This window comes from Phacochoerus africanus, chromosome 11, assembly GCF_016906955.1.
Source record: "Phacochoerus africanus isolate WHEZ1 chromosome 11, ROS_Pafr_v1, whole genome shotgun sequence".
Classification (NCBI taxonomy): Eukaryota; Metazoa; Chordata; class Mammalia; order Artiodactyla; family Suidae; genus Phacochoerus; species Phacochoerus africanus.
The window spans coordinates 41,612,300-41,684,388 of NC_062554.1; the positions used below are offsets into that span (position 1 = coordinate 41,612,300).

The 72,089-nt window shown below is 40.0% G+C and overlaps 1 protein-coding gene and 1 long non-coding RNA gene across 5 annotated transcripts; both read left to right on the top strand.

Annotated features, from left to right (window-relative positions):
• The first annotated feature begins 13,390 nt into the window (after positions 1-13,390).
• REXO2 (RNA exonuclease 2) lies at positions 13,391-24,117 on the top strand. The gene is made up of 7 exons (XM_047753232.1): positions 13,391-13,692; positions 14,653-14,736; positions 17,762-17,839; positions 18,458-18,569; positions 20,174-20,282; positions 21,476-21,529; positions 23,666-24,117. The coding sequence occupies exons 1-7, from the start codon at positions 13,546-13,548 to the stop codon at positions 23,793-23,795; spliced, it is 714 nt and encodes a 237-aa protein (XP_047609188.1). The 5' UTR covers positions 13,391-13,545; the 3' UTR covers positions 23,796-24,117.
• An 8,417-nt stretch (positions 24,118-32,534) lies between these two features.
• On the top strand, positions 32,535-60,030 carry LOC125111111 (uncharacterized). 4 transcript variants are annotated; one of them, XR_007130830.1, is made up of 7 exons: positions 32,535-34,811; positions 39,668-39,722; positions 40,420-40,509; positions 41,552-41,753; positions 53,594-53,793; positions 57,000-57,140; positions 58,314-60,030. It is a non-coding gene; the product is annotated as an uncharacterized LOC125111111 (long non-coding RNA). The 4 variants fall into 4 exon arrangements; XR_007130832.1 differs by having other exon boundaries at positions 40,420-40,484; XR_007130829.1 differs by having other exon boundaries at positions 40,420-41,753.
• Positions 60,031-72,089: the final 12,059 nt, after the last annotated feature.

Sequence of the window (72,089 nt, forward strand, 5' to 3'; positions counted from 1 at the left end):
CTAGTTTTATACCAGCCTTATTGGTATTTCCATCAGGGGGGTAATTATTGATTTTTAAATTAATTTTATTTTAATGAGTTTGGATACTTTTACCTCTTTGTATCAGCCAGTTATACTAACTCATGAATTGTCTATTCATATCCTTTGCCCATATTCCTATTAGGGTTTTGATTCTCCTTAATGATCAATGATAGCTCTTTGTTTTCAAAAATACTAGAGCTTTACTTGAAATGTTTCTTGTAAATGTTTTCTCCAACTACCTAATTTTGCTTCTTCTTCTTCTTTTTTTTTTTTTTTTATCTTTTTAGGGCCACACTTGTGGGATATGGAGGTTCCCAAGCCAGGAGTCAGATCGGAGCTGTAGTCATAGGCTTACACCACAGCTCACAGCAACACTGGATCCTTAACCCACTGAGCGAGGCCGAGGATGGAACCTGTGTCCTTACGGATACTAGTCAGATTTGTTTCCACTGCGCCACAATGGGAACTCCTAATTTTGCTTCTGATGTTTTTTGAAGTCTTGAAATAAATAATAAAGGTGTGTGTGTGCGTGCATGTGCGTGCACATGCATGGGAAGGGGGAGTATAAGCTAAGGTTTTTTCTTGGCATAGCTTCTTCTGTTGAGAGCCATACATCATTCTTTCCATGCCCCCAAATAAATGAAACAAATCATTTTTTCCCAGGATTTTAATGAGTGTTTTTATGTTCAACTGTTCAATCCATTTAAAATTTTAGTATATTTGAAGATTTTTGGGGGGACTGTGTCCACAGCATGTGGAAGTTCCTGGCCCAGGAACTTAACCAGCACCACAGCAGCAACCTGAGCCATAGCAATAACACTGAATCCTTAACCCCCTGAGCCATATGGGAACTCCTCTCTACCACAATTAAACAAAAGCCTTTATTTAACTATTTTTCCAGGATTAAAAATATGATCAAGAAAACACTATTTTTTAAGTTTGTAGAAAAATCCAATAATGACTTTATGATTGCATGAAGCCTGTAAACTAGTATAGGAAGAACTAGCCTTGTATAGCCTGAATGTGAAATGACTTGTTGCTGGAGTATAAACACATCAGGTCTCAGATTATAGGTCTTCTTGCATATATTTTTAAGAAGGTGGGGGCTGTTCCCCAATTTTGGTCTATAGGTTTTAAATTAAAATTTATAATTCCTATTCATAAGAAGAATTCCACTGAATTTTCTTATGATGATGAAATATATATAACAAAATTTCCTATTTTAAAGTGTGTAGTTCAGTGGCATTTAGTGCATTCATAATGTTGTGCAACCATCACCATATAAATATGTATTTCCTAAACTTTCTCATCACTTGAAATAAATTCTACCCATTAAGCAATATATCTCATTTCACTCTCTGCCTCCCCGCATCCCTCCCTGTAACCTATAATCTACTTTCTGTCTCTATGAATCTGCCTATCCTAGATATTTCATATAAGTAAAATCATGCAGTGTTGGTCCTTTTATGTCTGGCTTATTTCACTTAGCATGATGTTTTTAAGGGTCATCCATATTGTAACACATATCAGAGCTTCATTTCTTTTCATGGCTGAATAATATTCCCTTGTATGTATATACAACATTTTGTTTATCCAGTCATCTTGTTGATGGACACTGAGATTGTTTCCATCACTATTGTGAATAGAAATAATTCTATTTTAATCACATTTAATCTATTTGTTTGTGTGTATATAAATATATATATATAAAATCTGTATTTAGTCTATTTGTTCCTAAAAGCTCCTACTTTTTTTTTTTTTTAAAGAAAGAAATAGGTGATTAGGCTTTGAGCATCTCTTAAAGTAACCTAAAAGAAAAGTGTCAGCTTATGAGTTCTCTTGTGGCACAGTGGGTTAAGGCATTTGTCACTGCCTTGGCTTGGTTCGCTACTGTGGCACTGGTTCTGTCCCTGGCCCAGGACTTTCATATGCCCTGGGCATGGCCCAAACTACAACAACAACAAAAAAAAAAGATCAACTTAAACAGGTTAGTGGGAGAAGCCCATTGCCGAGAAGTCCATTGAATAATGTGTAGTTCCATTTCCCGCCTCACTGAGCTAAATTTTCTGGAAACCACACAAAAAAGGAATGGGAAGAACAGCACCTTTTGAATTGCAAAAAATTCTGTGCTGTTTGCTATACTCTTAGGCAAGTTTAAGAAAATCCTAAAAAGAAAAAAATTGTTTCTATCTATTAAACAAAATCATCAAATATCTGCTGAAATATCTTAGGGGGAAGCAAATATTAAATATTTATAAACAGTGAATTTAATATTACTACTAATAAGTAGTTGTCAGTTATTGAGTGCTTACGATGATCACATGACCTGCTTTAATCTTCACAGCAACTCTAAAAAGTAGGGAGTAGTTATATTTTATGACTGAAGAAAACGTGATTTAGACAGGTTTCACAACCAGCTCAAGGTCATCAGGTAGAACCAGAATTTGTATCCAGGGCTTTCCTACCTGTATTCTTAGAAGCTGTGGTACCAGTAGTTCCTGTTGGGGCTCAGTGAGACTGGCATCCATAAGGATGAGGGTTCGATCTTTGGCCTTGTTCAGTGGGCTAAGGGTCTTGCATGGCCACAAGCTGTGGCCTAGGTCACAGATGTGGCTTGGATTGCACATCGCTGTGGCTGTGGTTTAGGCCTGAGCTGCAGCTCCAATTTGACCCCTGGCCTGGGAACCTCCATATGCTGCAGGTGAAGCCCCCACCCCCGCCCCGCAAAACCCAAAACAACAACAAACAACTGCGTCACCACTTATGGCCAAGGAATGTTGCCTGCTACATCAGTAAACAAAGGATGCTGGGGCCATCAAGCCTTCAGCCATTGCAGCCACCCATACCCCCACTGTGTAACCTGAGGGGATTCAGGATGGAAAAAAAACCTAGGATACTGGCTCTAGATAGTTAAGGAGCATATCAAAGGAATGACATCAATGAGCCTAGACTCCAGCATCTTCCCATACACAGAGAAGTGCTTAATTCATTAACTTGAGATGCCTGTTTTTTCTTTAATTAACAGTAACCTTTTGATATTCTGACTACCTGGTCTTTGTTGCAAAAACTCCTATATATCCTGGCTCCTCCTTTATCTCTTCAGAGCCATCCCTCAGAGAGTTCTGAGAGCTTGTCTCCTAGATTGAAGTCCTCGGTTTGCCATCATTCTCAACTTTTAGGTTGTGCTTTTTTCAGTCGATACACGTATTATTCTCTACCCCACCCACCATGAAATGTTTTGCTTTGGTAACAACTGTTTAGATGTGGCAACAACAACAAAAAAAGTAAAAATAATTTAATTGTTTAGGCCATGTCTTTTCCCTTTAGAATGGAATCTAAAGACTACAATGAGATCAGAGCAGAATTAGATGACAGAAAGTGGAAGACGTCTTTCTGTTAAGAAAATCTGGGATTAGTAATCAAAGTGTAGAGTTTTCACTTAAAACAATGCTTAAATTTAGTAGTATCACTTAGATAATTTTTGTAAGGTAAAATCTGTGTAATTAGATGAAATGGAAATAAGGCATTAAAAATTTTAGCTGTGGCTCAAGATGAATAAAATTCAAAGGTAAATGATAAGCGCTGAAGAGGGGCTGATTTCATGAACCTATTTCTGGAATATTCGTTTGTTTATAGTTTGTTTTTAATGAAAATTTTAAATAATGGGACATTTGAGTTCAGTTGATGATGCAATTTTCCCAACAATTATGTTTCCACATGAAATTTTGTTGTTCTTGCTATTGTTGTTGAAGATTTCTCCCTTCTCAAAATTAAATGTTGGAGTTCCTGTTGTGGCGCAGTGATTAACGAATCCAACTAGGAACCATGAGGTTGCAGGTTCGATCCCTGCCCTTGCTCAGTGGGTTAAAGATCCAGCGTTGCCGTGAGCTGTGGTGTAGGTTGCAGACGCAGCTCGGATCCGGAGTTGCTGTGGCTCTGGCATAGGCCAGTGGCTCCAGCTCCGATTTGACCCCTAGCCTGGGAACCTCCATATGCCTCGGGATCAGCCTTAGAATAGACCAAAAAAAAAAAAAAAAATCAGATACTAAGTGTTGTTACGTGTATTTAAAATGTAACCCAAGTGTTTGAAGATGGTAGTTATCTTACCATGTAGAAATACAACTACTGTTGTCAGCATTTATGCTTGAAAAATTTTGTCAGGACAATTGAATTATTTTAAAAAAACAATTCAGGAGTTCCCGTCGTGGCGCAGTGGTTAACGAATCCGACTAGGAACTATGAGGTTGCGGGTTCGATCCCTGCCCTTGCTCAGTGGGTCAAGGTTCCGGCATTGCCGTGAGCTGTGGTGTAGGTCGCAGACGCGGCTCGGATCCTGCGTTGCTGTGGCTCTGGTGTAGGCTGGCGGCTACAGCTCTGATTCGACCCCTAGCCCGGGAACCTCCATATGCCATGGGAGCGGCCCAAGAAATGGCAAAAAGACAAAAAAAAAAAAAATTCATTCAAAGGAGAGGATTTCATTTGATAAAATGATAATTCTTAGGCTCATCCCAACAGCTGGCCTTTTTGTTTGTTTTGTTCTCCCAGAACCTCCTGCCTGTATCCTTTTATCAATTTTATTCCTTTCTCCACCTCTTTCCTTTTAACTTCTTGAGGTTTTTTCCATCAGCTGTAATGTCATCTTCACTCTAAACAAACTAGTTTCCTCTATTACTACTTCTCTTCCATTGTCCACAAGATATAAAGAAAGAACTTTATTGGAGTTTCCGTTGGATCCAGTGGGTTAAGGACCCAGTATTGTCTTTGTGAGGTTTCAGGTTTGATCCCTGGCCTCACTCAGTGGTTAAGGATCCAGCGTTGTCACAAGCTGTGGCGCAGGGTGCAGATATGGCTCAGATCCGGTGTTGCTGTGGCTATGGTGTAGGTTTCAGCTGTAACACCAATTCGATTGTTGGTCTGGCAACCATAGGTAGAGGTGCAGCAGTAAAAAGGAAAAGAAAAAAGAGAAAAAAAGAGGGATTTATTATTTGTCATCTTGCAGATTCTCTTATTTTTCTCAAGTTGCAGCAGAAATTTGTCCTCTAATGATTCAATAGGATGACATTTTTTTTTTTTTCCTGTGCCCACAGCATGTGGAAGTTCCTGGGCCAGGGATCGAACCTGCATCACAGCAGCAACCCCAGCCACTGAAGTGAAAATGCCATATTCTTAACCCACTGCCCCACACAAAGGAACTCCAAATACAATGACATCTTGCAGCTATCACTCCAAGATTGATATCAGTGACTTCATACCTTTGTTCAAACGTTTTCTTCCTTTATTTTCTGTCGATGAAAAAAAAAATCAATAGTCAATCTAAGAATTAGAATTTTGATAAGCCAATCTGAGGATTATAACCTGGGAGACAATCTTTTACAAAGCTCTGAGGACTGTTTTGCCCAGTAGAGGTCAAAGCGCGGTCATAAGATTTTTTGAGACAGAGGGTTATATAACAAAGGACTATACATCAAAGTAATATATTGACAGTTGACGTAGTCCAACAAGGTGAGCAGTGGTCATTGTGACCCTGTAGGATTAAGGAAGGAGTGTTATCTCCTAAGGAGTTAGCTTGCTGTCAGCAGGAGAAAATTGCCTCTTTTTTTTTTTTTTTTTTTTTTGGTGTGTGTGTAGGCATTCCTGTGTCTTCTAAGGGGATCTGGTTCAAGTATAATTCAGATGCATAGTGCACACTAAAGGACAGGGGGTAATGGCTTCAATGGCAGGGACATTTTTATGTTAATTTTTTCGGTCCTGCCTTAAAATAATTTTCTTTAGTCTGTAATGCTGCATTTTCTTGTCCCTCTTCCTATCATTTTGACCTACAGTTATCTCTTTCTGAATTCCTTTCTTCACCCACCACTTAAATAATATAGGCAATCTCCAAAGTTAAAGGCTTTGAAATTGCATTAGATTAAACAACAACAAAAATCAAAGGCCCCAAACTAGTGGCTTAACATAGTAGGGAATTTTCTTTCACATAAATCAAATTTTCCTCCCTTCCTTCCTACCTTCCTTCCTTCCTTGGGCCACACCTGCAGCATATAGAAGTTCCCAGGCTAGAGGATGAATCAGAGCTGCAGGTGCTGGCCTACACCACAGCCACAGCAACTCAGGATTCAAGCTGTCTTCAACCCACACCGAAGCTCATGGCAACGCCAGGTCCTTAACCCACTGAGCAAGGCCAGGAGTTGGACCGACATCTTCTCAGAGACAATGTTAGGTCCTTAATCCACTGAGCCACAACAGGGAACTCCCAAAATTGTAGAATTAAGTTTAGCTGCAATGACAATTACCAATTTAAGTTTTTTTTTTTTTTTTTTGCCACATGCATGGCATGAAGAAGTTCCTGGGCCAGGCATCGAACCCATGCCACAGTTACGACCTGTGCCACAGCTGCGGCAAGGCCAGATCCTTAACCTGCTGTGCCAGAGAGGAACTTGCTGATTTAAACTTTTTATCAAGACATTTAGAGGAGTTCCTGTTGTAGTGCAAGGGAAGTGAATCCAGCTAGGAACCATGAGGTTTAGGGTTTGATCCCTGGCCTCCCTCAGTGGATTAAGGATCCCGCATTGCCGTGAGCTGTGGTGTAGTTCGAAGATGCAGTTCGGATCTGGTGTTCTTGTGGCTGTGGCCTAGGCCAGCACCTGTAGCTCCAATTAGACCCCTAGCCTGGGAATCTCCATATGCTACCGGTGCAGCCCTAAAAAAAAAAAAAAAAAAATGTCATTTAGAGATCACCAGGTAAATTGGTAACATAGGGAGATGAAAACAGTTCTATGGGTGTCTGAGTGTCAATGAGGTCACACTAAGAACTCACACTCCACTCTCTGGCGCCCTCTGGCTGAATAATGCGAGGCCTCAGCTCTCTGCAAAAGCCTCCTAACCAATTATTTCTAGGATTCCTAAACAAGCTCACTTACCCTCAGAATACTGTCTGTGTGCTAGGTTGTCCATGTCTAATATCTGTGTTAAATCTTGAAACTTTATTCCATCTTGTTATGGAGAAACAAAAGTCCAGGACTATTTTGCCAGTGGCACTTCCTCCATATGGAAGGAAATATCAGGAGTGAGAAAAAACATTCCTCTCTGCTCCCCATTTCTCTTACTGTCTTGCATCAGTTTTGGTGTGTGTGTGTGTGTGTGTGTGTGTGTGTGTGTGCACGCCAGCAGAAAACTCAAGTAAGGTTGTGTGATAGCATTATCTTTTGTGCCTTTTATTGCAAAAGCTACTTTAAAATGCCTCTCTGTTCTTTAGACTTGAGTTTAGCAGGGAGAAGCCACTGATAGTTGCTGTGCTGTCAGAGTTCTTTTTCTTCCTCTGACTTTGTCTGTGCTCTGTTTCTGGCTGCTGCTTCCTGTAGCTGATTTTTCTCCCAGGACACTCCTTTCCCTTCCAAGAAATAGACTTCTGGTAGGCTTGCTTCACCAGTTTGTTCAACATGTGCCAACGTGTACACATAAGGTGAGGAGCCTCTTTATGTGCTAATTAGATTTTAAAATTTGCAAAAACTTCAAATTCTCAAGGTTGGCCTGGGCCCGTAGCTGTATTTTGTAGACAGCTTGCATTCTCCCCTAGCTTCAGCTCTGCTGTCTGTGTAATGACCTCCAAGGGCCTGGCCTCTCTCTGGGACCTCGATCTCGCAGCCTGCTAGATGTCTGGAGGTAGTTGCCTCCCTTGCAGTGCAGTTTGAACCTGTCTAAAACGAGACTTCAACCTTTTCCACGCAGAACTCATCTGCTCTTTCTTGTTCTTCCTGTAATTTGTTCTTTCTGATTGGTTTCTCTCTCACTTTAAAGAGTAATCATCCTTGTTGCTTAGATCCAAGCTATTCTATCTGGGAAGTTCTTACCCATAACATCTGTTGTTAAAGTTCTCTTCTTTTGGGAGCTGATCCAATTTCTATCCTTCCATATCACTTCAGTCAAAGTGAATCCTTTCCCCCATATTCCTGTAGCACTCTATAATTTTTTTTCCTTTTTGTCTTTTTAGGACCGCACCCTTGGTATATGGAGATTCCCAGGCTAGGGGGCTAATCAGAGCTACAGATGCCAGCCTATGCCACAGCCACAGCAATGACAGATCCAAGCTGTGTCTGTGACCTACCCCACAGCTCATGGCAACACCGGATCCTTAACCCACTGAGCAAGGCCAGGGATCGAACCCACAACCTCATGGTTCCTAGTCAGATTTGTTTCCTCTGTGCCACAACGGGAACTCCACTCTATAATTCTTTAAAGCACTGGCATGCTCTGCCTTGTATTAAATTTTGTATCTGTGATTATCTTACAGAAATAAATGAGCGGCTACTGTGTAATGTACTAAATATCTACATGTTTTTTTTTTTTTTTTTACTTAATCATTATACAATCCATTTTCTAGATGGAAAAATTAAAGTCATTTCCTTATCTACAAAAGAAAACAACTCTAAACCCCAAATGGGGTTTTTTTGGTGGAGCAGTGGGTTAACAATCCAGCGTTGTCACTGCTGTGGCTCAAGTTCGATCCCTGGCCCAGGAAATTCTGCATGCCCCAGGCACCGCCAAAACAAAAACAAAAACAAAACAAAACAAACCCAAATGAACCATTACTCTTTTAAATACTTCGAATGTCTTGTATAATGGCTATCATCTTAGTAAATGTATTTTTACTCTGGCTTTCTAGCAGTGTTGGATACATACTAAGTATTCAGTATTAAATATTCACACTAAGTATTTGTTGAAATGAGGAGATAAGATGCAATTCAAATTTCACAAAAACCTTTAGAGTGCCCATTTCATATAAAGTGCATTTTGAAGATTATGTTTGGCTAGTATTTTTTGTGTGTGTGTTAATGTGTAAAAGGCAAAAGATTTATCATCCTTCCCAGACCACTAGGAGGAAGTAAACAGCACTATCGGTTATCAGCAGTACACCTGATGTCAACATTGCTCAAGACAAAGTATCACGAAGCCGGAAAAGCAGAGATAGTATCACGAAACAGGTATTCATGAAGTTCCCCCCTGACTGTTTACAAATGCTCTATAAGCTTTAGGACACTTTACAAGTGTGAGATAGTCTCATTACTTTGGTGACTTCTAACTAGCATTACTACCATTACTATATGGTTCTGTGCTAGTCCTATGCAAGTATAAAAATAATTGTATTCCGGAAATGAAAGTGAAGTTTAGTGGGGTGGTGAAAGAGCATTCGGATAAAGCAGGCTACGAATATAATTGCAACGAGCGAGGTTTGATTTATGCTCTGACATTTAACAGGAGGAACCTGGGGGTCTCCTAAGAAGGAGAAGGGAAGAACTTTTTTGGGTTTTGTTGTTGTTGTTGTTTGTTTGTTTGTTTGTTTTTGGCCAAGCCTACAAGCATGGGGAAGTTCCAGGGCTAGGGATCGAACCCAAGCCATAGCAAGTGACAGTGGTGGATCCTTAACCACTAGGCCACCAGGGAACACCTACGAAGGACTTTTTAAAAATAGCATTTGGATGATTGTAAAGAAGAAACAGGGGTTACCTCTGGATTGATTGTCACAGTAATCTATGCTTAGGAGCTAAGAGGATCAAAGCAGGGCTGGGAAATTCCTGGTAAGAAATCAGCAGTAAAAAAAAAAAAAAAAAAAAAATTAAAATCCATGTAAATAGTAACAGAAGCCAAAGGGTGGAAGCAACCCAAGTGGCCATTGACTGATGAATGGATAAACAAGATGTAGTAAACACATACAATGAAGTATTATTTGGCCTTAAAAAGGAAGGCCATCAGGCCATTCTGGAGTTCCCGTCGTGGCACAGTGGTTAACGAATCCGACTAGGAACCATGAGGTTGCGGGTTTGATCCCTGGCCTTGCTCAGTGGGTTAAGGATCCCGAGTTGCTGTGACCAGTGGTGTAGGTCGCAGATGCGGTTTGGATCCGGCATTGCTGTGACTCTGGCGTAGGCTGGTTTTTATAGTTCCGATGAGACCCCTAGCCTGTAAACCTCCATATGCCACAGGAGCAAAAGACAAAAAAAAAAAAAAAAAAAAAGGAAGGACAACTTGAATGAACTTTGAGGACATTATGATAAGCGAACTAAGCCAGACACAAAAGGACAAACACTGCATGATCCTATTTATATGAGGTACTCAAAATAGTCAAATTAATAGAGACAGAAAGAGAAATAAATGGTGGTGGCCACAAGCTGAGAGGGGGTGTGGGTGGAAACAAAGAATTAGTCTTTAATAGAATGTAATTTTCAGTTTGGGAAGATGAAAAAGTTCTGGAGATGGATGGTGGTGATGGTTGCACAACAGTGTGAATGTATTTAATGCCACTGAGAAGTTTCCTTCATGGCTCAGTGGAAACAAACCTGACTAGTATCCGTGAGGTTGCAGGTTTGATCCCTGGCCTTGCTCAGTGGGTTAACGATCCGGCGTTGCCGTGAGCTGTGGTGTAGGTCGCAGACGTGGCTGGGATCCCATGTTGCTATGGCTCTGGTGTAGGCCGGCAGCTGTAGCTCCAATTAGACCCCTAGCCTGGGAACCTCCATATGCCATGGGAGCGGCCCTAAAAATACAAAAAAAAAAAAAATGCCATTGAGCTGCAGACTTAAAAATGGTTAGAGTGGGAAATTTTACATTATGTCTATTTTACCACAATTCAAAGTATAAAAGTAAAAAACACTTTAAAAAGTAGTGATATTGTACAGCACAGGGAACTGTATCCAATCTCTTGTAGTAGAACATGATGGAAGATAATATGAGAAGAATGTTTATATATGTATGACTGGGTCATTTTGCTGTAGGGCAGAAATTGACACAACATTGTAAAAATATACTTTAATTAAAAAAATTTTTCTGTAGTGAGGTTTAAATAATGGGAGGGTTTTTGTGGCCTTGGCCATGTCCTGTCAGGAAACTGATCAGAACTGGGATTTAGTCCCAATCCAGATCCTTACTAACAGGATGACCTTGAATGAGCTAAATCCTTTCTCTCTCTCTCTGGGCCTCAGTTTTCACATCTGTGCAATGTAGGAGGTCGAGTCACCTTCAAAGTCCCATCTAGCTCGAACAACCTAGGATCTCTTGAGGCTGGGTATGTGAGGTCTGGCAGAACTGCTATGCCCACCCCTACTCTTGTGACCTTAAACCCAGAGGGACCAGATACATTTCAGTCTGACTACCAGCAACGTGGAAAAGCTGACTCAGTCCTGTTGCCTTAGAAACTACAAAGTTAAGATAAATGTGGAATGCTGTGTCTGGAAACCTCTTATCTGAATCTCTGCCCCTGGGCTGGTGGTTGAGGCAACTTCTCTGTGTCAAAGTGACCCATGTGGCCCAGATACTTTAAGAGGAGCTGTTATACTCTCTCTGAAATGACTTCCAACAGCAAAGTTCCCCATAGTCTGTGATTTTAGAGGACAAGATTTCTTGGCACTTATCCTTTGTGATTAATTAACAAAAGCAGTTCTTAAAGATTAACAACAGAATTGAAAAAGCAAAGTTCTGAGCACAGTGTTGTGACTTTGAGATACATCCTGTTAAGAAAGGAAAAGGGAACACAATGATTGAGTCACTGTGGGACAAGGCTGCTTTAAGATTATAGGGCCCAATACATGTATATATTTTTGGCTGCACCTGTGGCATGTAGAAGTTCCCAGGCAGGGATTGAACCCGAGCCACAACGGTGACAACACTGGATCCTTTACCTGCTGTGCCCAAAAGGAAATCCAAGGGCCCATATTTTGTGTCTGCCCTCCCTTTATTTACATGGTTTGGACTTGTGAATTTGGTGCATACATCTTTCTGCTTTGGGACATTAACCTTTAAGATTTTCAATTGAATGTTATTACACACAAAACCCAATAGACTATAAAGCTTCTTACATTATAATACCATTCATCTAAAATGTGTTTTTATTGTTATAATGAAAGTACATTGCTATGAAAACCGAAGTTTCAAAACCATCCACACAACTTTTACTACTCAATATTTTAAAATTATGATCATAAGTTTTCAGGATATACTTTCTTAAATGTAAATAGCATTTCATAAATTATAATTTGTAATAAAACTGCTCAGTGTTCCAGAAGTATCTTTGAAAAACAAAGGGTGTTCTTTGAAAATATGAACAAATAATGACACTTCAGGAGAATAAAAAGTGCAACTGATAAAAGCTTATATACTTCAGTGGATTCTAATTTATATGAATCAAGTTTAAAACCAGGAAAAAAACTAAAGAAATGTAGACCATTTCTTATAAAGTAGGCAAGTCAGTAAAAAGCTATGGCAAACAATGTGACTCATCAGGCAACTCAGAATATATACACACTGTGCTCATATGTATACATTTACACACCATTGGATGACACTTCAAAGGGATTTTCTCTGTGACCTGGCAGAGATATTGAAGGTGAAATCCAGGACTCTGTATTATCCTTAATGCTCTTATTAGGCAACAAAGTTTCTCTCTCACAAAACCAGCTCACCAGGTTTGAATTACATGCGATGGACCACCAGCTCTGTAATTAGAGGCAATATGGCTTTCAGAAAAATACCCAGAACACGATTCCAGGTTGAGTCCAATGCTTGTGACGAAGTCATACTCAAAGCCCAAACTTGATACTGAATAGCCAAAGATTTTAGAGACTCATGCTATTTGACACTCCAGGGTCAAAAGATCCTCCTGTTGGTGGAGATGGAAACTACCGGTGTTATTGGAGGAGATTAAAAATACTTTGATCAAAACCAAAGCAGATTGAAGAGTGGGCAGAGCTCTTTTTAGTTCACTTTAATTTGCTGCATAGATTTGTTATACAAGGAGAAGATTCAACTTTGTGAACGTGTCAGGGTGAAGTAGGAAGTCATTACCACTAACATCGAACAGCTGAACTGAAACACAGCCCACGGGACATCCCTCAGTAAGCAATAAGGAGTAAATCCTTTGCCGACGAAGAAGACTTTTATTCAGCACCTAACAAGTGCTAAGTTACCTCTCAGATAAGATCTTTTAAAGGTTTCCAAAAGATTTGATGATAGTAGAATTGGCCTTCCGGCCTAAAAAAGAGCATATCGCCCTGCTGTCTCATGTAAAGGAGAAAAATACCCAGTGTGTGGAGCGGAGCGGCAGGTATGTAAAAAGGAGGTTAAAAAGAGTGAAAAAAAGAAAAATATATTTGAAAAAAATAAAAAAGAGGTAACAAGTCTTTTTTACCAAACAAAGTAAGAGAGTTTTTTCTCAGCTAGGCGGCTTGCAACTAATCCAAATTCAGGAAATAACTCTTCAAAAGGAATAAACTTAGCTCGGAAAAACAGGCGCGTCCAGTAACACCCGAAAACACGTGGCGGGGGCGGGGAAATTGGTCGCAACACCAGGCAAGACTCTAAGTCCCATCACGCCATTCGGCAACTAAGTCCGACTGTTCAGGGCTAGCCGGCGCATTGGATGCTGGGACTAGTGGTTTTTGCTCCGGCGCTTCCCCGCGGGTTTGCGACGTTTAGCGACTATCGCGCCTGCGCCAGCGCCGGCTGAGAGGCTGGGGCCGTGGCGGCTCGTGCCGGGTGATGCTAGGCGGCTCCCTGGGCTGCAGGCTGTTGCGAGGTGTGGGTGGGACTCGCAGGCAGTTCGGGGCGCGGGGTGTCCGCGAAGGTGGCGCAGCCATGGCGGCGGGGGAGAGCATGGCTCAGCGGATGGTCTGGGTGGACCTGGAGGTGAGTCAGGTCGGTTGGGGGGTGAGGGAAGGCGAGTGAGGTTTCGCGCGTGGCATCAAGTAGCCGAGCCTGTCCGGGGAGAGCGGCGGTGTTTGGATCTCAGGTGTGGCAGGTGAGCGCCGCCCGGTTGTGGGCGGCGCGGGGCAGGACGCGGTCAAGAGTCCTGTGGGTTTGGGGGACTGTGCCCGACTGTAGGCTTTCTTTTCCAAAGGGAGGAGTCATCCATATGGCTTCCCCAACCCCTCAATTCCTCCCAGATGTGGACCTCCCTAACGCTTGGGGCCCTTTGGGCTCGGGGTCCCAGGGGTGGAGGTGGGCACTGCGGCTCTGCCAGACCCGACTTCCCAGCCTCCCGGGACCTTAGGTTGTTAGAGCTAGACGGGACTCCGGAGATGACTCAGCCTTACCCCATATTCCATAAATGAGAAAACTGAGGCCCAGAGAGAGAGAGGATTCAGCTCATTCAAGGTCGTGCTGTTAGTGAGGATCTGAGAACCTAGTTCTTATCCTTTTAGGTTTTCCATACTCAACCAAGGACTCTCTCCTTCCCTTGAGCCTCAGTTTTCTCCTATGTGAAATGGGGATAATAACGCAAAATTGTGATGAAGACCAAGTGACGTAATTAATATAAAAACTTTGTAAACTCTGTACAAAGATGTAGTGATGTTAGTTATCCAACTCTTCCAAAATTGGATGCTGTCAGCACTCAATTTTGCTTGCTTTGCATCTGCCCCAGAGTAGAACTGTGATGCCGGACATGTAGCAGGCCCTTGGTAAATGTCTGTTGGACCAAAAACTCATATTGAGTGCCTTAAGCACTTGGCCAGGGAGTGTTATTGTCTCTTCTTTCCTGGCTCTGGGATATAACTTGAGTATGCTTAAAGGGTTTCCTGTTAAATAAACTTGGGTACAGTAGACCAACAAGATGGTTTTTTGTGTGTTACATATTTTCTATTGCAGATGACAGGATTGGACATTGAGAAGGACCAGATTATTGAGATGGCCTGTCTGATAACTGACTCAGATCTCAACATTTTGGCTGAAGTAGGTGATGCCTTGTAATAACCATACTTAGAGTGTATTAGAAATTGAAAGATCGCTTTTTTCCCCATCTCTTTATTTAAAAAATGCAGAAACTGGGGTCCCTATAGATTAAGGTCCCTATAGATTAATGCTGTCATTTACTGAAAGCTTACTGTGTGCTAGGCACAGTTCTAAGTGCTTTACAGGTATTCACTCTTAATCCTCACGGCAACTATAAGGTGTAGGTACTGTTATTTCATGGAAAGAGACATTTTGGCACAGAGGTGTTGGGTAATTTGCCCAAGGCCACCCGGCTAGGTATTGGGAGAGCCAGGAGTTTAACTCAGGCAGTCTGAGTCAAATGCTCCCAACCAAGTAAGGCAACCAATCTCAGTAGCCTACCGGGATTGGTGACTCATGCCAAAGTTGACTTCTTTATATCATAACCTTAGCTTTAACTTGACCCCATGTAGTCAGTTTCTACCTTTTCAACTAGGACGTCTGCTCCTTCTAACCTATATTAAGATTTTAGAATTTCTGTTGATAGAGAATCGTGAAACATCCTCTTGCTGATCTCTTGGATATGATCAAGGTTTTAATACGCTCCTTTTAACTGAAAGATTAAGCGAAACCAAACACACCTGTTGCCTTTTGACCACTCACAAAGCATTTAATAAGTGTATGACGGCTTCTGATTGATAGAGGGTCAACTCCTGGGCCCCGAATAACTTTGTGTCCTATTGTCAGCCTTGTTCAGAGGCAGTGAGAAACTCTAGAAAAGGAACAGGGCAGGGATGTTTTTGGGAAAGACAGTTTGGTTAAAGTCAGTTTCCAGAGGGTCTGATTGATGTGTTACTGACACTGGATCAATTTCCTAAATCTGCCATTAAGACTTCTACTTAATTTCCTGGGTAGGTAAAAGAAGGGAGGAGCCATTTTTAGAGAAATTGCTACTTTCCTGGAGTACCAGGCCAACATCCTGTTGTACCTCCTGATACATCAGCTGAAGGAGAATCATGAGACTTGGTATTTCTCATCAAAACAATTACCTCTTTAAAAAAAAAAAAAGAAAGAGAAAAAAGCTTTATATAAACTTTGAGTTTAGGTTTGGTTGTTTTTTTTTCCCTGTCCCTTGGAATTTGCTAGAGATGACTAGTGAAGAGAAGTGTATTTACCAGGCTGATTTACCTTTGGCTGAAGAAGAGTTTTTCCCTTAGACTGTTGATATAATGTGAAACTAGCAGTTTAATGGACCAGGTAGTTGCTGAGTACCCTGGAGGAAATCTGGGTCTGTATTCACACAGCTGCAGACAAGTGCGGCATTTGTAAATCGGCCCAGTCAGATGAGGGTCAGGATGTTGAAAAAAAGCAAAAATCGCTTAGGGGCTGTTGGCACCTCAGTATCAGTTCTGTGGAAAATATGTTTTCTTCTTGTGTACTAGTCTGAGGAAAATGTTTTATGCTGATAGAAGAGTAGACATCCCATCTGAAATTTTTTCTGTAGGTAGCTTAATGTGCCAAGCTGGGATCTAGAGTAAGTGGAATAGCCTTACATTGATAGTGGTTTGCTTTTTCCATCATAGTTTGTTGGAATAGCATTTTACGATACGGAGTTTTTGGTTTTTTTTTTTTTTAATGTTACCAGAGCAGAGTTTTTGCTTCTTCATGGGGCTTGGCATCGGTAATTTTTTTGTTTGGCTAAAACTTGTTAGTTGTAGAGGTCAGGCATATTTTAGTCAAATTCTTGCCATTCCTCTCAGGGATTGCCAACTATTTTTACCATCTTAGTAGTAATCATACCTTGGGATTTGTAGAGTCCTTGTCTTCCAGAGAGTTCAAAGAACTTTATATCTATAATTTCTTTTATTCTGTTAACATCCCTGCGAGGCAAGAAGGGGTCAGTGCGTTATCTTCATTGTACAGAAGGAGAAACTAAGCCGAAGGTGGCTTGTCATAATGCCACGTGTTGGGCTTCTCTTGTTGTTGGGACTCTGACTCACAGTTGAATGTTCCATTAAGTGGGGCTGAGAACTCCAGGGTCACTTTTTTTTATTTTTCAAATGTCACTAGTTACCTTTTGAACTTTTTAACATGAAAATTCTGTTAAAATTAGGCATTACTGTCGTGGCTCAGTGGTTAATGAACCCGACTAGTATCCATGAGGACGTGGGTTCGATCCCTGGCCTTGCTCAGTGGGTTGGGGATCTGGCATTGCTGTGAGCTGTGGTGTAGGTCACAGACTCGGCTCAGATCCTGTGTGGCTGTGGCTGTGGTATAGGTTGGCAGCTACAGCTCTGATTCAGCCCCTAGCTTGGGAACCTGCATATGCCGTGGGTATGGCCCTAAAAAGATAAAAAGCAAAAAAAAAAAAAAAAAGAAAATACTGTTAAAATTAAACAGTATAACTTTCTGCAAAATATATGTATAGTCAGGTGTTGGTGTTTTGGCCCTGTTCTCCTATCTCATCCCACTCCTCAAGTCTTACATGTTTTCTTAGTATTTTATGCATATATGCCAATGTGTATATTTTTTAAAAACAAGTGTAAGAGAATGCATAAGCATGTATATACTGTTCTGCAACTTGCTTTTTTTGCCTGGCAATAGAGTCAGGGACTGGCAAGCTTTTTGTAAAAAACGAAGACCAAATATTGACCATTTTGGGCTTAGAGTGCCACGTACTTCTCTGTCACATTTGTTTGTTTTACAATCCTTTGTAAATGTAAAAATCATTGTTAGCTTACAATTAAAAAAAAAAAAAGCCACAGGCTAGGTTTACTGATGCTTAATTAATATCTGTTTCCTCTATTAATGGACATTTCAGTATTCAGTTGTGTGTGTGTGTGTGTGTGTGTTCATTTGTTCTTTTTTGTCGTCATAAACAGTGCTGGAATGAATGAAGGCCACTTTTTGAAGTAACAGAGTGCCCTCATCTATCTTTCTTTCTCAGGCATATATATTTAATCCTTAAAGCAGCTTTAACTTTGCCTCAGAAACCAAGTTTATCCCTGTTGATTCCGGATGACTTAACGGCTTTTCCCATCCACAGGGTCCTAACCTGATTATAAAACAGCCAGATGAGTTACTGGACAGCATGTCAGATTGGTGTAAGGAGCATCACGGGAAGGTAACATTACCAAATAACAGGGTTGCTGCTTTGGGGGTCAGTGACAAGCTTGTTGCCCCCACATCTGAATCCTAGCCCCTTGTTGGAGGGTGTTATTAAAAGGGGTAGAGGAAGATTGCTTGGCAAGCCTGGGAAACTCGTTGCTTGTTGACTTTTCATCTTTGGGACCTCTCGAGGTCACCTTCTCCCGCATGTCCTCTTTTTCCCTCTCCTACTTCAGTCTGTCGCGAGCGCATTGTGGATTGTCAGGTGTTGCTCAAGTGAGTCTTTTGGATGAGGTTAGACAGCAGCTTTCAGAGCAGAGAGAATGCTCCTCTCCTGTTAATAGTTGTTGCTTCCCAGAGGTTACATTTGCTTGTTTGTTTTACCCTTGGACTTTGAACATCACCTTTTCTCACTGTGCGGAAATGCTGTTAACAATCAAGAACGTAGCTTATTTGACTTGGCTCCTTGAAGAAAATATTGGTACCAAGACAGCATTTTCAGTTTGAGCTTGAGCTTGCTCCACAGTCCATCGGTGGTTATATTTGCTCATTTTAGAAGGGAAGTTTTGTTTCTGGATGCCTTTGAAAACTGACTTGATGTGTTTTGGTGGGGGCTGGGGATTCTCTCTTGCAGTCTGGTCTAACCAAAGCAGTGAAGGAGAGTACAATGACATTGCAGCAGGCAGAGTATGAATTTCTGTCCTTTGTACGACAGCAGACTCCTCCGGGGCTCTGTCCACTTGCAGGTAAAACCCAGTCCTATGTCTGCTATTACTGTGTCTTCCATTGTAGTCGTTCAAGAGACTGCAGTCCCAGAAAGATCAGCCAGGATTATCATGTCTTCCACTTTCCCCATTCAGATAACACATCTTACTTTTGTGTTCAAATTTCCCTGTATAATTTATACGTGAATATTGGGGAAAATGCCCTGAAACTTGACATGAGGTCTGGGATACCCAGACTAACTCAATACAGTTTTTCCAGATATTTTTATTATGGAGAAATTTCAAATGTACAGAAAAGTTGGATTTAGTAATTGTTAACCTTGTGCCATGTTTGTTTTATCTGTCTGGTTTTTTGGGGACATTTGGAAGTAAATTGCAAGTATTATGACACTTCATTCCTAACTAAATACTTCATCCACCATTTCCTAAGAATAAGGCCACTTTCTTAAATCCACAGTGTCGTTATCACATTGAAGATGATTAAAAATAATTCAGTAACATCATCTGATACCTAGTCTACATCCAAAATGTCTATTTTTTTTTTTATAACCAGGATTTAGTCAAGACTCATGCATTCATTTGGTTATTCTGTCTGTTCAGTCTCTTAACCTAAAATGTGCGCCTATCTTTTTTTTTTTTCCCTTGTGACATTGACTTTTTGAAGAAATCAGGCCACTTCTAGGATTTTGAAAGGACTACCAAATTGTCCAAGGGAGGTTAATGTTTGTGATGGTGTATTTGTATTTGTAAATTGTACAGTAACTAACACTTCCCTTAAATATTCATACAAAAATTTTTGACTTTAGGTACTAGAGCATGTATTGTATAAATTTCCCCCCTAGCTAGTGCAGCTGGCATCTCTTAAAATTCTTATTTAAAATTTAGTGTTTTTGTGGGAGTTCCCATTGTGGCTCAGTGGTTAACGAATCCGACTAGGAACCATGAGGTTGTGGGTTCGATCCCTGGCCTTGCTCAGTGGGTTACGGATCCGGCATTGCTGTGAGCTGTGGTGTAGGTCGCAGACATAGCTCGGATCCTGCGTTGCTGTGGCTGTGGCATAGGCTGGCGGCTACAGCTCCGATGGGACCCCTAGCCTGGGAACCTCCATGTGCCGTGGGAGCGGCCCCAGAAAAGGCAAAAAGACAAAAAAAATAAATAAAAAAAATAAAATTTAGTGTTTTTAGTGTAAATTACTGTATGGAAACATGAGTGTGGATATGCTTTATTAAAATTGAGATGTAAATAAAGGCTTATCGAGATTTGGTTAAAGTTTTAGTGTTAGTGGTGTGGATTTTGTGATACTGGGAAAAAATTTGCGCATCTGGTATTAAATCTAAAAAAGTAGTGGATTTGAGCATTTATTTTAAGTATGCGGAATGATGGATTTATCCTTTTGTCCATAGAGAGGCCATTTACGAAGTTAAGAGCTAGACTCAATACTCTGAAATCTGCTCTTGTAATCTAATCAGACACGCTCAAAACTAATTTAGAAAATTTGAGATGTGTTTAGGATTCGTTTGGATTAAAAAGATAATCATCTCCCTTTAAATACAGTTTATGACTTTTTATGTACTCTCGTATATCACTAGAAGTACACAGATGCGGTATGCTTCGTGTCTTTCTAGGAAATTCAGTTCATGCAGATAAGAAGTTTCTTGACAAATACATGCCCCAGTTCATGAAACATCTTCATTATAGAATAATTGATGTGAGCACTGTTAAAGAGCTGTGCAGGTAAGGGCTAAATTTAGGATCCATTCAGTTGCCTCATTTAGCATGTTTTACTTGAGAATTTGTGGAAAGTAATTGAACAGAGCTATAGAACTGAGGGGCCCAGTGGGTGTATAACTTAGTCATCCCATTCTCACTTAAACTGGTGAAAATTGGGGGAAAGGACCTCAGACATCTTCCATGTACATTTTATTAATCCAGAACATTTATCGAGCACCCGTTCTGTGCCGTGGACTGACCTCTGTGCTGGGAACATACAGGTGAAAAGCCCTTAAGTGCTTAGAGTTTAGTGAATTGACAGGTGTATAAAAAAACGCACCCGAGAAGTGTGCTGTGTGAAGATGTCTGTCAAGGAAAAGTGCGTGTGGCATTTTGAGGGCACAAGAGAAGGGGCCTCCAGCTGCTGGAGGGAGGGGAGTGGGAAGTCAGGGAGAACTTCACATAGAAAAGAGCCTTCAAGTTCAGATTGAAAGAACAGACGCTTTCCAGGCATTTAGGTGAGGAGAGAGCATTTCAGAGGGTGGGCAAAGGTAAGAAAATATACGGGAGCAGGGAGGTAAGGGCGATATATCAGATTGTTCTGACTAAAAGGTGGTAAGAAAAGAGACAGGGAGATGAGAAGGACTCTTGCACCAGTTGCAGTGAGAAGAATGAGCTTGGGAAATGGCAGTGGGTGGTGGGCAGCAGGTGGAGGTAGAATATTTGAAAAGGTCTGTGACACAGTGTTGAGTGCAGAATGGGGACCTGGGGCAGAGGAGGAGGCATAAAGTGATTCCTTGTCTTTCTGCTTTGGGCAGTTAAGTGGATGACGGAACTGTTCAAAGATAAAGGGGAAAATAGAGGCAGTGTGGATTGGGGGAAGGGAGGTGATGGGGGTGATGAGGATAGTGGCATGTGTGTGGGGTGGGAAGTGCCTGGTGGGTTTTAGGAGAGATGTCCGGCCGGCATGTCCATGACGGAGACTCAGGAGAGAGCTGGCCTGCAGTGAGCAGATTTACCCATCTCATGCATTGACGGTCTTGGCCAAAGAGAACGTACACAGTGAAGAGGGAGGAAGATGGCATTCCAGGCAGGCAGGCACCTCGATAGTCAGAACCCAAATGCCTTTTTCAGTGTGAATCAATTACTTGAAGGATGTAATTATTCAGTGTATTTGAGACACTTTCCTTTGAGAGTTCCATTTTTGCTGTGTATAGACGCTGGTATCCAGAAGAATATGAATTTGCACCAAAGAAGGCTGCTTCTCACAGGTAAGTTTGGGTCCTTCCAGTTGTTTGGCCACCTGCCACAACATAACCCTGCAGTTCCTGGCTGCTTGAAATCTGTCTCTTCTCTGCTTTTCCTTGAGGGAAAAGTAAAGGACAGCTACTTAAAGATAACTTTCTTTTGCTAAGATTATCAGGAATTGTGGTCAGGAGTCCAGCATTCCATTGTGAGCTACATACAGTCTTAAGTCTTTATTGCTATTTTAAAGACTTGTAGGTAACTTTGTTTGTAGGTATATGAATTGGCCTAATTTTTCGAGCAGTGAGCAGTATTGATATTCTTCCCAGCAAGAATATGGATTTGTAGCCATTTAAAATTAGAACACAGATGCAAACTGTTGCCTTTGGAATGAATAAGCAATGAGATTCTGCTGCATAGCACTGGGAACTATATCTAGTCACTGATGGAGCATGATAATGTGAGAAAAAAGACTATATAGACTGGGTCGCCTTGCTGTACAGTAGAAAATTGACAGAACACTGTAAACTAGTTATGATGGAAAAAAATAAAAATCATTAAAAAAAATAAAATTAGAACACGTTTTTACTATACAGTTAGCCTGACTTGGACACTTTTTAGTTTTTCAGGTTCTTTTTATGTCTGCAGCCTTAGGCCGAAGTACCCCAGGAATTTAAAAATCTTGTGTATCTGGTGTCCTCTTTTACTTCTTGGTTTGGTAGTCTTTCAGGAAGGCCATAAGGCTTGATGGGAGATTTAGCAGCTGGCTTCTGAGGGCTGTGTTTGTTCATCTACATGCTGAGCCCCTACTGTGTGCCATGCACAGTTCTACGCAAACAGAAAGACCAAATCGCTGCTCTGAGGAGCCTGGCGTTCTAATGTTTTTGCGGGGGGCAGGGGGAGCTTCCATGGCCTACTGCACAGTAACACAGGTCTGGAATACCTCACGTGAAACACTTGGGACTTAAAGTATTTTGGATTTTAGAATTTTTCAGGTTTTAGAAAGGTGGTAACACCCCTAACCGGGTGTGAGAGGGCACCGGGTAATCAAAGACATGGGTGTTTCTGCAGTGAAATGTATGGATATTTACACTCACTGGTCTAACTAATGACTATAAATAGCCTCACATGAAGGTTGGTGGGGTTTTGCCCAATAGTGGGCTCTGGAAGTACTCTGGGGCTTCAGCTCTCTTTTGGATTTCTGCGTTCTGGGTAGGATATTGTGTTCCTTGGCCTAGCCAGTGGCTGTGTTTTGGATAACTTCCTCTTGCCACTGTCTATCCAAGACCTGGGAAGAAAGGAGAGCTGTTGCCTTAACCCCAGAAATAAATGTTGCACTAAGGTCGGTGCAGTTCGTTCTCTAGAAGAGGCCCTTGGCCCATCATTCAAAGCTGATTGACTGACTTGTACACTGTTCTAATACTGTCGGTTACCTGATTTCTCAGACTCCAACAGATGAGAAACAGCATGTTGGAGGAGAAGAAAGGCTGTTAGATGGAGGCAGGCTGCCACTGATTATAGCACAAATCACCACGAGAGAGGAGGTAGATCCTCTTTTATGGTTAGGTACTGTCCGATAATTGATGTTTATGATGATGACTGAGTCCTGAGTTATGTTGGAGTATGTCAATATATTTTGTGCAGAGACATCATTAAATATTGTGCAATGTTTCCCAAACTGTGTTCCATGAGCTGTAAATATGTATTCCACAAATGTGGTCAATTAAGCTTTAAAAATACTGTGATACAGTACAACTTCCTCCTGGGAATTCATAGTACACAAGAGTACATTAAACGCTTTGCAAAAACTTCAAAAAAGGAAACGTTTCATCTAGTTTTTCCTAAACTTATTTGACCCCGGAATTCATTCTTCGCCCCTTTGGAAAATCTCAACATCTTGTGGGACAGTTTGGCAAACTTTAATCTGTTATGTTTTAGAAATTTTTTTAAATTAAACTTTTTTTTTTTAAAAAAAAACAAAGCACTTCAGTTTGCTTTGCTGAAACATTCTACTTCTTGATGATTTTGATGCTACAGAGAGTGGCATTTACCGTAGTACCTGTGGTTCTTAAGTTATTTATGAAGCGTTACGCTTTGTAAAATGGCGATCGTCTCCCCTGTGTCTTGGACCTGTTGGCTCAATCTGATGTGTTTGCTTGTAGGGCACTTGATGACATTAGCGAAAGCATCAAAGAACTTCAGTTTTACCGAAATAACATCTTCAAGAAAAAAACAGATGAGAAGAAGAGGAAAATTATAGAAAATGGGGAAAATGAGAAGACTGTGAGTTGATGCCAGGTCTCATGCTGCCACCACATAGTTCTCTGGAAGCGACTTCTGGTGGTTTTGGTTTTTGTTTTTGTTTTTTTGGCTCACGCTCATTGCTTGGCAGAGCACCTTCTTTCAGTTAACTTGCAACTCCAGATTGATTATTCAAGCAGACAGCACCCGAAAATTATTTTTCTCCTAACATGCTGTTTTCATTTATGACACAGCAGCTCCTTTGTAAGTACCAGGTCACAGGCATCCCTTGGTACATAATCTGTATTTGCTTTTAGACCATTCCTTTTGTTTAAAAAATAATAATAATAAAGCTAGTTCTATTGAAATGCAACCCTTTTTGTACTATCTATTCTTTAGTATTTTAATGATTGGGAATGATTTTTCTGTTTTAGGTGGTATGGCTGATGTTTAAATTTTCATAGTGACCTTAGGAGTGGAATAAGTTTCTTATGTTAAACGGGCAGTGAAGTTACTCTGTTTTGCTTTGTAAGTCAAGAATAAGAAAACTGGAGATAGATTCGGAGAAGCAAATTGGGTTCATTGTTATCGTTAGCAAACTCAGAGCCCTGGTGCTACTCTTTGCTGTGTTCGAGAAATTCAAGTAAGCCACCAGACAGTGATACTCTAGGTAATAACCAAGGTTTATTGAATAGGTATTATGTGCAAGGCAGCCACTGTGCTAGGTTTATGGAAGATAGCTGGCTGCCCTAGGTCCAATGGTCGGTAGGTACTTGAGGAAGGATTTCAGTTGGCGTATCTTAACTCCTAGCTTTATGTACTTTAGCTCTTTAGGCACTTTAACTCTTTAGTTTGTGTGCAGTAGGGAGGTGAGGCCTCAGCCAGAGGATGCGTTAGAAACATCTGTCTCTAGAACGAGTATCCTTCAGACAGATGCCCCCAAAGAGAAGAAATCAGACTGGGAAGGGCCCCCAGATGAAAAGCCTTTTGTGTTGATCTCAGATTCCATCCCCACCCAATTCTGTGGCTGTTATATGAACATAGCAGTGTGATCCTAATGTAAGAGACTGTGGAAATCCCTGGTGGCTCAGTGGGTTTAGGATTCGGCATTGTCACCGCTGTGGCTAGGGTCGCTGTTGTGAGGTGGGTTCAGTCCCTGGCCTGGAACTTCCCTATGCCGCAGGCAGGGCCATAAAGAAATCACTGGGCTGTAGATCAGAACTACCTCATGATTCCATTTACTAAGTTGTTTTACCTAAACAACAACCTGTGAGTGGAGAGAGGCTTTAGTTGAATTTTTTCTAAAAGAGGAATTTAAGGCTCAGAGTCACAAGTGTAGGAAGTGTGAGTTGATGAAAATGTGAGTCTGCTGACTTTTCTGACTAGCACTTTTTCTACTTCTCAGAATGGTCTGGGTTTCAGCTTAGGTGGCAGCTTTAGGGGGTTGGAAGAACAGGGCTCTCGAGTCAAACGCTGGGTTCCTATCTGAGCTCTGTGATATACTGAGTGACTTGGCAAGTTTACTTTTCTGAGCCTCAGTTTCCTCATCTATAAGATGAGAATGATGGTACCCACCTGAAAGAATTACCAGGATTAAATTATGTGTTACACCCAGTTCTGAGCTCAGTGCTTGGCACTCAGTGAGTACCCTGCCCTGATGACTGATGCAGAATGGTGATGGATGGCCTCAGGCCACCATCTCTGGGAAGGGCTGCTCTGATCCATAGCTATGGCGGCTGGGCCATTACCTTAAATCAGCGTTCTCTGAATGCTCATGACTGTGGTGCTGAGGACTGTTCCAGACCTCGCTAGCAGGGTGACCTTGTCTTGGTGGAGTGCTTCTCACTAAAATTTGGGAAGATAGTCTGTATTCTTGCTTGGCTCTGAGAAATGTAATAAATTCTAATGCAGGAGGAGATATGAAAGAAAGCTCCAGGCTCGAGATAAGCAGTTCAGAGGAAGCACATACCACGGTTAATGCCATGGGATTTCTGCCACCCAGTTGGCCTGGTTTTTCGGGAGTTAACTGAGCCCTACCATTAAGTCTCCTTAAGAATCTTAACTCCTGGTGTTCACTTAGAATCTTCTGTCACACGAACGGCCAGTTTACCGATTTAATCCTCTCTTCTGTATCTTCATTATTAATAGGGCAGAATTCATCCCCTAATGGAGCATTTGTTAATTTTTAGTAAAAATAATTGGCAGCCTGTGAGATAAGCAAGTCTGGTTTGATGCAGGTCTGTGTGAGGCCATGATGGTTCAGTGATTAGTTCATTATTTATTAGCCTGTTGAAAAATAAATTTAAATTGGTACTGCTGGAAACTACGATTTCACAAGGGATTCCTTAGGCTATGAAGTAATTTCTGTGAAATGAACTGCCATGCAAATTGGTTTAAATAGAACCTCAGCTCTAAAAATGATCAGTGTGTTTGTTTAGCAGAGTTTGCCGTTCCCGGGCTGCTGGGCCCTTCACTTGGTGCTTCTTTGGTCTGTGCTGCTGTCTGTACTGTAATTACCCTGTGAGCTATGTTCTCAGGATGGTCCAGGGCTATTTCCCCAGCATCACCTCGGGAAGTGGATGAGTCAGCACTGTGAGAGTAGTCCCAGTCAGTATTCCTTGAGTGCTCATGATAATCTAGCCATTGTACTGAGTGTGTAGGCAAGAAAGTCTCCTTTTTTCCAGCAGCTTAGCCACGGGAGCTGAAGATGGAACCTGAGACACCTGGGTTTTCTCATTTATGAAACAGTATATAGCTTTATTAGTAAACCAGTGGACAAGTTCATGGGGAAATTGGTAGTTTCTTCCTTTGGCAGAACTGGTGTATTTTATGTATACGTACGTCTTAGAGAAAAGCATGAGTAGCTAGCTAGTTATAGGAACCAAGTGCAATTTTGTCATTAAATAAATTTTGACATATTGATTGCGTTTGACAGTATGTGAATGTAATAGGTACACTCAAATACCCTATCTTGAAAAATTAATAAGCGGCAAGGATGGTGGAGAACTGGTTGTTGCTAGGAGAAGCTGTTTGTAGCAGATTGATGCAAAAGCTATTATGTTCTGTATCTATTGATGAAGCAAAAGCTATTATGCTATGTATCTCTTGATATATGCTGTATATCTTCTGTGAACATTGAGTTTTAGTTATTTGAGCAAAGTCTTTAATTTTAATTTTATGCTCCCCCCCTTTTTTTTTTCTTTTTACCGTTTAACCTCCTCCCCCCCCCATGTGTAGCTCCTGATAAAACCATAGCCATGGTGGTGATATAAATGAGGAGTCTTCCCTAGTTGAATATTTTTTATTTATTAGAGGAATATTTGCAATTTTCTAAGAGATCTTAAATCAACCCACACCACAAGGGTACTATGTAGAGGTGATGGATGCGTTACTTAATTTGATGGTGATTTTTTTTCCCACTATATATAACGAAATCATTAAGTTGTACACCTTAAATACATCATTTCTATATGTCAGAGATAATCTCAATAAAGTTGTTAATATGTATGTTAAAAAGTCTGCAGAAAAGGGATTATAAATTCTCATTCCATTGGAATGCAGGCAGATGCATTCATGATTAACTTGCCAAGTTGAGTGCATGGAGCTGAGACTTAGCGTAGTCTTCAGGGTAATTTTAATCAGGATAGTTTTGCACCTGGGTTATAATGACATTTACTGGTATTCTGTGCTATGGAAAACCAGAGTCTCTCATTAGGAATGAGCCCTAAAAAGTAGGCAGATTAGGGAGTGGGGAGCAAAAATTTATTCTTTCGTGCAAATGAAAACGTAACAGCCTACAGAATCCTTAGGAACCCAGGATTAAGTTGCAGAATTTGGGTTGCACAACGATGTGAATGTACTTCGTGCCACTGAACTGTACACTTCAAAATGGCAAAAATGTTACGTTTTATGTAATGCAGACATTTTCACAAAAAAGATGTGTAATTGACCATGACTCATTTTGACAGAGGATGAATGCCTAATGGAAGCTAGCTTGGAGGAGCTGAATCTGAGCCCCTGGTTTTTGCCCTTGGGAGAGTAACTTCCATTTTTTTCCTGATTTTGTGTAGCAGGAAGTGGGCAATTTAGGGCGGTTCTTTCTTTCAGTTTAGGGCTTTCTGTTCTGTCAGCATCAGAGTGGTATGAAGAATTGCTGGTTTTGTTTACAGACAAAGGGAATTTAGCAAATTAATAACCCTGCAGAGCATTTAGCCTCCTTTTCCCCAAATTTAGCCTTGTGAGTTGGGGGAGAGCTGTTTCTGAATCCTGAGTTAAGTGTACTTCTTGGATAATCTAGGTTAATGGTCAGTCTAGACCGCCCTGGAATCCAGTCCTGTTTTGTTTTTGTGGAAAAACTTTTCCACTTTGCATTCCATCTCACCAGCTCATAATTCATATTGAGCAATGGAATTCATTGTTAAATCAGAGAGTAGTTTTATATTTTCACTCATCTTGGTTGTGTTCTTTTCTGTCCAAATCATTCACTTATTTTTCTTACACACACTCTAATCTTTACCATTTTAAGGGGTTCTAAAGTACCTTGTTATAGTCTTCTACCATCTTTTTTTTGGGCAGTGGGGGGTGGGTGGCGTGCCTGTGGCATGTGGAAGTTCCTGGGCCAGGGATCGAACCTGGGTCTCAGTTACCACTGCGCCGCAGCTGCGGGAATGCTGGATCCTTAACCTGCCTCGCCACACGTGAACTTCCTATTCTTGTATCTTCTTATTCTTTTACAGCCCCTTGTGATAGGTTGACATGATACCCCAATCATTTTATGTTCATATTTAACAACCAGCAGAAAGTAATTTTGGAAGGACTGAAAAATAGGATGGATGTTAGGGACACTGTGAAGAAAATTCCTAGCCTTCTCTAGAATGGAATAGGAGCAAAGGTTGCCCCTTTTTGAATGAGGTATGATAAATAAAAGCTTCCAGAAATGTGGAGGTTGACTTTATATCCTCCAGGGCCAACTCTGACTAGAAAACCTTGTTCCCTCCTCAGACTTTCAGTATTTGTTTTATACAGCATTGGATTTTTTAAATAGTAAAAATTTAACATTATTTAGATACTCTATAAAGATTGCCAACTTTTATTTTGCCAAATAAGGATGTTAAAAATAACATTTCTTACACCATCATTTTATAGAAGACATTTAAAAACATACAAGAAGACATAATTTCAAAATAAAGGACAGGTACTTAAAATTGAATTGAATACATTTAGCTTTGTAAAAAGCATGTTCTTTTTATTTTTCATTTTATTTTGCTTTTTAGGGCCGCACCTATGGCATATGGAAGTTCCCAGGCTAGGGGTTGAATCGGAGCTACAGCTGCTAGCCCGTGCCAGAGCCACAGCAACACCAGATCCAAGCCGTGTCTGCGACCTACACCACAGCTCACCGCAATGCCGGATCCTTAACTTACTGAGTGAGGCCAGGGATTGAACCCGAAACCTCGTGGTTCCTAGTTGGATTGTTTCCGCTGTGCCACGACGGGAACTCCCTGTTCTTTTTATTTTTTATTGTGATTTAAATTGATTAAAAAAAATACCAGCCTCATCCTGGGCCTGTATCAGTCTGCACATTGGATTTTGGGAAACACTGGTGTTTGTATGCCTGGGACTTGTGACCCAAACACCCCTGGAGGAGTAGAAGAGAGAGAAGTTACAATATATACTACCCAAATTATTCATTTTATGAGTTATTAAAGGGAAGGAGTTGGAAGATATCCAAAACGCTGGTAGCTGTCTAGTTGAGGTGAAATTGTGTGGTGCCTTGATGATCAGAGCATCAAAGGAAGATGTTTATTCATGTGTGTGGCCCTACTTTTGGCCTTATGCAGCTCTTCCAAGTGACTCTAGGAAGACCGTGAATTCCTTGGTTATTTGAAATTTTGTTTTTCTACTCTTGCCATTTTGAAATTGTTTTTGTGTGACTGTTAGTTATACAGTCTTTGATGTTCAAACATTGGTTTTCTGAGGCTAGGTAGAGAGTGAGGGAGACAGGTATGAGTTTTAAAATTATTTTAGGAGTTCCCTGGTGGCTCAGTGGGTTAAGGATCTGACAGTGGTCATTGCTGTGGCTCGAGTTGTTGGTGTGGTGCGGGTTTGATCCTTGGCCTTGGAACTTTTATGTGCTGTAGGCACAGCCAAAAAAAAAAATTATTTTAGATTTTCAGATACAGCCTAAAAATTTTTAATTTCATTTGAATTAAATCCTAGATCTAGTTTAAGTTTAAAGAATATAGATAAGTGTTTCCTGTGGTTTAATACTGGTTTTTGAGGTAAATATGACAAATTTTTTTTTTTTCTTTTTAGGGCCGCACTCACGGCATATGGAGAGTCCCAGGCTAGGGTTCCAATCGGAGCTACAGCTGCCAGCCTACACTACAGCTCCCGACAAAGCCAGATCCTTAACCCACTGAGTGAGGCCAGGGATCAAACCCGCAACCTTATGGTTCCTAGTTGGATTCTTTTCCACTGCACCATATTGGGAACTCTGACAAATACTGTTAAACACTGAGTTACTAAAAGACTCTTGGGAACGGAGTATTACAGACCCTTGATAAAAACAGTTCTAAAATTTTATGGGGGCACAGTCATTGCTTAAGAATTTCTTCTCTGAAAACATACAAGTTAAACTACTTAATTGTGATAGTACATGGGCATATTTCTAGAGAAATTAGGTATTTTGATAGTGAGAAAATAATTTTATGAATAGGAATTCATTTATTAACTTATTTTTTTCCATACATATTTATTGGAGATTCTGATTTGTGCTAAATATTGTTTGAAAAAATTGGGGGTCCAGCCAGGACTTAAGACACGCTGCCCTTATAGAGATTATCTTCTAGTGAGCAAGACAGATCGTATGTAAGTAAAAAAAAAAAAATAACTGTGCCATGAAATAAAAAGATGCTATGGGAAAGACAAATGGTGATGGCAGCTGGGAAGGAGGAAGGGCTGCTTTGATTAGAACGGCTACAGCTGGTTGCCTTCCTCAGGTGACAATTTAGACTAGTCCAGAAAGATGGGAAGGGGGCTATAAGAGGCACAGAAGACTATGGCCATCAAGTAGCAAAGAACGTGGTGCATCCTTGGAAGTGTCAGAAAGTCAACTTGGATGGAGCCTATGGCCTAAGGGATGAGGGACACCAGGCTCTTTTTAATAGGACCCTAGTAAATGCTGAATAAATGAATGAGTGTAAGATTTTTTCTGATTAAATCCTTATTGCAAACTGAAAGAGGGTGATCATGATTGAGAGATGGGTATGGCTAGGGATAATGGTCAGCTGATCAACTCAGACTCTAGAGCAGGATCTCCATTGGGTACCTAGGTTTTAGATTCCACGTTATGGGCCCAGACGTTTGATTTCATCAGCACGTCAACAGTAGACCAGCCCTCTAAGGAGGAACGTATTCCCAACAAACGCACTGATGTGTAGTTCTGAATGCTGATCAGTTCACCTGGGGGTTTCCTTTTCTCATGATGAACATACCATATTAACATGTGCTGTATGAGGCAGCTCCTTTTCCAGTATCAGGGCACTGGGAAAACGAGTTTTTAATCAGAAGCCTACTCTGTAAATTTAGAATGGGCTCAAGAAGGTCTTGAGGAATATTCTGTATGGGTTCAGCTGAGGCTTGATGATGTCTTTGCTTCACGATGAACACTTTGGAGGAGGAAGTGGATTTGTATGTACCTTTAAAGGTCACTGGTTTGTTTCCTCTAGGCTTCCTTTCTCTTCTTTTTTTGATACAATCTTTTTTATTTTGATATACAAATTTTTTTGTCTATCAGTTTTTTCATATATCAGTTTTTACTGCTAATAATATAACAGTTGAATATATTGTAGAAAATAACTACTGTACAGAGAACATTACTGTTAATATATCGATACCTACCCTTTTTCCTTTGTATTTATATATGTAGCAGGCTGCTCAGTGAGGCAGACTTTAAAATGTACTTTTCTTGTCATAAATATTTAAAGTTGGTAGCAGATTGTGTCATAGGTGACAGCACATCATCTTTGAACCAGACTTGTGCACCCAAAGTGCCTCTTTGGTTATACAATTATAATGTAAATATTCTTGTATTTTTTAATAATGTAGATAAAACAGATAAGTCAAATGGAGATGTGAAGTAATCTGTTTAGTAATGTAAATGGTTCTTATTGAGGGAGAGTACACCTTAGCTGAAATTTATTTAAATTTTTTTATAGAAAGTTTAAGTTGTATGTACATATTAAGCAATGAGTATAATGAACCCCCATAGATTTTCATCCAGCTGGGACAGTTCACTCCTGAGTCATTTCACTCAGGAGTCATCTGTATACCTGTCTAGTCTCTTCCTTCACAGATTATTCTGCAGAAGTCCCCAAACAGCATGGCATTTCTTTTGTAAATACTTCAGTATATATCTCTATAAGGACTCAAAAAATTAAACCAGTAACCATGATATGATTACTATACCTAATTTTTTTTTTTTTTTTTGGTCTTCTTAAGGCCACACCCTCAGTGTTTGGAAGTTCCCAGGCTAGGGGCTGAACCAGAGCTGCAGCTGCCGGCCTACGCCACAGCCACAGCAATGAGGGATCCAAGCTGCATCTGTGACCTACACTGTAGCTTGTGGCAATTCCAGATCCTTAACCCACTGAGTGAGGGCAGGGATTGAACCCACATCCTCATGGATACTAGTCAGGTTCTTAACCTTTTGAGCCACAGGTTAAGATTAATTTTTTTTTAATTATTATTTTTTTACTACTAGTGGTCGTGCCCGTGGCGTATGGAAGTTCCCAGGCCAGGGATCAAATCTGAGCTGAATCTGTGACCTACGCCACAGCTGCAGCAACACTGTATCCTTAACCCATGGTGCCACAGAGGGAACTCCTATTCCTAAAAATTTTAACAGTGATTTCCTAATATCATCCAGCAAGTGTGTATGTTTCTCCATTCTGTATTTCTCATATGTAATTTGCAGTTGTATCTAGTGGGCGGGTGAGACACATTTGATTTTTTACTATTTCCCTTTCCACACTCAGAATTCTTTGATGCCACTTGCTAAGAGCAGCCCACATACGAGGAGGAAGAGGGGAAGTCCAGAGAGTCATTTTGAAGTCAAATAATTTTTTTTTCCCTGCTAATCATCTTGGGTTTGGTAAAGAGTCAAAGGTGGAAGAAAGGACTCAGAGCTGAGTAGATATTCCAGGAGAATATAAGGCAAAAAAAAAAAAGAGTTCCTTTGGCTGAGGAGCTGTGATGACTAATCTATAATTTTAGGTTGCTTATTTCTGGGTTATAATTTGTAACTTTGAGTGAAATTTATTAAATTCCTACTGCCTAGCGTCAACATTAGTTGGCAAAGCAGAATTGAGAAAAGTGAGCAGTGGTTTTCAGAGAGCAGCTGTAGAACGGCAGTCACCAGTGAAAGGCAACAAGTGGCAACAACCAAAACATAGGAGCCCCTTGTGGGCATCCTCAGGCATTCAGGAGGGATGTGAATTTCCTCTCCTAAAACAAGAAGCTTGATTTCTTTTCATTAGATCATAAAGAAAAAGGTGACCCCAGAAGGCTGGAGTTCTGGGGTTGCTCATGATGTATATATTTTCATAAAGCAAAATGGCTATAACATGATGAATCAATTAGGGATTATAGTGTGAAATGATCTTATCACAGGGACCTCTGTTTGTTATAAAGTGATAGTGTTTTGGAATATAACATAGACTCTGATAGGAAAGTAGCTGCTAAGTAACTCACAGGATCGCTCTTTATTTGAATGGCTGTCCACTTAGGTTTTTTAAATAAAATGTAATTTTTTATTGCTCTTTGTTTACTTTTAGTGGTAGTGAATTGCTACCAAAACTGCTAGTTCAAGACCAGTAGTAATAAAGAATTTTACGAAGTTCATGAATTTATGTATTTAAAGGCTTAGGAGTTTTGTTTTTTTCTCAGATTTTATACATTTTTTTTTACTTTGTTTTTTGGTTCCCACATTTACTGAAATGAATTAAATTCCACCCATTCCACTTACTGAATTCTACCCCTCAGTTAATTCACACTGAACATTATTATTGGTCCCTGCCAGCACCCGTTTATTTTATGTAGTAGCGTCCTCATTTCTACTCCATTTCTGCCCCCTCATTGCTGTTCTATTGCATGTATGTTCCTCCATTCTGCCATTTTTATTCTCATGTACATCATATTGTATATATATGTGTTTTACTTGATATAAGTGGTATTATGATCGAATTCTCATTTTAAATCCCTTTTTTATGCCATACTCTGTTTATGACGCTATGCATATCACTCAGTGGATATTTAGCTTACTAAATCTCTTAAAAATATTTCCTTACATGCACATTCCTCACTTTACTTTTTGGTACCACCACCAATATTTACCATGAATCTCTTGATATATTTGTTCTTCTGGGCCTTGGCAAGAGTTTCTCTGCAGTCTACAGCCAGAAGTAGGATTTCTGGGTCATTGGATATTCCTGCACTTAATTTCTCTAAGCACTGGCAACATTTTTTCCATAATGGCTGCAACAGTTTTGTGACCAGAAATACAAAATTACCATTTCCTAGATTTTGTCAGTAATTGGAGTTACGTGAATTTATAATTTTGCCATTTTTATGTGTATAAAATAGTATTTCCTTATTTAATTTGCATTCCTCTGACTATGACCGGGTTTGAGCATGTCTCACACGTGTTGCAGTTTGGTTTTCTTCTTTTGTAAGTTGCTTATTCATAGCCTTTGTCCATTTTTCTGTGGGATTTTTTTGTCTTCATGATTTTTATTTCAATTATTTACACCCAATGCGTTATCCATCTGCTGACATTGTGTGTGGTGACTTTCTTTAAACAGGGACCTTTGATTTTATTTTTATAACGTCTGTCACTTTTCCTCCTTAAGGTTTGTTCTTTGAGAATATTGTGTAAGAAATCGTTTTCTCCGTCAAGATCATGAAGACATTCTCCTATATAACCTTTAATTAGCTTTATGTTTTAATTTTGCTTTTTATGTTTTGGTTTCTAATACATCTGGAGTCCACATCTGGAGACTGTGTGAGGTAAGGATCTAACTTTATTTTTTCCATAGAGTGTACTAATTTTCCATCACTCTAAATGATCTATCCTTTTCCATTGACTTGTGTATAATACTGCCTCAGTCACACACCAGGCTTTTATATACAGATGAGTTTATTTCTGGGCTTTTAGTTTAGTTTTATTCCATTGGTCTTTGATCCTATGCCATTGTTTTTCTTTTTCTTTCTTTTTTTTTTAATAAACTGTGGTTTTGTACCATGTCTTAATTTCTTACAAAGTCATTTATTTATTTATTTATTTAGTCTTTTTTTGTCTTTTTGTTGTTGTTGTTGTTGCTATTTCTTGGGCCGCTCCCGCGGCATATGGAGGTTCCCAGGCTAGGGGTCGAATCGGAGCTGTAGCCACCGGCCTACGCCAGAGCCACAGCAACGCGGGATCTGAGCCGCGTCTGCAACCTATACCACAGCTCACGGCAACGCTGGATCGTTAACCCACTGAGCAAGGGCAGGGACCGAACCCGCAACCTCATGGTTCCTAGTCAGATTCGTTAACCACTGCACCACGACGGGAACTCCCCTCTTACAAAGTCTTTTAATTGGATGGTTATGATCCTGGTTTTCTATGTGGATTATAAAGTCAAATTCATGTAATAACAATCTTTAAATTGTTTTTGCCTATTATTTCTTTTTCTTGTGTAATTACATTGACCAGAATATCCTATACTGTGTTGAACAGTATCTGTGGTGTTGGCATTTTTATCTTGTTTTTGATCTGAAAAGAAATGCATGAAAATTTTTTCCATTAAGTATGATGTTTGCTATAGGACATTAATACATAGCCTTCACTAACTTAAATAAGTTCCATTCTATCCTTGTTTTCTCTTTTGTTAGAATGAATTATAATTGGATGTCGAACTTTATTAAATGTCTTTCCTATGTTTTTTGAAATAATGTATTTTCTTTACTTCATTGCTATGATGAAATACATTTATAGGTCTTCTGATATTAAATCATCTTTGCATTTTAAGAATAAACTCTTAAAATACTTAATAAGATATTATTAGGGTTATTTTTTTCAAACTCTCAGTTTGATTCTATTAGCTGATATTAGGAAGTTTACTTCTATGTTTGTTAGTGAAATTGGCCTGTAATTTTCCTTTTCATATTGTACTGATCAAGATTTTTTTCAAGATTAAATACTCCCATGAAAAATGAATTGGACATTTTTCATAGTTTTTCTTTTTTTTATTTATCATTCTTAATATTCAAAGAATTCTCACTGAGAATGAGATCTTGTCAAGGATGCTCACCACCAATTCTGTTGATCATCATATTCATGCTAGCCAACACTTTTAAGTCAGTGAAAAATAAAAACGTTAGATAGATGACTTGAAAGTCTATATGGATGACCCAAAAGAATATACAAACCATTTTTAGAAATAATAAGAATTGAGTTCCCGTCGTGGCTCAGTGGTTAACGAATCCGACTAGGAATCATGAGGTTGTGGGTTCGAACCTGGCCTCACTCAGTGGGTTAAGGATCCGGTGTTGCCGTGAGCTGTGGTGTAGGTTGCAGATGCGGCTCATATCCCGTGTTGCTGTGGCTCCGGTGTAGGCGGGTGGCTACAGCTCTGATTAGATCCCTGGCCTGGGAACCTCCATATGCCGTGGGTTCAGCCCTAGAAAAGACAAAAAAAAATTTAGCAAAACCAATATAGAAAACCCAAGTTGCATTTTTATATTGCAGCAAACATCAGTTAGAAAATGAAAATTTAGAAACATGCTATTTACAACAGCATAGAAAAATATGAAACATACAGGAATACATTTAACAAAAGCTTTGCAAGACTCTAATGGAGAAAATGAAATAACTATATTGAAAGAAATTAAGGGATACTTAAATGGAGAAAGATACAAGAGAGGCTCAGTATAATGTGAATGTTAATTTCTCCACTTTTATTTATGGAGTCAGTATAATCCTAGTAAAAGTCCCAGCCCTATTATTGTGTAGACCTTTGGTAAAATTATTCTCAAATTTGTATTAAGGTTCAAAGACCCAATTACTGGCCAGCTCTTAAAGAAGGGTGATAAGGTAGGGAAGAGAGCCTTCTTAGATATAATGACTGCTAAATGTACCGGATTTAGGTGGGTATGGTCTTGTTGCAGGGATCGATAAATAGACTAGTGGAGCAGAGCAGAGAATCCAGAAGCAGAACCACACATTAAAAGACCCTTGATATATAACAAGATGGTTTTCAAATTGGTGGAAAAGGATAGTTTCTTTCTTCAATAGATATTAATGGGACAATTGAGTGCCCATATTTTAGTAAATGGAATAGCACCCCTACTTTACATCATATACAAATAAATTCCAGAAAGGCATCTGTGTATTTTTCATGTAGGGAAGAATTTCCCAAGCCAGACTACCCTTGCACATGCATGCCAAAAGCAAAATAAAATAAATTACAGTCATACATATTTGTGTGCATAAACATATAGTAAAAGAAAAAACTGTTCAAATAATTTCTCTTCTCAAAATCTACCATAAAAATAGTAAAGATACAAGTCACACACTGGGGGAAGATAATTACAAATCATAATTGACAAGAACTGATAGTATATAGAAAGAAGTCTTATCAAATAACCAAAAATGAAAGAATCTAGTAGAAAAATGGGAAAAATATGAGGAAAGTTACTGGACAAAGAGGAAGTCTGAATGTTAATAAATATATTTGTTATTAGCAACTTTGTTATTAGAAAATTCAAATTTAAATTATAATAAACATTCCTATGAGATTGCCAGTATTATAAAGTCTGAGAATACCAGGGATTAAAAATGTGGTGCAGGAGTTCCCGCTGTGCACAGCAGGTTAAGCATCCAACTGCAGCAGCTTGGGTTGCTGTGGAGGTACAGGTTCGATCCCCAGCCTAGTGCAGTGGGTTAAGGATCTAGCATTGCCACAGCTGTGGTGTAGGTCACAGCTGTGTCTCGGGTTTGATTCCTGGCCTGGAACTTCCATATGCTCTAGGTGTGGCTGAAAAAGAAAAAAAAATGTGGTGCAGCTGTAGGAGGAATACAGTGGAAATACAATGTTCATGTGAAGGATATGATGTTATAAACCAGCGTTAATTAAAAATGCATTTTAAATAAAACCGGAAAAAATATGATGCAATAGGAACTCTCAAGCAGTACTGGTAGGTTGGTTCAGCTACTTTGGAGACTAATTTGGCTTTACTTAGTAAGTTTAAATATGTGCAAATCCTAAACTTCAGTGATTCTACTTCTAGATATTTAACCGAGAGAGAATCTTGCACATATGCACCAGAATACAAGCATAAGCATGTCCATAGCAGCCCTGCAATGTAAATGATCCACGTATTTATCATGAGTAGAAAGTATAATTGCAGTATGTTGGATGACACAGCAGGGAAAACAAGATCTATAACTGCATGCAGCAACATGGGTGAACTAGAAGATAACGATGAGCAAAGTTACCAGGCTACAGAATAATCCATGAAATATGATTCCATTTAAGTAAAGTTAAAGGAAGAGCCAAAATTAAGCAATGTAATGTCAGAATTGAGAGACAGCCCAGCCGGATCCTTTCCCAGGGGTGGGAGAGGATGTGATTAGGGGGGAAGCACACAGGAAGCTCCGAAGGTTTTGGCTGTGTTTTCTTTATGCAAGATGTGTTTTTGGCCAAGGTGTTTGCTTTTTTAAAAAATGAATATTCTCAGAGTTCCCATCAAGGCTCAGCGGAAACGAATCTGAGCAGCATTCATGAGGACACAGGTTCGATCCCTGGCCTCTCTCAATGGGTTAAGGATCAGGCGTTGCCATGAGCTGTGGTGTAGGCCAGCAGCTACAGCTCCGATTCGACCCCTAGCGTGGGAAACTCCAAGTGCTGTGGGTGCGTCCCTAAAAAGAAAAAAAAAAAAAAAAGAATATTCTTTGAAAAGTATATAGGTTTTATTTTCACAAGTATGTATTTTACAACAGAAATACAGTTAGAAATTCAATATGAAAACTTTAACAAATTCATGGCATAGAGAAAGTACATGTATTATTTATTGTTGCTTTATTATTAATATCAAGATCTTTCCTTCTAAATACAGTTGTAGCTTCATCTCACAGTTTTTTCATGTAGTGCTTTTATCTAGCTTAAAGTCTTTTTTTTGTCTTTTTTTTTGCAATTTCTTGGGCCGCTCCCGTGGCATATGGAGCTTCCCAGGTTAGGGGTCGAATTGGAGCTGCAGCCAACGGCCACAGCCACAGCCACAGCCACAGCAACTTGGGATCCGAGGCGAGTCTGCGACCTACACCACAGCTCACTGCAACGCCGGATCCTTAACCCACTGGGCAAGGTCAGGGATTGAACCCATAAGTTCATCGTTCCTAGTCGGATTCCTTAACCACTGCGCCACGACAGGAACTCCATAGCTTAAAGTCTTTTAAAAATTTCTTCCTAATATTCTCTTTAAAACAAATATTATTTAGTAGGTTTTATTTCAATGTCTGGGCACATAGGATTGTTCATTCTCTCTCTCTCATAATAATGCTGCATTATACAAAACAGTCTCTATGAAGTTGTTTTTTGACACTTACTGAATACATTTATTTGTAGTATGAAATAACAAATTGTACTTAGGTGAATAAAAATACCTTTATGAAATTTCATGTGGTGAAAACAGTTGCGGTATTGCAATTCTGAAACTCTCTTTCCCCTTTTTCCCCATTATAGCCTTGATTTTAATATCTCTATTTTTGTTAATATGAGGTTTCTTAGTACTGTAACCATAGTGATATTATAGAATAGACTGATTTTTTGTGTTTTTCTTTTCTTTTGTATGTGTGTGTGTGTGTTTAATGTATTGTTTAGTGTCATTTTAGATTACCCCTGGCAATGTATGGGAATGCCCATTCCTTGTCCTGTGGTAAGTATCGGATAATAGTTTTCAAAAATAATTTTTGGCAATTTGAAATACACCAATACACCTACACCCCCACATGTATATGTATATATATCTTTCACTTATATTTTATTCTTTATAAGTAAAGTTTAATGGTTTTATCTGTACATTGTGCATTTGTCATTCTAGGTGAATTGATCATTTCCTTTACTAATTTTATATTTGTGGAAGCAGAAGCAACATTTTTTTAATTCATTTTTATTTATTTATTTTTCTTGTCTTTTTGTCTTTTCTAGGGCTGCACCCGCGGCATATGGAGGTTCCCAGGCCAGGGGTCCAATCGGAGCTGTAGCTGCTGGCCTACACCAGAGCCACAGCAATTCGGGGTCCAAGCTGCGTCTGCGACCTACACCACAGCTCAAAGCAATGCTGGGTTCCCAACCTACTGAGCAAGGCCAGGGATCGAACCCGCAACCTTATGGTTCCTAGTTGGATTCGTTAACCACTGAGCCATGACGGGAACTCCTTTTAATTCATTTTTAAAACCTTTTTATTTATTTAGGGTGATATCTCTTTCTGCAATCATCCTCCCCCCCCATTTGGTATTTGCTTTTTATTTGCAACTTATTCTTTTTACTTTTCTTCTTTTCTTCCCCTTCTTTAGGAACAGATCTTCCCACATTTTTCTTATTTAGAGCAGTTTATTCTTCTTTTATTGCAGGGAGAAGATCATTTGGCAGAGGTAATGCAGCCCAGATTGCAGAATCAAGTTGCAGGTTGAAGAATGTGAGTGCCAATCCTCTCCAATTCTGTAAGTCAGTGAATATCACATCTATTCAGACAGCTTCCTGATATTAGATCATTCTGAAATATAACCTTCCTTACGATGCAACAGTGACCTCACATTCAGGCATGTCAAGAAAATATGACCTTCTGACTTCTTAACAAAATTTTATCCCAAGTGACTTGGTAAAAACACTGCGCACACCTTATTAAACAATCCAAGGGAAAATGTCTCTTCTATCTGTAGTGGAAGAATCACATTGACATTTGGCAAAGGTCAGAGCTTCAGAAATGTAACTTAGTAATAAACTGCTAGTATTTTTATATTGTGGTGGTAAAAGAAAACTGCAGGATTTTTTTTTTTTTTGACATGTTTAATTCTTACCAAGAACTTCCTAAGCACATTGTTTTTCTACTGAAACTCAGCCTGTTCCACATTTTTGACAGAAAAGCTAAGTCTTTCCTTTTGAAAAATAAGAGTTTTTTTTTTTTTTCTCAAAGATCTATGTATGCTAGAGGTCTAGGAAATTTATAAGCTTTGGCACAGGCTTCCTCACATTCACAAAACTGACTTAAGATGACCCTGAAATAGAACAAATCCAAAAGAGCTCTGGAAATAGGGAAGAAAACCATCTATATGCCTCAATACTAGAGACTATTTACTAACTATAATATAGGAGGAACTATGTTGAAAGAAATCATTAGAACTGGCCTATAATATTGCTTTTTAAATCAGTAGAATCACATGAAATGACAAGGGAGATTATGGGAGATTCCCCACTGATAGCCCTTATTTCGAGGGGTGAGAGCTAGAGGTGAGGGGATGGCGTTGGGACAAAAGGTAAAACTTCCGTGATATGAATCAACAGCGTCTAAAGCAGTTAATACAAAGGGCCCCAGGAGAAATATGGCCACATCAAGAAGCAGTATGTGAGCAATGGGGCTTCTTTCTGATACGGCTGGGCTTTTCCATGGCATGGTAGCTGTGGCCTTAAGAAGAAGAAAGGCCACAGCCAAAGCCACAGTACAATCATTTAACAAATACTTACACAGCCTTTATTGTATTCCAGGCATTGTTTTATATTAGTGGTTCTCAGTTGGGGTGATTTTGCCCCCCCCTTGGGACATTTGGAAACCTCCCGGGATATTTTTGGTTGTCACAACTGGGAAGAAGCTGCTGCTAACATCTGGTTTGTGGAGACCGAGGATTCTACCAAACATGCTAAAATGCACAGGACCACCCTCACGGCAGAGAATTATCAGGCCTGAAATGTAGGTAATGCCAAGGTTGAGAAACTCTGTTTTAAATAATTTAACAAATATTACCTCAATTAACCATCACGGCCACCCTTGAGACAGATAAGGGGCTTGCCCAATGTCATCTATCTAAAGGGGAGGCCAGGCCAAAGGGAGACAAATGTAAGCATTACAGAGAGGAGCTATTACATTAATAATAGCCTAAGTAAAATTCAAGGTAAGATTTTTATAAGGAGGATTTTTTTTTTCTTTAAGGAATGGTATAATTCCCAGTGGAAATATTTTTGTTGTGAAACTTTGGACACTAAATAATATAACCCTGAAATATATAAAGCGATTGTTGGACATGTAGGAAGTAATTGAAATATAATAGTAGGTTTTTTTGTAAACAGCCTTATTGAAGTAAAGTTGATATACAATAAATTGTACAAATTTAAATGTAATAATATATATATATAATTTCATAAATTTGATATATGTCTATACCTGTGAAATCTTTACTTCGGTCAATATAATGAACATATCAGAGTTCCCATCATGGCTCCGCAGTTAATGAATCTGACCAGCATCCATGAGGACACAGGTTCGATCCCTGGCCTTGCTCGGTGGGTTATGGATCTGGCGTTTCCAAGAGCTGTGGTTTGGTCAGACGCAGCTCGGATCCTGCGTTGCTGTGTCTGTGGTGTTGCCGCAAAAAAGATAATGAACATGTCTATCACTCCAAGCTTTCTCCTTCCTTTATAATGTGTAATTCTTCCTTCCACTCCCTTGCTGGTCCTTCCTCCAATCCTAATCAACCTTTGATCTGCCTTCTGTCACTGTAGATTAGTTTGCATCTTCTGCAGTTTTGTGTCAATGAGCTCATACCATATATATCTTTGTGGGGTATCTTTTCTTTTGCTTGGGATGTTAATTTTGTGGCTCACCCATGCTGTTGCATATATCAGCAGTTCATCCCTTTTTATTGATAGATGGTGTTCCATTGTATGGCTATGCTTCGATGTGTTTATCCCATTCACCTTTTGATGGACATTTGGTTGTTTGCAGTTTTGGGCTATTACAAATAAAGATACTATAAACATTCCTGAACAAGTCTTTGTATGGACAGATGCTTTTGTTTTTCTTGGGTGAATACCTAGGAATTTGGTTCATGTGGTTAAGTGTATATTTAATAGTTCAAGAAACTGCCAAACTGTTTTTCAAAGGTATTGTCCCATTTTCCATTCCCACGAGCTATGTCAGAGGGTACCAGTTGTTCCACATCCTCTCCGGTATTTGTTATGGTGAGTCTTTATCATTTTGACATTCTAGTAGATGTATGGTTATCCTAATATGTTTGGGCTGCTATGATAAAATACTATAGACCTGGTAGCCTATAAACAAAAGAAACTTCTCACAATTGTGGAGCCTGGAGAGTCTAAGATCAAGTCTTCTGCAAGGTTGGGTTCCAGTGAGGACTTGTTATCGGGTTCATAGATGGCTGTATTTCCACTGTAATTTCATGTGGTAGAAGAGGCAAGGCAGTTCTTTGGGATCTCTTTTAAAAGAGCACTTTTCCCATTCATGGGGGCTCCACCGTCATGACCTAAGCACCCCCCAAGGGCCCTACCTTCTAATACCATCACCTGGGGGTTAGGATTTCAACACCTGAATATTGAGGGGACATAAACATTCGGACATAACAATAGTGGTATCTCATATTCTCTTATGTAAATGACTAATGGTGTTGAATACCTTTTCCTGTGCTTATTTATCATCTGTATATCTGCAATTGAACTGTACTTCCATTTAAAAAGAGAAATCTTTGCTTAGAGAAAGGCAGAAAGGTCTTATTCTATGTTTTCCTCTAGAAGTTTTAGAGTTCTAGATCTGTAAATTTTATGATCTGTTTTAAGTTCATTTTTATATGTAGTATGAAATCTCCTGTCCTCCTCCTATTCTGTTGTGGTCAACGAAACCCTTTCAGTCAGGGTACCACAGCAGCTGCCGCTCATGTCCAGTTCCCACTGGTTGACTGGGAGCCTTCTTTTATCTCCCCTAAACAACTTGACCTAGTTCATGTCAGCCAGAATAAACAGTTTATGTGATGATCAGTTTATTTGGCTAAATCACTAGGGCAGGGTGACGTGGAAGAAAGTTGTATACTTGCTAGGGACTGGATGATGTTAAAAGCAAAACCAAACACATGATCCTCCCCAAACTCTAGAAGTGCTATACACTCTGTCCTATCCTGCACTTCTTAAATCGTGTTGGGCCAGATATGGAGGAATTTGCTAACAGCAAATCTCTAAGGGCAGGCCACTGTTTCAGATGGAACAAGTAAGGGTTTTTTTTTTTTTTGTAGTTCTGTGGCAGACATAATGGGTCCATAGTGTCATCCTGTCATAATTGACTCTCCTTGTTTAGGAAATGAGGGGCAAGTGTTGTTGTTGTTGTTTTAAACTTATTTTCTAATAAATTTCCAGTCTTCAAAGAGATTTTTTGGTTTCTTTTTTTTTTTTTTTTTTTTTTACAGCCACACCCATGGCATATGGAAGTTCCCAGGCTAGGGCTCGAATTGGAGCTGCAGCTGGGGCCTACACAGCAATGCAGGATCCAGGCTGCATCTGTGAGCTATGCTGCAGCTTGCTACAATGCTGGATCCTTAACTGACTGAGCAAGGCCAGGGATCAAACCTGCAACCTCACAGATGCTGTGTTGGGTTCTTAACCTGCTGAACCACACTGGAAGCTCCTTCAAAGAGGTGTTGGGCAAGCAATTTTGAGGTGCTGTTTTTCTTATCTTTAAGTGTACAACATCTTTTGGGGAAAAGGCATGCAGGCATTGCTGTGCCCAGAGAACAATAGGCAGTAATCCTAATCTGATAATTTCATTTCCTTCTCTGAGACAAGAAATATTATGAAATGATGAAGGGTGTCCATATTTTTCTGAAGGTCTCCCAAAGTACTGCTTTCCTTAAGTCAGTCTTGGGACAGTGATTAAATTGGATTTGATTCGATCAAATCTATCCAGTTTTCTTGACTCTTTACTGAGCAATTAATTAGCTTTTCATTTTCTCGGTATTTCCTTTTTCAGAATAGGCTCTTGCCCTCATCTTTGCAAAACCAAAGAGTGTTTTTTTCAAAACAATCAGTGTGTTAAAAGTGAAGTAATCCTCTATTTCTGGAGAATTAGAAAAAGTTCTTAGTTTTAAAATGGCAAATTTTCTTACTCCCAGTCCTTAGGGTTTCCAAAAAAATTGAAGTTTAATTTTATTGAGGACACTGTTATAATGGGTAAAGCATGACACATTTGAGTTAAAAAATTAAAAAAGCAAATATGATTCTAATTTTTTAAAAGTATATACAAACACAAAGATTATAAAACAGGGAAATTCCATTACAGACTGTTAAAGCTGTGTTTTGGTTTACAAAGGTTTATTTTGGTTTACAAAGCTATGTTTTATGTTAAATTTACTTTCTGAATTGTCTAGTTGGAAGAAACTCTTAGAAAGATGATTATTTTTGTCTTTATCAAACGCACTCTTGAAATTAGACCTCAGTTTTTTTTGGTGGGGGGGGCGGGATGCGCGGGGACCCTTGATGTCGAAATTTCCAATTTTAAAAGTCTTAAGGCTAGCCTACCTGGGTATTAGTCAGTTCTCAGTTCTGCAACTAATTAGTTGTGTGACTTTGGACGAGTATGTAACTTTTCTGTGGCTCAGTTTCTTCATCTGTAAAATAGGGGTAATTCTAATGACTAAAAGGTAACAGGTTGACAGAATATTCTGATGGCTTTGATAAGGGGTGTGTGTGTGTATGTGAGAGAGAGAGAGAGAGAGAGAGAGGGAGAAGGAGAGAGGGAGGGCGAATACTAGCAAGGGAAATTGAAAAGGGTCTGCCTTCAGAGTAGGAAGGAACCAGGAGAGCGTGGTCTTTAGAAGCCAAAGTAGTTTGTAATCAATTGAATTAAATGCTACTGTCAAGTATATTACGTCAGATTTATAGCTACTGTTGGATTTAGCCATTCAGCAGTGATTGGTGACTTTGAGGAGAGCAATTTTGGTGGAGGGGTGTGGACAAAAGCCTGATTGGAATGGTTTCAAGAGAGAATGGAAGGAGAGAAATAGAGTAGCAAATATGGACATTAAAGAAAACTTTATGCACTAAAAAAGATTAGCAGTATGTAATGCCTTTGGAATAGCACGAGACACTTATTGAGCCCTAAGTGTGTGACAGATGCTGTTTTCGGTACTTGTATTAACTTTTTTTTTTTGTCTTTTTTTTTTAGGGCCGCACCTGTGCATATGCAGGTTCCCAGGCTGGGGGTCTAATAGCTGTAGCTGCCGGCCTACACCAGAGCCACAGCAATGCCAGATCCGAACCTTGTCTGCGACCTACACCACAGCTCACGGCAACACTGGATCCCCAACCCGCTGGGCGAGGCCGGGGATGGAACCTGCAACCTCATGGTCCTAGTCGGATTCGTTTCCGCTGAGCCACAACTGGAACTCCATACTTGTATTAACTTTTTAATGAGGAATAAGAAATATAGTTGGTCCTTGCTTTGCATAATAGTGCAAGACCACACACACTAAAACCATTTAAAGCGATCTTGAAAATCAGTGGGAAAAATTACGATGTTCAGTGACCTGTAAAATTTGTTGTCAAAACATTCAACATTTTAAGTAGGTTGGTTATTAATGTGTTGGGAGGTGAAAAAAATAAGTGAAACTCAAATTTATAGCACACGTGATTTAAAACATTAGAAATATTAAAGATCGAAAAAGTGTTTTGTTCAGCTGCAACACCAAGATTAGTTTGAAGAGTGCTTGCTTTTGTTGGATCAGCTTCCAGCATTTTACCCTTTCCTCTTTAGTGTTGTGAAATATTTTCCAGAGTTCATTTAATGTGAAGTCTTGCCGGATGTCACTCCCTCTGGGACATCTCATCTTTTTCTTTGCAACCACTTCCTCAGTGATGTTTGTAAATCCCCGCCTTCACCAAATCCCTCAGGCTGCTTCTCTGTCCTTCTGTGGGGCTGGGTCTGAGTGTGCTCTGCTTTCTAGTCTAAAATGTGCCAGAGTTTAAAAAAAAAAAAAAAAAAAGGCTGAGACCAGGAGGGAGAAGTCAGTAGAGACAGTGGGCAAGTAACCTACAAGTGGAAAAAACTGTTCTCTTTTTGCCACACCTGAGGCACGTGGAACTTCCTGGGCCAGGGATTGAACCCTCACCACAGCTGTAACCAGAGCCATAACAGTGACAAAGCCGGGTTCCTAACCTGCTAAGCCATCAGGGAACTCCAGAAAAGATAGGCTTTATTTTTTACTTTTATTAGAGTATAGTTGACTTACAGTGTCATGTCAATGGCAGGGCAGGGTCTCTCCTCCCCACTCAGCAGTGCAGGGCCCTTGGCTGCACAGGATCTGATGAAATGCACAAGCCGCTTCAGCTTCAGCTGGCTCTCTGCTGGTGAGCAGCTTTGCACACACCAGTTTGCCACCTTTCACTTGGCCAGTCTTGCTGGTGATCAGTACTGTTGAGGAATTAGAATTCAAAATATACTCTCCAGCCACCCTAGAAAGCTGCTTCACAAAGGTAGAAGACAAAACAGTTTTATCATCAGATAAGGGTTTAAGTGGAATGAGATGCTCATCCCAAGCCATCTGCTAAAGAGAATGTGAAGGCAAAAGGAACTCTCACCCTCTCACCTAGCCAGGCAGCTATAATCTTCTACATCCGTGTTCTCAAGGTAAACGATAACCAGGCCTCTGGTGGTAAGAGGGTGAGACAGCACCATTTGTCATAAATAGTTCATCACACTGACATTCGCTTGGTGTGACCATCTGTGTGAATCATCTTCATCTGGAACAATAGCGAAGCTTCTCACATCTCTGTGACAGGTAGGTAGAATTTGGGGCCAGAGGCTAAGTTCAACTCTCATGGAGCCTGGGAGGCCTGGGTCACTCTCTGCCTTGATGTTTACATTTGAAAGAGGTGGCTCCTGGAGTTCCCTGATGCCCCAGCGCTTAAGGACTTGAAGTTGTTGCTGCCATAGATCAATCGGGTCAGACCAATTTTGGTGGAGGGGTGTGGACAAAAGACTGATTGGAATGGCTTCAAGAGAAAACGGAAGGAGAGAAATAGGAGCAGCAAATGTAGACATTAAAGAAGACTTTCTGCATTTAAGAAAAAAGTAAGTGGCTTGGGTTCGATTCCTGGCCTGGGGACTTCCTCATGCCAAGGGTGAGGCCAAGAAAAAGAAAAGAAAAGAATACATGTACGTGTAACTGGGTCACCATGCTGGACAGCAGAAAAAAAAATTGTATTGGGGAAATAACAATTAAAAAAAGAAAAAGAAAAGAGGTGGCTTCTAGGTCCTTGAGAAAGACATTCAGTTGTAAAACTGGCCAGAAGCTTATTTAGCTTCTAAAAAGATTTACATACCTCTCAAAAGGACAGAGGCAGAATTCATAATCACAAGTTTTCTAAGGGGAAAATGGAGGGGGAGGTGTCTTTCCCTATGTGCCCTTACAGTGCTTGTGATCAGAAACTCTTTGAATGCAGTCCAAAGCTTATTTCTGTTCATTTGATCTCATTGGAGACAGGAGAAGAGCTTGTTATCCACCTCCAAATAATTACTTTGATTTTGAAGATTAAACTTTCTCCTCCAGGCCACTAATTAATTACTCCAGTCATTGTTATCGGAGCCCTTTTCTCGGTCTGTGTGCACTGTATCAACAAATGAAGATGTTTTCAGGCATGTTTAACTAACCATGCTAAGGAGAAAGTCCTTTCCATTAAATTCCCTTTGATTCTGCATGGCAGTGGATATTAAACAGCAGATGTGTCTCGCCGTCTTGGGCACTAGGAATAAACAGTAAACATGGCAGGCATGGTGCGGTTCCTGGAGCTTACTCTCTGGCAGGGAATCAGTTTAACCCATAGGAACTTGTGCCCTGAGTGCAGCTCCAGGAGAAGTATAGGGTGCTTTGGGATAGTGAATAAAGTGCCCACCTCAGCCCAGAGTGCAGGAGGTCAGATAAAAGAGAGCCTATAAACTTTAGTGAGGATTTGGGATTCAGAATTCAGTGTTTTGGGCTTGTCCCTAGAGATATTGATTCTTTGGGTCTGCTGTAACTCAAGAGCCAGTGTTTCAACAAGCTCCTCTATAGGATTCTGGGGCAGTTAGTCCCAACACATCCCTTTGAGACTTTGGAATTTATCGCCTTTGAAGATTTTTAAGGGCAGAGATAGCTATAATTGGATCTGAATGGATTGGCAGAGGAAAGAGAGAAGAATGGTTGTCAGATAGTTCGGCAGCTACTGCAGTAGTTAAGGAAAGAAGGATGCTAGCTTGGATTAGCGGGCATTTAGAAAAGTGGACAGTTTTGAGATCTTTAGCAGGTAGGCTTGGGTTTTGTGATTGTTTCAATGTGGAAGGAGATGCTGTAGGAGAGGGAGGTATTAAGATGACACCCAGAGTTCAAATCTGAGTAATGGGCCGGATGGTGGTATCGCTTCCTGAGATACTGAATGTTGGAGGAAGAGCATATTGGGGTTGATGGGTAGAAATGAGTTCAGTTTTTGGACACAGAGACAGCCACAAGGAGTTGTGTAGGGGGCAGCTGGATGCAGCTGTCTGACGCTCAGGAGCTCTGGACAGGTCTGCACTAGGGAGACTGATAGATGGGAATTGAATGGAATGGATGAGGTCACCCAAAGAAAGGCTATAGATGAGAAGGAGGTCTAGAACGAAGTGTGACTAATTCAGGGTATATTTTTGGAAGGTAAAGGAGGATCCAGCAAGGCAATGGCTGGAGTGATGGGAGGGACACTGGGTGTGTGGCATCCATGTGGCTATCTATGGAGAGTGGCCTTTGGCAATTTTCTAAATTTGTAATTTAGCAAAAAGCAAGTTAAAAACATTTCAGTTTGATTTCCAGTCACACAATTTGGAAGGTGGATATTCTTAGTGCCACCTGCAATGTTTTTATTCCAGGCATCAATCACACTCACATTGTGATTGTTCTCAGGTGGCTGTGGGGTGAGAACACTGAACCCTAACCCCTTGATGTAGGTCCCCAGTGTTTGTCCCTTTGGAGAAAGAATTCGGCAAAAGAGACTGAGAGTGGTGAGGCCAATAAAGTGTTTATTAAGAGAGAAGATAAGTGTGCTGAAAGCAGAGGCAGGCTCTGGGGGTGGCAGTGGGGAGCAGAGAGAGACAGAAAGAGCAAGAGAAGAAAACAGCACATGCTTCAAAGGTGGTTTAAATCACTTGTGTATGGGGCAGTCCTTCCAGGCTTCTTTTGCCTTTTCTTTCCTTTTTTTTTTTTTGTCTTTTTGCTATTTCCTGGGCCACACCCATGGCACACGGAGGTTCCCAGGCTGAGGTCTAATCGGAGCCATAGACGCTGGCCTACACCAGAGCCACAGCAACGCGGGATCCGAGCCATGTCTGCAACCTACACCACAGCTCACGGCAATGCCAGATCCATAACCCACTGAGCAAGGCCAGGGATCGAACCCGCAGCCTCATGGTTCTTAGTTGGATTTGTTAACCACTGAGCCATGATGGTAACTCCCCTTCCAGGCTTCTAATGGCCAATCATCTTGCTTCATCTGGCGACTGGCTTTGAGCCTGCATTTAGCCTGAGTCAGGGCCCTCCCCTGTGTGTGTGCACATCTTTTGGCCAGGATGGATTCTAGCAGAAGGTTTGTGGGAAGTTGACAGGATGCAGTGTGGTCTGGTGCCCCCTCCTTTCTTTGACCCCTGAGGAGCCTTTCTGTGAATGAGTAGATCTGGAGGTCTTCTTGACCTAAAGAATAAGAAATACGTCATCCGAGCAGGATGCCGCTCCTCCTTGCTCCTGCCGTAATTCTTTATCTTGAAGGATCTATCTACAGGGGATAGATTCCAGTTGCTCAGCCTGGGACTCATCTATTTCCTGCTTCAAGATCTTAAAACATATCCTTCAGGGTGAGTCAATTAAGATAGCCTCAAAGTCACGTCTCTCCACTTCCATATGCGTATCACTGATGGTTTTCATTTCATTTTAGTGTCTGGAGTTCTCAGGAGCAGACATTCAATGGCTTTTTGACCCTGTGAATGAAAACATTGCTAGGAAAGAGTCTGAAGTGCTGGCCAAGGGTGATGACCATGACTGCATTGTTTGCTGCTGTCTGGTCAGTTTCGTGGTGATGTATTTATCTTTCCCTGAGAAATGCTTCAGGGTGATAAAGTCCTTATCTTTTCCACTGAATGTTAATGTTTATACTTCATCTAGAAGTACATGTTTCTTTTCCTCTTTTAATCTCTTTATTTTTATTAAAGCGTGGTTGATTTACAGTGTTGTGCCAATTTCTGCTGTACAGCAAAGTGACCCAGTCATACATATATATATATATATATATGCATATTCCCTTTATTATCTTCCATCATGCTCTGTCCCAAGAGACTGGATACAGTTCCCTGTGTCTTTTTCTTTAAAATATGTATATATTTTTACAAATCTACCTGACCCAAAACTCTTGACCAAACCCACTACTTGCTTCTGTACAGCCCACCCACCAGCCAGGAATGATTTTACCTTTTTAAGTGGTTGTATTTTAAAGGATTGCATAAAAATCTGGATAACCTTGATTTTGCCTCATGGCCCACAAAACCTAAAGTGTTAACTCTTTAGCCTTTTGTGGAAACATTTTGCAATCCCTGCTCTTATTATTCGTAACTGCCTATGACTAAAAATAAATCTTTTTACTCAGATGGGAAAGGCAGCTAGGCCAGTGGTTCTCAAACTTTAGGATGGATCAGAATCACCTGGAGTGCTGGGCCCCCTCTCTGATGTCTTCACTGGTACCAGGGAGGTGGCATTTCTTCCTTCTTTTGTAAATTAAATTTAAATTGAGGTGTATTTAACATATAGCATTAAATCAGTTTCATATTTGCAACACAATGATTTGATATTCGTATATGTTGTAAAATGATCACTACAATGAAGTCTAGTTAAAGATCTGTCTTAGGATCTTCTTTTTTTAACTCTCAGATATGCAGTATAGTCTATTAATGTCACCATAAGGTACATTACATTCCCCTGACTTATTTATTTTTTGGCCATGCCTGTGGCATGCAGAAGTTCCTAGGTCAGGGATTGAACCTGCCCCATAGCAGCAACCCCAGCCACAGTAGTGACAGTGCTGGATCCTTAACCTGCTGAGCCACCAGAAAACTCCAACTTATTTATTTTATAACTGAAAATTTGTACCTTTTGATCACCTTTACCATTTTGCCCAAACCCTTCTTCTTATCTCTCCTTCTGGTGACTACCAGTCTGTTCTCTGTATCTATAATTGAGCTTGGGTTTTTTTGTTTTTGTTTTTTGGATTATACAGATGAGATCATACAGTATTTGTCTTTCTCTGTCTTACTTATTTCACTTAGCATAATGCCCTAAGGTCCATCCATGTTGTCACAAATGGCAAGATTTCATTCTTCTTTATAACAGAGTAGTATTCCATTGTGTACATGTACCGTATCTGTTAGTGGACCCTTAGATTATTTCCAGATCTTGGCTGTTGTCTGTAATGCTGCAGTGAACATAAGGGTGAGTATATCCCCTCGGATTAGTGTTTGTTCATTTTCCTTTGGATAATATCCAGAAGTGGAATTGCTGGATCATGTGGTAATTACATTTTTAATTTTTTGAGGAACCTCCATATTGTTTTCCATAATAGTTGCACCAGTTAACATTCTTCCGGCAGTGCTGGAGGGTTCCCTTTTTTCCACATCCTTGCTAATTAATGCTTGTTATTTCTTGTCTTTTTTTTTTTTCCCCCCCGCATATGGAAGTTCCAGGCTAGGGGTTGATATCAGAGCTACAGCTGCTGGCCTAATCCACAGCCATGGCAACGTGGGATGTGAGCCATGTCTGTGACCTACACCACAGCTCACAGCAATGCCGGGTTCAACCCACTGAGCGAGGCCAGGAATCAAACCCATATCCTCACAGATACTAGTTGGATTCATTTCTGCTGTGCCACAACAGGAACTCCATTTCTTTTCTTTCTGATAAGAGCTATTCTAACAAGTGTGAGGTGATATCTTATGGTGGTTTTAATTTGCGGTTTCCTGATGATTAGTGATGTTCAGCAACTGTTGGCCGTCTATAAATCTTCTTTAGGTAAATGTCTGTTCAGATCCTCTGCCCATTTATTAACTAGATGTTTGTTTTTGCTATTGAGTTGTATGAGCTCCAAATATTTGAGATATCAGCCCCTTATCAGAAGTACATGTTTCTTTAGCAGTCCACTTCCATGACAGTAGAAACACACACACACATTATTTCTGATGATAAATAAACAATAGTTTTGTTTTTTGTTTTGTTGCTTTTTTTTTAGGGCCACACATATGGCATATGGAAGTTCCCAGGCTGGGATGAATCAGAGCTACAGCTGCTGGCCAAAACCACAGCCATGGCAATGCCAGATCTTGAGCCGAGTCTTCGACCTACACCATAGCTCAAAGCAACACTGGATCCTTAACACACTGACCGAGGCCAGGGATTGAACCCACATTCTTGTGGATGCTAGTTGGGTATGTTACTGCTGAGCCACAACTGGGATTCCAGTTTTGTTTTTTAGTTTTTTAAGAAAAGAATAGTATTTGTCATTTTGAAACATTTGACTGTAGTAGCCATATATCTGCTACATCTGTCATTGTTGGGGAACTAGTCTGCCCTCGTAGCACCAGGTGAGCTGTCAGGCCTGGTACCTGCCTCCGCACCACATGGCTTGTACACACATGGATAGGCATCCCTTGGGCCAAGTGCTTGGTTTCGGGGTGGGCACATGACCCATATACATTCCTTCCTGGAATAGGTACCTGGATGTTAGAAGAGGAAAATCTTTTTTACCTGTTGTGGTCACTGGGCTAGAAGGAAGTGAATCTGGATGAGTGGGCAGTCGCTTTCCTTGCTGCATGGTGAGGGGCTTCTCTGAAGAAAGAAGGCGGACTATAACCAGAAGCCAATTTGAGAGCTGGAGAGAGATGAGCTCCATGACCCTCTGGTGTGTGAATGGTGGGTCCCACTTTTTTTCTTTTTAATTGAAGTATAGTTGATTTATAATATTGTGTCAGTTTCAGGTAAAGAGCAAAATGATTCGGTTATACATATGTATATATATATCTATATTCTTTATTCTTTTCATTATAGTTTATTACAAGATATTAATATCTTGTTCTATACAGTAAATCATTGTTCATCTGTTTCATGTATGGTAGTTTGCTTCTGTTAATTCCATACTCCCAATCTATCCGTCTCCCCTTTCCCCTTTGGTAACCATAAATTCGTTTTCTATGTCTGTGAGTTTGTTTCTGTTTTGTAGATAAATTCATTTGTTCTATTTATTAGATTGCACAGGTAAGTGATACCATATAATATTTGTCTCTTTCTGTTTGACTTACTTCACTTAGTATGATAACCTCTAGGTCTATCCGTGTTACTCCAAATGGTTATTATTTCATTCCTTTTTATGGCTGAGTAGTATTCCATTGTGTGTGTGTACCACATCTTTATCCATTTGTCTTTTGATGGAGACTTTCATGTCTTGGCTTTTGTAAATAGTGGTTTTTTGAACATTGGGGTGTACGTATCTTTTCAAATTGGAACTTTTGTCTTTTCTGGATATATGTCCAGGAGTGGAATTGCTGGATCATATGGTAACTCTATTTAAAAAATTTCAAGGAGGGAGTTCCTTTCATGGTGCAGTGATTAATGAACCCAACTAGGAACCATGAGGTTGCAGGTTCAATCCCTGGCCTTGCTCAGTGGGTTAAGGATCTAGTGTTGCCGTGAGCTGTGGTGTAGGTTGCAAACATGGCTTGGATCTGGCTTTGCTATGGCTGTGGTGTAAGCCGGCAGCAACAGCTCCATTTACCCCTAGCCTGGGAACCTCCACATGCCACAGGCGCGGCCCTGGAAAAGACAAAAAAAAAAAAAAAAAATTCAGGGAACCTCCATACTTTTCTCTAGAATGTCTATACCAATTTACATTCCTGCCAACAGTGTAGGAGGGTTCCCTTTTCTCCACACCTTTCTCTTATTCATTATTTGTAGACTTTTTGGTGATGTCCATTCTGACCAGTGTAAGATGATACCTCATTATAGTGTTACTTTGCATTTCTCTAATGGTGATGTTGAGCATCTTTTCATGTACCTTTGGCTGTCTGTATGTCTTCTTTGGAGAAATGTCTATTTCGGTCTTCTGTGTGTTTTTTGATTGGGTTGTTTGTTTTTGTTATTGAGTTATATGAGTTGTTTGTATATTTTGGAAATTAAGCCCTTGTCAGTTGCATCATTGGAAAATATTTTCTCCCATTCTGCAGGTTGTCTTTTTGTTTTGTTTCTTGTTTCCACTGCTGTACAAAAGCTTTAAAGTTCAATCAGGGCCTATTTGTTTATTTTTGCTTTGATTTCTCTTGCCTTGGGAGACTGACCTAAGTAAACACTGGTACTTTTTTTTTTTTGTCTTTTTGTCTTTTTGCTATTTCTTGGGCCGCTCCCGTGGCATGTGGAAGTTTCCAGACTAGGGGTCTAATCGGAGCTGTAGACACAGGCCTACGCCAGAACCACAGCAACGTGGGATCCGAGCTGAGTCTGCAACCTACACCACAGCTCACGGCAACGCCGGATCCTTAAGCCACTGAGCAAGGGCAGGGACCGAACCCGCAACCTCATGGTTCCTAGTCGGATTCGTTAACCACTGCACCACGACGGGAACTCCTGGTACTTTTTTTTTATATAGTGATTTTTATTTTTTCCATTATAGCTGATTTACAGTGTTCTGTCAATTTTCTGCACAGCAAGGTGACCCAGTCACACATACATGTATACGTTCTTTTTTCTCACATTATCATGCTCCATCACAAGTGACCAGACATAGTTCCCAACACTGGTACGTCTTATGTCAGAGAATAACACTAGGTTCTCTTGGAGTTCCTGTCATGGTGCAGTGGTTAATGAACCTGACTAGGAACCATGAGGTTGCAGGTTCGATCCCTGGCCTTGCTCAGTGGGTTAAGGATCCGGCGTTGCCGTGAGCTGTGGTGTAGGTCTCAGACACGGCTTGGATCCCGTGTTACTGTGGCTCTGATGTAGGCCAGTGGCTGTGGCTCTGATTAGACCCCCTAGCCTGGAAACCTCCATATGCTGCAGGAGCGGCTCAAGAAAAGGCAAAAACACAAAAACAAAAAAATAAAAAACAAAAAAACCCTAGGTTCTCTTCTAGGAGTTTGATACTGTCATATTTAATATGCTTATATTTAAATCTTTAGGTTATTTTGAATTTATTTTTGTGTATGGTGTTAGGGAGTGTTCTGATTTCACTGATTTACGTATGGCTGGCCAGCTTTCCCAACACCACTGGCTGAAGAGACTGTCTTTCCTCCATTGTATTTTCTTGCTTTCTTTGTGAAAGTTTAATTTACTGTAGGTGTGTGAGTTTATTTCTGGGCTGTCTATTCTGTTCCATTGATCTATACGTCTGTTTTTTTTCAATAACATGTTTTAATTACTGTAGCTTTGTAGTATAGTCTGAAGTCTGGAGGGGTTATACCGCCAGCTTTGTTCTTTTTCCTCAGGATTGCTTTGGCAGTTGGGGATCTTCTGTGGTTCAATGTAAATTTTAGGAGTATTTGTTCTAGTCCTGTGAAAAATGTCATGGGCATTTTGGTAGAGATTGCATTAAATCTGTAGATTGCTTTGGGTATTTTAACTATATTAATTCTGCCAGCTGTCATTTTGAATCCCTTATCCTAGTTAAGTGATAATATTCTTTCTCACAACGGATGGAGGTGGACCGTTGTCATTAATAACCGAAAGAGTACTAATGAATCCAGTGACCTGGTGGGTAAAGTATTTACTCTGATATTTTCGGATATATTTATTAAACGTCTTTTATGGGCTTGAAGCCCACTACCCTATTCCCTTATACTTACCATAACAAAAAAATGGAAAGGAGTCATCAAATTGTGGCTTGTTAATTTTAAGTCAGTTAATAACAGAATGCTTTGTTTCAGGAAAATAAATGATATTTATTACAAGAGAAGAGAATATACAATATTTGCTCATTCCTTTGAGAAATCTTTCTCTAGAAATTATGCTTGCTTGCTTGCTGTTTTAATGTTTAATTAGAGATCAGCAAGGGACTGTGCCACTGAACTTGCCTCAAACAAAATTCTGGAGTTATGACTGGATTCACCAAAGGCCATTTATTTCTGTCCCAGGAGATGAGCAGAAAGAGTCAGAACCTTCGCCCTGTATTGTGCAGAGAACTTGGGTGTCTAACCCTTGATACCAAGTGAATTCCCAGCTTACTGAGGGAGAGGTGGAAGCATCCATCACACTGTGGCAGAAGACTGAAAACTGTGAGGAAATTTAATATTTAATTTTATAATTAAATTTAATATTGCTTGTAAGCACATTTAATATTGCTTAGTGCTGCCTTGGGAAACAGCAGAGACCTTTGATTTGTGTCCTGAGGTTTCCATCTCATTGCTTAACAAATTTCAGAGTAAGCCCAGCATAGAAAAGGATTCATCCCAGATTTTGGTTAGGTTTTTAAAATACGTGGTAAGATTGTCATGTGGGAGTTCCTATTGTGGCTCAGCAGGTTAAGAATCCGACTAATAACCCATGAGGATGCAGGTTCAATCCCTGGCTTCACTCTGTGGGTTAAGGATCTGGCCTTTGCCTCAAGCTGTGGTGCAGGTTGCAGACTCGGCTGGGATCTGGTGTTGCTGTGGCTGTGGTGTAGGCTGGTAGCTGCAGCTCCTATTTGACCCCTAGCCTGGGTACTTCTGTATGCCACAGGTGAGGCCCTAAAAATAAAAAGATTATCGTGGTCCTACTTTATAGCCCAGAATCCTATATTCAGTGCCCTATGGTAAAACATAATGGAAAAGAATATAAAACAAAGAATGTATATATACGTGTAACTGAGCCATGCTGCTGTGCAGCAGAAATTAACACAGCATTATAAATCAGCTATGGTTCAATACAAAATAAACACATAAGATAAGCAACTTTAAAGCAAACTTTTTCTGCCTAAAAAGGGCAGAAGCCTAGCTCAGATGAATTAAAAACTGCAATAACAGAACTTGTTATTAGAACATGTGAAGATAAAGGGTATTTTTAATATTTCTTATGACAGGAGAAGTGAAATATTAAAAATAACTCATAAGAAAGGTGGCTGAACCCAAATAAGACCAAGAGCCTGGGAAGATCCCACTTGAAGAAATTTTTAAAAAATGATGCTTGAATTTTAAAATTAAGATAGGAGAAATGTACTTTTGGGAAGTAGTCAATCCACTTGTATAATCTCCCATGAAGTGTAAATCACTTTTCCCTTCAAGTGATCATTGATGACAGTTAATTTAGTCTGTTTGCAAATTTCTGAAATCTGTCCCCCTTCCAAGGGCAAATCACTGGGAGCTGAGACCTTATTGCAAATCCCCCACCCCCACCCCGCCACTGTTTCACTCTTTGGTAAAACAAATACTCCTTATAAACAATTTTCAGCCCTGCTGTTTTTGTTACAGACTTCTTGTATGCTGGCAGGTATCAGAAGCATCAGCTGAATATTTCTTCTACCTCGGCACGTGGAGGAAGGTAGCACGGATACTGTAAGAACATCCACGCACAGGTTTCAGCTGAAAGACACACTGAAGAATCTCAGTTTGTGCTCATTAGCAAGTGGCGGTTGCCTGCCTGCTCCTTCTACACCCATTTCTCCTGTACCGGCACTGTTGGTCTGCAAGGCTCAGGGGATACAGAGATGAAAAAATATCTCCTGTTCTCAAGTAGCCCACAGCCCACTGTGAATCCAAATATGAAATTCAGGACTGGACAGACTTTTCACCATTGACTCTGAAGTGAGGAAAGCAGCCCTTAGCTCTGGAACAAGGCAGGTAACTGACCAGGGACACTCAAGATGCTGGCCTTGTCAAAACTGTGATTTAACCAATTGAATTAAGCAGCTAGTGCTGTCTCTGAAGTGTAGGTATTACCTAAGTACTCATGAAAGGATCTCAGTAACTCCCAGGAAATCTCGAAAATAAGAGTCCACGTGTCCTGATTATTTGGGATTTTTGAGCATTTTCCATTAGTTGTAACTGTATTTTGAATATTTACAACCTTTCTGCTCCTCTCTGTCCTTTCTACATAGCAGAAAATTATGTTCCTTTAGTTATTCACCTCTGTTATGAAAGCAGGTGCAAGATTCTTAGCTAATAAATCTACAACTACAAAGATCTTGCACAAGCCCCTTCCCCACAATGCACACCGAGTATTGTCGTGTTGGCCTTCCCAGGCCTTCCAACATTGTGTTTTGTATCTGAGCACTACTAAAGCTTGGGTTGTCCAACACTCCTCTACAAGTGTGTCACTTCTTTCTCTCCCTCTTTTTTTTTTTTGGCCACACCCACAGCATGCAGATGTTCCTGGGCCAGGGATTGAACCCAAGCCACAACAGTGACCTGAACCTCAGCAGTGACAACACTGAGCCCTTAACCACTTGGTCACCAGGGAACTCCACTGTGTTACTTCTTAAGAAGTTTCTCTCCAGTGGTAGGTGCGGTTATCTTACGATATCTGAGCATGTGTACTTCACAAGGCTTTTTCAGCGTTCTTTCTTGGGCTCCAAACCCATTCCCAAATCTGGTCGTTAGTTGTAATTCTGCATCATTAGATTACAAGTTAGGTTCCTCTCCCTGTTCCCAGTGTCCAGCTACCAGTAATTTCACTCCTCCCTCTAGTTCATCTTTTCTTTCAGAGTTTCTATTCATAAAACCTTGCTGAACTTTATGTTCTGTTAAATTTTTTCATTTTTTTCTTTCATTTCCCACTACTGTAATCTGTGTATTCCCCATGTTTTCTAATAGTTATAAAAGCAAGAGGAAGATTTACGTTTTAAGTAGGTTTGTTAAAATACTTGAAAAATCATTCAAGAAGTAGAAACTGGTGTGTCTTGAGCCACACTGCCTTGATTCAAAGCCCAGTTCTGCTGATTGGGTTAGTCATTTAACGTTCTTTAAACATCTGAAGAGTGAGTGCCATAGTGGTACACAGGTTGTATCGAGAGGGTTCTGCCATTGGATTCAGATCTTCAGTGTCACTTATTTGCTGTCTAATCTTGGTCACATTTACTTAACCTTTCTAAATTGCAGCTTGCTTCTCCGTAGTTCAAAAACAATGATAGCACCTGCTTCTTGAGATTATTGTATGGAATGAGACATGAATATAAAGCCTTTTTTTTTTTTTTTTTGGTCTTTTTGCCATTTCTTGGGCCGCTCCTTTGGCACATGGAGGTTTCCAGGCTAGGGGTCTAATCAGAGCTGTAACGCCAGCCTACACCAGAGCCACAGCAACACGGGATCTGAGCCACGTCTGCAACGTACAGCGCAGCTCACAGCAACGCCAGATCCTTAACCCACTGAGCAAGGCCAGGGATTGAATTCGCAACCTCATGGTTCCTAGTTGGATTTGTTAACCACTGAGCCAAGATGGGAATTTCTATAAAGCCTTTTTTTAAAGCACAGCACCTTGAGTGCTAAACACATGATAGATACTCTTATGAAGAACCCATAGCGGGGTCACAATTGATAAACTGAAAGTCAGATATGGAAAACAGTGTAGCTTTCTAACTCCTCTGTGACTGGCTTAGTATTATTCCTCCTGTTGAGGGGGCAGAAGTCAAATTTCCCATCATGAGTCAGTGTCTCTTCCAGGTTAAAATGGTACCTTTCAGGAGTTCCCATAGTGGCTTGGGGGGAATGAATCTGACTAGTATCCATGAGGATGCAGTTTCAATCCTTGGCCTCGCTCAGTTGGTTAAGGATCCATTGTTGCTGTGAGCTGTGGTGTAGGTCAAAGTAGCGGCTCCGATCTGACGAGACTGTGGCTGTGGCAGGTGACTACAGCTCTGATTCTACCCCTAGCCTTGGAACCGCCGTATGCCTCAGGTAAGGCCCTAAAAAGACCAAAAAAAAAAAAGAATCAGATAATTTCTCCATTTTTTTGTTTTAGTTGGTAAGTGGACCGTCTTGGAGGATTCCTCTCCCTGCCTTATGCCCCTTAGTTGCTCTGCCTTCCTCCTCCTCTGCCTCTGGTTGCTCTCTGGGCACAGAAAAGCTTACATGACTTCCCAGTAGCAGGAAAGATTTCTCTCCTAAGAAGGAGCTGTCTGTGCTGGTTCCCACTGAACTCTGATCCATGAGTAGCTTGTGCCACTTCATCTCTGAGCATCTGTTGCCGTCCTCTTTTGTAGCTGCTGTTGATGCCCTTGTGGCCAGGGTAGCTTGTGTTTTCTAGTCAAAGGAAATGCAGGATGGTCACTCTTGGGAAAGTTCTCCTTCACATTGCATTGATGCCTGAGCTCCCACTTGGCGCCTACTGATGCTGATGCCCTTATGTGACCCCATCTCACTCCCGTCCCCATCCCACGGTGTTGTTTACCTATGTCATCATTTTCACTGCTGTATATTGGCACAGTGTGCCTGCCAGCCTTCTTTTATCAAAGTTCCAAATGGAAAGGGAAATTCAAATCCCCCTTTGCTTTTGGCATGACCTCAAACTACGTGGAATACTTTTATTGCAAACATTACCCAAGGTTTGACTGTGGGAGGTGTGGGAGCAGAATTGAAGACTCTTCTTTTTTTTCCTAATCGCTGTATGAATAGTAGGCTTTTTTAAAAAATCAAAAATTTTATTACCGTTGATTTGTGTTGTGCCAGTTTCTTCTGTACACCATAGTGACCCAGTCGTGTGTGTGTGTGTGTGTGTGTATACACATTCCTTTTCTCATACTATCTACCATCATGTTCTATCCTAAGAGATTGGTTATAGTTTCCTGCGCTGTACAGCAGGACCTCGTTGCTTATCCATTCTAAATGTAATAGTTTGCATCTACCAACCCCACACTCCCCATCCATTCCCCTCCCTCCCCTTCCCCCTTGGCAACCACAAGTCTGTTCTGCGTCTACAAATCTCTTTCTGTTTTGTAGAGAGGTTCATTTGTGTGGTATTTTAGATTGCATGTATAAGGACTTTTCTTGATAACTTCTCTCTCTCCCCTCTCTTAGCTGCATTTCCCAGTACCCAGAGGCCTTTCTACTTTTCCTCTCTAGGTGGTGAGAATGCCATATCTTCTTTCTTGCCTACTTTATGGATTTGGTAGGACTCCGATCAAGTTGGTCAGACTTGACTCTCGATATATGAAAGATCTTAAATACCCTTTTAAGGTACTGTCCCCTCAAAAAACAAACAAGCAACAGAAGGTAGCTTTCAGGTCTTTTCTGTTTCTGTGTGCTAGAATTCTTGTTTGAGGTTCAAAACTGAGTAATACTTCTTTTTCTCCCCCAAATGTTGTTGGTTAGTCAGGATGACACAACATATGAGAAATGAAATTTACATCCATTTAATATTTCAAAAATATCCTTCTTCTGTTTGTTATAGGAAGGGATCATTATAAAGTAGAAAAAATTTGTGTGTAATCCCATCTCCAGGAAATAATCACGATTAATGATGTTTTTTAGCTGGGTGCTAACTGGGTGACTTAAGGACCGGTTACTTTACTCCCTGATCCTCAATTTCCTCCTCTGCTAAATGGGAATAACTCCTCTTCCTCCTACAGGGTGGTGCTTTCATTCAAATGTCATTTTTATCATAGGAAAAATGATTACATATAATTGGTTCTGATCCTATCTCTGTTGTAATACTGTATTATTCTAATTTATATGTATCTATTTTTAATTTATATGTATCTTTATAGTACATTTATATGTCTATCTTTATAGTACATTTTCAAAACTTGGTAAAACAAATATACATCTTTTACTATCTTTTTACATGCCTTTTCGAACAATTTGTGCCAATCATAACTTGTTTATTCTCTCAAATGAACATTGGAATTATTGTGTTAGCTTCTTATGTATTTTATTGGTGTTTTCATTAAGATTACCTTAATGTTTATGATATTAAATATTCTAATAAACAGGTTTTCTGTTCTGGGCCTTGGTAAAGTTTGGCAGTTTTCATCATATGTGGTGTTATACATTTTTCATTAAGAAGTGTCCTAGGCCTTTTATGTTTCTGATTGTTGGTTGAAATGGGACTTTTTTCCTGTTAAATTTCTTAACTGATTGCTGGTGGTATACACACACACACACACACACACACACACACATATACACACTGTTTTTTTTTTTTTTTTTTTAGGGCTGCATTTGCGGCATATGGAGGTTCTGAGGAGGTTCCCAGTCTAATTGGAGCTGTAGCTGCTGGCCTACACCACAGCCACAGCAAAACCAGATCCCAGCCGAGTCTGCAACCTATACCTCAGCTCATGGCAACGCAGGATCCTTAACGCACTGAGCAAGGCCAGGGATCAAACCTGCAACCTCATGGTTCCTAGTTGGATTTGTTTCCACTGAGCCACAATGGGAGCTCTGACTTTTGTATATTTTAAAACTACTTACAGACTTCTAGTGAATTTTCATTTGATTTAATTAGGTTTTCCATTTAGAGAAGCATCATCTGAAAATTGAGATTAATTTGACAAATTAATTATTGATTAAAAATTTTAATAAATAAGTAAAATTTTTAAATGACAAAACCAAAAATAAACAAATGCAACTTAAACTTAATTAAACTTAAAAGTTTCTGCACAGCAAAGGAAACCCTAAACTAAACAAAACGAAAACCCACAGAATGGGAGAAAATATTTGTAAATGAAGCGACTGACAAGGGATTAATCTCCAAAATTTATAAACACCTTCTGCAGCTCAATACCAAAAAAACAAACAACCCCATCAAAAAATGGGCAGAAGATCTAAACAAACAATTCTCCAAAGAAGACATACAAATGGCCAAAAAAACACAAGAAAAGATGTTCAGCATCACTAATTATTAGAGAAATGCAAATCAAAACCACTCTGAGGTACCACCTTACACCTGCCAGAATGGCCATCATCAAAAAGTCTACAGACCATAAGTGCTGGAGAGGCTGTGGACAAAAAGGAACCCTATTACACTGTTGTTGGGCATGTCAATTGGTGCAACCACTGTGGAAAACACTGTGGAGATTCCTCAGAAAACTAAAAATAGCGTTACCATTTGAGCCAGCAATCCCACTCCTGGGCATCTATCCAGAGAAGACCATGACTTGAAAAGACACATGTACTCCAGTGTTCATTGCAGCACTATGTACAACAGCCAAGACATGGAAACAACCTAAATGTCCATCGACAGGAGTGGATCAAGATGTGGTACATATACACAAAGGAATATTACTCAGCCATTAGAATGAACGAAATAATGGCATTTCCAGCAACATGGATGGACTTAGAAATTATCATGCTAAGTGAAGTCAGACAATGAGACACCAACATCAAATGCTTTCACTGACGTGTGGAATCTAAAAAAAGGACACAATGAACTTCTTTGCAGAACAGATACTGATGCACAGACTTTGAAAAACTTAACAGTTTCCATATGTGACCAGTTGGGTTTCCAAATGAGGGTTTGGGATAGGAATGCTCTAAAATTTGGTTGTGATGATTGTTGTACAACTATTAATGTAGTAAAATTCATTGAGTAATTAAGAAAAAGTCAAAACATAGTTAAGTGTTTTGAGTCAGAGGCTGTACATTAAAAGATTTATTTAACAAATTACCAATTTAAAAATTTTTCTTAATTTATCAATTAAAATTTTAATTGATAATTTATTGATTAAAAAATTCTGTCTCTTTTACATTGGCTAGACCTTCCAGGAAAGTGCTAAGTAATAACTAGCACACTGCTCTTGTGGCTGAATATTATGGGAATGTGCTCTAGTATTTCATCATTAAGTAATATTGGCTGTCTCTATGCAATAGGCATTCTCTGATAGATCAAGGAGGTTTTCTTCTATTATCAGGAAGCTTGTATGTTTCTCTTAATATTGCACTGTTTAATTATTTTTTAATCTTTGCATTTATTAAAAGAATTATTTTTAATCATCTGAGGTATTGAAATGACTAATTAATTAGCTGGTATATTTAACATGCTACTGGATTAGCATGTTATTTATATTAATAGGGAGATTAGTTTGTGATTTCCTTTTTTTGTGCTCTGTTTGTTGGACTTGGGGATTAGACTCTTGCTGGTTTGGGAAAATGAACTGGGAAGAGTGCCATCTTTTCTGTGCTCTGGAACAGTTTAAATTATATGTGAATTATCTTTCATTGAAGCTCTGCTAGAACTCAGTAGTAAAATTACCTAGACATGGCACAACATTTGGAGTTATTCCCTAGGCAGAAATTTCCATTTCCTCCACGATTATTGGTATCCAGATGGACTACTTTCGCAAGTCATTTCTGCAAGTTTATGTGTCTTTTAGCAAATCGTGTGTTTCATGCTTATTTTCAGAATTTTTAGTTTAGAATGGTGCATTTAAATTTCTTACACTATTATGAAGTACTTGTATATCTGTGAATAAAGCCTGATTCTCATTTTTGCTGATTTGAATGTGTTTTCTGTTTAAATCTGTAAGAGCTTTGCCTATTTTATGGATATTTTCAAAGAAATTATTTCTAGGATTTATTTATCAAATCTATTTTTTTTTCTTTTTAGGGCCGTACCCATGGCAGATGGAAGTTCCCAGGCTAGGGGTCAAATCAGAGCTGCACTTGCCAGCCTATGCCACAGCCACAGCAGTGCCAGATCTGAGCTGCATCTGTAACCTACACCAGAGCTCACGGCAACGGCAGATCCTTAACCCACTGAGCGGGGCCAGGGATTGAACCTGAGTCCTCATGGATTCTAGTCACATTTGTTACCACTGAGCCACTATGGGAGCTCTCAAATCTATTATTTTTATTTTCTAATTTTAACTTTTGTATTATTATTATTAAGTCATTTCTCCTCACTCATAGGCTTCTCTTCTTTTTTGACATTTTTGTATTTTTAAAAATAAATGTATTTAAGGCTATGAGATTTCATGTGAATACAGTTCTCATCACATAAATTTTGATTTGTAGATTTTGTTATTTTTATAGGTTTAGTGTTCTGTAACTGCATTTTTTAGCTTTCGTAAAAATTTAGTATAATTTACAAATATTAAAATGCATATATTTGGGAGTTCCCTGCTGGCTCTGTGGGTTAAGGATCTGACATTGTCACTGCTGTTGCTCAGGTCTCTGCTGTGGTGTGGATTTGATCCTGGCTGTGAAACTTTTGTATGCCATGGGCATGGTTAAAAAAAATGCATATATTTGAAGTGTACAACTTGAAAAGGTTTTTTGGAAGTAAAATTTACATACAGTGAAATGCATGGATCTTAGTTGTACAGCCTGATGAGTTTTGACAAGTCTGTATAAACAACACACCAAGATGCAAAACTTTTCCACTCCCCTGGTGTTCCATTCGACTCAGTGCCCCACCAGGCAGCCACTGTTAGGATTTTATCGCCAGAGTCATTTTGTTGATGCTTGAACTTGAACAGTGAAATCATGCAAGAGTGTTCTCTGTGTCTGACTTCTTTCCCGCAACATAGTGATTTTGAGATTAATCTGTATTGTTGATTGCATCACAGTACATTTTTTTTAAGTGCTATGTTTTAAAAACTGCTGAATTTTAATTGTATCATATGACTGTACCACAATTTGTTTATCCTGTCTCCTCAGGATAGATTTTTGGGGTGTTTCCGGTTTTTCACTATTATGAATACAGCTGCTTGGGCATCCCTGCAAAAGTCTTTTTTTTTTTTTTTTTGCATATGTGGTTTGCGCTTTTTGTTTTGTTTTGTTTTTTTAGGGCTGCACCCGTGGCATATGGATGTTCCCAGGCTGGGGTCGAATCAGAGCTGTAGCTGGCAGCCCACACCACAGCCACAGCAACGCTGGATCTGAGCCGCATCTGCGACCTACACCACAGCTCATGGCAATGCCGGATCCTTAACCCACTGAGCGAGGCAAGGGATCGAACCTGTGTCCTCATGGATGCTAGCTGGGTTTATTAACTGCTGAGCCACTATGGGAACTCCTACATTTTTTTTTTTATATAATGATTTTTATTTTTTTCCATTATAGCTGCTTTACAGTGTTGTGTCAATTTTCTACTGTGCAGCATGGTGACCCAGTTGTAAAAGTCTTTTTGTAGACATGTTTTCATTTTTTTCTTTTTAAAAAATTTTTTAATTACAGTCAATTTTCATTCTCTTTTTCTTTTTTTTATGTTTTCATTTCTTTTAGGTAAATACTTGCTGGAATTGCTAAGTCAAGGGGTAGACAAATGCTTAATTTCTTAAGAAAGTGCTAAACGGTTTTTCTGGTGGTGTACCATCGGAAATGCACAACCCTTTAGTTGTTCCACATCCTTGCTACCAATTGGTATCGACAGTCTCTAATTTTAGCCATTTTGGTGGTGGTCTCATTGTGGCTTTAATTTGTATTTCTCTGATGGCTAATAATATTAAGAATCTTTTTTGAGTGCTTCTTCTTGGCCATTTATGCAACTTTTCTTTAGGTTAAGTGTTCAAGTCTTTTGCCTATTTTTATTTTCTTTCTTTGTACAGTCACACCAGTGGCAAGAGGCTAGGGGTCAAATTGAAGCTGCAGCTGAGGCCTCTGCCACAGTCTCGGCAACACCAGATCTGAGCTGCATCTGTGATTTACGCCACAGCTTATGGCAACACTCAACCCTTAACCTACTGAGTGAGGCCAGGGATTGAACCTACATCCTCATGGACACTATGTTGGGTTCTTAACCCAATGAACCACATCAGTGAATCCTCTTTTGCCTATTTTTAAAATGGGTTGTTTTTATGTTGCTTGAGTTATAAGAATTCTCACCCCCAGCATGTGAAATTCCCTGGGCCAGGAATCGAACCCATGCCACAGTAGTGACCCGAACCGCTGCAGTGACAATGCTGGATCCTTAACATGCCGTGCAACAAGGAACTCCGTATGAATTCTTGATATATTCTGGATATAAATTCTTTGTCAGATTTATGTATTGTAAATTTCTTCTAGTCTGTGTTCTTTTTATACAGTGTCTTTTGAAGAATAGATCTTAATTTTAATGAATTTCATTTTTATATTCTTTTATGGTTATTGATTTTTGTGTTTCATTTAAGTATCTTGAATATTTCAAATATATCCTACATTTTTATCTAGAAGCTTTACGATTTTGCTCTTTTTTGATTCTGTCATTCATCCTAAATTAACTTTTGGGATGAAGTGTAGGGGTCACGATTCAGGTGTTTTTTCCATGAGCTATCCAGTTGTAGAAAGAACTATCCACTCACTATTTGTAGAAAGAACTATCCATTCACTTCCTTTTTTTTTTCTTTTTGTCTTTTTAGGGCCGCACCTGTGGCATATGGAGGTTCCCAGGCTAGGGGTCCAATCTGAGCTACAACTGCCAGCCTACACCACAGCTCACAGCAACGCCAGATCCCCAACCCACTGGGCAAGGCCAGGGATCGAACCCGCAACTTCATGGTTCCTAATCAGATTCATTAACCACTGAGCTGCCACGGGAACTCCCCACTCACTTCCTATTGGATTATCTTGGTGCCTTTGTTGGAAAATCAGTTGAAAGTATTTCGTGGGTGTATGTCTAGTCTTTCTGTCCCGTTTCTGTAACTTCAGTTTTGATGTACTCTTTGACCCGAGAATCGCTTAGGAATATGCTGCCACCTTTAACAACAGCTCTGACTTACGACTCTGAAAACCATTATGTTGGGGCTGGATCAGGACTGCAGCTGAGTGGTTGTCACGCTGAGTGGGGATGTTCGTCTTCTGAAGTGGCAGTTCTCAAACCTGGTGGCATATGCAGAAGTTAACAAGAACAGATTTGGGGACCCTTTCCCAGACCTAGTTTTCAATATAAAAACTGGGGAATTTTTGTTTTTAAAAAGCTCCCCAGGTGATTGTAAGATACCGAGCCAGTTTGGGAACGATTGCCGTTAAGTCCCACTTCTTACAGCAAAGAGCAGACTTAGAGTCACACTCTTAAGTGGGTTCAGTGTGTTCCATTATTTCAGTGTATGGACTAGACCTTCAAAAAAGGGAAACAGAAAATTAGTCTCTTATTCCTCAGATATTGAAATGAACTTGAATATCAGGTCATCTTTGAATGACCTTTTTTTAACTTGGGAGGCTATAGTATCCATTATTGTGGTATACTTAAGATATTTTGCACATGAAAAATCTGTTGGATTCTGGATGACTATTTGCTGTTCAAGTTTGGTAACTTAAAATTTTAGGGAGGAATTCAGGAGGGGGAGGCAAATGCCTTATTTATTCCAGAGCTGATGGACCAGGAGAGCTCCAGGAAAGCCAAGAGAGTTGTCAAATGAAGCGCACTGCAGTTCAGGATCAGAGGGAAGGACCTGGGTGATAAAAGCTTTTGAAGAGACTTATAATCTCAATGTATTAGTGAGAATATTAAAAAAATTAGTTTCTCAGTAGATGTTGTATTTAAAAAACGACAATCTTCAGAGTTTTTCCGTCTTAGCGGAAACGAATCTGACTTGTATCCATGAGGACGCAGGTTTGATCCCTGGCCTTGCTCAGTAGGTTTAGGATCTGGTGTTGCCGTGAGCTGTGGTGGAGGTCGTAGATAAGGGTCACATGGGTCACATCTGGCGTTGCTGTGGCTGCAGTGCAGGCCAGCAGCTGTAGCTCCAATTCGACCCCTACCCTGCCTGGACCCCTCCATGTGCTGTGGGTGTGGCCCTAAGAATACAAAAATAAATAATCTCAACTGGAATTTTTTTTGTTTGTTTGTATTTTTGTTTGTTTTTGTTTTTGATTCTAGGGGACTTTGGGAAATATCTAGGGACATTTTTGGTTCTCACAACTGGGAGGTGTGCTACTGGCATCTAGTGGGTAGAGGCCAGGGAGGCTTCTAAACACTCTATAATGCATAGGACAGCTCTCCACAGTTTTCCAGCCCTAAATATCAGTAGTGCTATGAATGGGAAGCCTGTCTTAGGTAACGGGAGACAAGATTTTTCTACAAGTGACTACTTGGCAACTGCTTTTGATAGCCCTAAGAGTTTTCACATGAACATGTCAAAATCAAATTCATGCCCTTTCCCACCACATTTTGGACTTCTTTCAGTGCTCCCTCTGTCAGGAAATGCTACCAGTATTCATCCTATTGTACAAACTAGAAATCTGGGACTCACACTTTACATCTCTTTGGTGTTCTGTAGTAGGTAGGGAGGTGTGGATTTAGTTTTATTTATGCTCTTGTAGATTCACTTGGCCTCTTAATCTGAGGAGTCATGTATTTTATTTCTTCTAGAAAATTCTTAGCCATTGTCTTTTTAAATTCTCCCCCTTCTCCCCAAAATAATGCCCTCATACTATATTTTCTCATTAAGTATCTTATGTCTCTATGCTTCTGTCTCATTTCCATCTTTCTCTATGCTATGTTCTGAGTAAGATCTTCAGATCTATATTCCATTTCACTGGGTCTACCTTCATCTTTGTCTAATTTGCTGTTTAGCTTACCACAGAGTTTTCAATTTTAATGACTGTTATTTTCCTTTTCCCATTTTTTTAAATTGAAGTATAGTTGATTTACAATGTTGTGCCAGTTTCTGCTATACAGTATATTTTTCATATCTAGAAGTATTGTTTAGCTCTTTTACAAACCTATGTAATATTTTTGTTAATGTCTTTTTTCCTTTTCATAGATTTGATTCTATTTTGTGTGCTTTTAATGATTTTAAGTGCTTATAATCTTTGATAATAACTTTTATCTGAAGTTCTTAGAGGTCTAATCCCATGATATCTTCCCATTTGCTTATGGTGGATGGTTTTCTTGTGTTGTATAATTCTGGATTTTGAATCATACCATGATTGGTGGGATTTATCTGCAGGGAGTCTGTGTGGTTTGGTTTGAGTGTGTGAATTCTGAGTTTGCATTTGTTTCTGTCAAGTGTCTCTAGGGTATTAGCCCCAGCTCGCCTGCTTATTTACTGACTTAGCTAGTTATTGGATTGAGGTTTCCTGAATTGAAAAGATAGTATGGATTAGAATTTTGGATCTTTATCAAGGCAGGTCTGTTTTTACTAACTCCTAAGGGGAATTAAGAGGCTAGCTTATCAGAGGCTAGCACAAAACAGACGCTGTCATCTTTCATTATCAGTGGGTATATTTTTTTTTTTCCAGTCCACCCTTTCTCTGAGAGTAGCCCTTTAAAAGTTTAGGCTTATGTAGGGATTTCAGGTCCCTTGTCTCCTGTTTGAATGAAAATAAGAAAGCCAGTAAGGCTGGAGGGTAATGAATGAGGGCAATGATGGTAGGATAGGAAGCCAGAGAAGTAATGACGTAAAAACTGGTAGGGCCTTGAGAGTCATGACAGGATCTTTCACGTGTACTGTTAGCTGAAAAATCATTGGTGGGTTTTGAGCGAAAGATGTGACATGGGAGAATGTAACCTGATTTATATTTTATATTTTTTAATTTTTTTTTGTCTTTTAGGGCTGCACACACAGCATATGGAGATTCCCAGGCTAGGGGTCAAATCGGAGCTGTAGCTTCTGGCCTACGCCACAAGCACAGCAACCCTCGGGATTTGAGCTGTATCTGCTACCTACACTACAGCTCACGGCAACACTGAATCCTTAACCTGCTGAGCAAGGCCAGGGATCCAACCTGCGCCCTCATGGATGCTAGTCAGATTTGTTTCTGCTGAGCCACGACAGAAACTCCTGCTTTCTATTTTGAATGGATTTGTCTGGGTGCAGTTGGGAAATAAGACTATAGGGCCCAAGGATGGAAGTAGGGAGACAGAGTTGGATGCTTTTGCAGTACTGTGGGTGGGAGATGATGGTGGTGTGCACGTGGCTGGTTATGGCAGAGGGGTTGAGAAGTGGTAGAATTCTGGGTATGGTTTGAAGGTAAAGAAAATGGGATCCGAGAATAGAATGAATATAGAATATACGTGAGGGACTTCAAGGTCTTAGGCTTGGGCAACTGGCAAAAATGTATTGCTATCTGCAGAGGTGAGGAAGACTGGAAAGAATAGTTTTATGGAAGCAAATTAAGTATTTGGGCTTGGACACTTGGATCTTAAGCTTGAGATGTTTGTTAAGCCATACAGATGGAGGTGTTGATTGGCAGTCGAGTATACAGTTCTGGGAGACAGAAGAAATGTCCATATTACTCCTATACATTTGAGAATTGCCAGGTTATATGTGATATGAAATTCCATGGGAGTTTGTAAGATTACTCATTTAAAAAAGTGATTTTTATAAATCACTTGGAATTTCTAGGTATTTTATAGCAAATGTATTTTTAGATTACATTGTCTCCACCATA

Coding starts and splice junctions, on each gene's coding strand:
- REXO2 (XM_047753232.1), top strand. CDS start 13,546: ATGCTAGGCGGCTCCCTGGGCTGCAGGCTGTTGCGAGGTGTGGGTGGG. Junction 14,737..17,761: donor ATCTCAACATTTTGGCTGAA/GTAGGTGATGCC, acceptor TCCCATCCACAG/GGTCCTAACCTGATTATAAA. Junction 17,840..18,457: donor GTAAGGAGCATCACGGGAAG/GTAACATTACCA, acceptor TCTCTCTTGCAG/TCTGGTCTAACCAAAGCAGT.